Genomic DNA, 72,089 nt, shown 5'->3' on the forward strand with positions numbered 1-72,089 from the left:
ATTTATTACACTCATCATTTTGGTGGTCTGTGTGTAATCATCATTTGGTAGTAACACTTGCACTTTGTTTCTGTGTTGTTCCTGTTTATACATATGTATGTATGTCTTTATTTTATTTATGCATATTTATGCACAGTTTTTGTAGAAGCGCACTACTTTTCTATTCAACATTTATTAAAGCCTAATTTAACTTTCTCTTTGAGCTTTGCTGATTGCATATTTATAGGTCTGGCTGAGTAGGGGGAATTTTTGACCTCTGCAGAGAGACTACTGCTTCCATACAGAGAGCAAGGGTCCTTCTCTACATCATGTTGACAGAAGACAGGCTTTTCAACTCAGGCTGTGGTTTTCTAAAGAATATCAGTTGTAAGACTTTATACACCTTTTGTTTCGGCGTACATGGAATGTATTTAGCTGTTTTAAACTGCAAGTCTAGTTGGGCTTTGAAACATATAGTAATATAGTAAAATCTGCAGAAATTGTCACGGTTCGAAGGATGTGAGCCCACATGCGAGCAGATGACACTGGATCCCCCCAGGGTGGGGAATCTAAGGACCAGACAGTGTTCTGCCAGGGACCCCCTCATGGGAGTTTGGACTTAGCTGCGTGCTGACCACCAGGTCACGACCCCCACGTTCACCATGCTCATGAGGAGAGTTCCCAAAGACACAGTGCAGGCACGGATGAATGGATGGAGCAAAAGGAGAGTCAGATAACGAGCCAAGGTCAAGACAGGCAGCAGACAAATGTAATCAGGAAAACTAGCCGAGTCGGTACACAAGAGATCAGTCCACGAGAAGTCAGGTAGGAATGATAACATGGAAGGGACTCAGGAACAAGTGTTGCTCAAGCAACCAGAAACTGGTCTGAGTGGGATTTAAATAGGGAGATACATGGGAGCCTGGACAGGAAGTAGCAGGAAGGAATGTATATTTACCATCAAGTGAAGCAGGGGAACCCCATAGCTGCTCATAGCTGCTAAGTAGTGCAGCAAGAGCAGAGAACAGGCTTGTAGAACCACAGGTGCCAGCAGACCTACAACAGCAAAAGGTAAAAACCATATGCAAACAGTAAGACCCAGATCAGCTCCGCAGCTGATCTGTGACAGTACCCCCTTATGTACGAGGTCTCCCCACATGTCTAGGGGCTGGCTTGGAGGGAAATTTTTGATGAGAATTGGTCACCAAGCATGGGGCTGCGACATCTGCAGTAGGAATCCAAGATGTCTCCTCCGGGCCGTAGCCCTTCCAATCAATCAGATAGAGTAACTTCCCCTGGGAGTATTTGGAGTCCAATATTTCTTGAATCTCATACTGATCTGTGGTATCTGCAACAGGAGCAGGGTGTGAAGCAGGGTGAGAGAAGCGATTGAGGATCAGTGGTCTGAGCAGGGAGACATGAAAGACATTGGGGATCCTGAGATGAGAGGGCAGGCGAAGCTTGAAAGCAACTGGATTGATCTGACGGAGAATTGGAAAGGGACCAATGAAGCGAGGGGCAAATTTAATCGAGGGCACCCAGAGTCGGATGTGCTTGTTAGAGAGCCAAACTCTATCGCCAGGTAGGAACTTAGGACCAGGGCGACAATGATGATCTGCTGCCGATTTATGCCTGGAAGCAGCCAGATGAAGATTCTTAGAAACTGCTTTCCAGATTGAGTTGAAGGTCATTTGAGTTTTAGCTGCAGCTGGTATGAGAGAAGAGATTGGAACAGCAAAGGAAACGGACGGATGCTGCCCATAAACAGTAAAGAAGGGAGATTTTCCAGTACTGGCATTGGAGTGGTGGTTTAAATCAAACTCTGCCCAGGGCAAAAGGTCCACCCAGTCATCTTGGTGGGCTGAGATGAAGGCACGGAGATAATATTCTACATTTTGATTGACACCTTCTGTTTGCCCATTGGTCTTGGGATAAAAGGCAGATAAAAAATTCAATTTAATCCCGAAAAAGCTGGCCATGGCTCTCCAAAACCAAGCTGTAAATTGAACTCCTCTGTCAGAGACAATGTGTGAAGGCATCCCATGGAAACAAAAGATTTCCTTGATGAAAGTCATGACAAGACTGGCAGCTGTAGGTAGACCTGGGAGAGGAATCAAGTAACACATTTTGGAGAACCCCACCACTACCCAGATTACCGTGGAACCTGCTGAGGGGGGCAGATCTAAGATAAAATCCATAGAAATACAATGCTAAGGTATATCGGGAACAGGTAAGGGTAGAAGCAGCCCAGCTGGGGCAGACTTGGATTGTACACAAACTGTGCAAGCTTGTACGTACTATTTGATGTCCTTATGAAGAGAGAGCCACCAGAAGTAACGCTGAAGATGGTCACAGGTACGATGTATACCAGGATGTCCAGAGAACTTGGAGCCATGTGCTCATGCAAGGAGTTTGGGACGAAGTGTGGGAAACCACAAATGTTTTACCTGTAGGAGGCTGTGTGGGCAGAAGCTGAGTAGTGGCTAGAATTCAAGGTGAGCGGATGATGGGGCCAGGATCTAAGTGATTCTCCGAATCGTTGACATCGAACCACTTGGTCAAGGCATCGGCACAAAATTTTTTTGCACCAGCACGAAAAGTAATGTTAAAGTTGAACCGGGGCGAAAAAGAAAGCCCAGCAAGCTTGTCATGGGTTCAAGTGTTTTGCAGATTGTAAATATTGCAGATTTTTATGATCAGTATAGATGGTGATGCAATGGGGGGAGCCCTGTAGTAGATGTCGCCATTCTTGAAGAGCTAGTTTAATAGCCAGTAGCTCACGGTCCCCAATGGTATAGTTTTTTTTCTGCATCCAAAAACTTCTTGGAAAAGAATTCGCAAGGCTGAGACTTGCCCTCCTGAGCTTGCAGTAGGACGGTACCGACTGCTACTGAAGAGGCATCAACCTCCATAGAAAAAGATTTCATAATGTCCGGACGTAGGAGAAAAGGGGCGGAGAGGAAGGCTGCCTTGAGTTTTTGGAAAGCATCAATGGCTGCAGGGGACCAGGACCTGGCATTGACACTCTTCTGGGTAAGAGATGTAATAGGCGCCACCACAGTTGAATAGTTATGAATGAATTAGCAATAATAATTGGTGGTGCCCAAAAAAGCTTTGGGTGGCTTTAAGACCAGAGGGCTGAGGCCACTCAGAGATGGCCCAAAGTTTGGCTTAATCCATGAAGACACCCTGACACATGATTTTGTAGCCCAGGAATGGAATGTTTGTTCAAATAGGCACTTCTCCAACTTGGTATAGAGACAATTGTCCCACAGTTGCTGCAGCACAGTTTTCACATGGAGATGATGGGTGTGTAAGTCTGGAGAGAAAATAATCATCCAGAATATCATCCAGGTATACAATAATAACACAGACGTATAATAGGTCCCGGAAGATCTCATTAACAAAGTTTTGAAAGACAGCTGGGGCATTACATAGGGCAAAGGGCATCACAAGATATTCATAATGTCCGTCCCTGGTGTTAAAGGCAGTCTTCCACTCGTCTCCTTCACTGATTCTTATAAAATTATAGGCCCCTCTAAAATCCAATTTAGTGAAAACATGAGAACCCCGCAGTCTGTCAAAGAGTTCCGAAATTAAAGGGAGAGGGTATTGGTTCTTTATGGAAATGGCGTTAAGGCCCCTATAATCGATGCATGGGTGGAGTGAACTGTCTTTTTTTTTCCACAAAGAAAAACCCGGATCCGGCAGGTTAGTTGGATTTCCTGATGAAACCCTTTTGCAGGTTTTCCTGAATGTATTCAGACATGGCTTGTGTTTCTGGGATAGAAAGAGAGTAGACACAGCCTCAGGGAGGAGAGGTTCCTGGTAACAGATCAATGGAACAGTAATAGTCTCTGTGAGGAGGAAGGCAGTCAGCGGACTTTATGCAAAAAACATCATGGAAGGACTGGTATTGGGAAGGCAAAATTGGAGCTGTGGAGGTTTCAGCCAGAGGGACGGTAGTACCTTGGACACACATCGTTCATGACACAGAGGCCCACAAGCCAATACTTGTCCAGACTTCCAATCCAGATGCGGTGAGTGTTTCTGCAACCACAGGAAGCCCGGAATGATGGGATTGGAGGATTTAGGCAGAACTCGGAAAGAAATGTCCTCACTATGCAAAACCCCAATGTGTAACGCAACGGGAGGGGTTTGAAATCGGATGGGGCCAACTGGCAAGAAGGAGCCATCTACTGTGGCCATGGAGAGAGGTATAGTCAGGGCAACAAAGGGAATGCCCAACTTGGAGGCCAAGGATTGCTCAATGAAGTTTCTGGCTGCTCCAGGGTCCACATAAACAGAGAGCTGATAAGCATTTTGAGCCCAATGGATAGACACAGGTAGAGTGAAACGAGGTAAGCGGACAGAATTAGGGGATTGGTCTAGATCACCTCCCTCAGAGTGACCTAGACCCTGGAGTTTCCTGCACGAGCTTGACAGGAGTCCAAAAGATGTCCTTTTATGCCACAGTAAAGGCACAAGCCCAAACCAAAGTGACAGGTGCGTTCCTGAGGCAAGTTTGCCCGAGTTGCACAGGTTCTTCCAAGGATTGAGAGGTTGGAGATGGAGAGGGTTCCATACGTTTTTGGGAAATCTGTGTTGAACGGCCAGAAGGAGGAGGAAGGAATCTGGATCTTCCCAGGGCCCATTTCTGGAAGCATATGTCTATTTGAATGCTCAATGCAATTAAATCATCGAGCGTAGTGGGAATGGTTCATCCAGCGAGCTCATCCTTAACATGCTCCGATAGGCCTTGCCAGAAGGTAGCGGTAAGAGCCTCATTATTCCATGTGAGTTCTGCAGCTAGTGTACGGAATTGAACTGCGTATTGGCCGGCTGTCATACCTTGCTGACGAAGACGAAGGCGAGCCCCAGCAGCAGAAGATGCTCTGCCAGGCTCGTCAAAAGTTTTCTGGAATGCATCCAAAAATGCATGGAGGTTGGAGGTAATAGGATCTTGTCATTCCCAGAGTGGGGAGGCCCCAGCAAGGGCTTCCCCAGAAAGGAGGGAGATGATATATGCCACTTTGGTTCTATCTGCTGGAAAATGGTGGCCGGGAAGATCAAAGTGGATGGAACACTTATTAATGAAGCCACGACAAGCCTTAAGGTCACCAGAAAAATTAGGTGGTGGTGGTAGACTCAGGCAGGAATTGCCAGATATTGCAGGTAACACTGGGGCCGATGAGGCAGAAGCAAGGACTGAAGAAGTCAAGGTTACAGCGGCTTGCAGATGATCCAGGCAAGAGGTAAGATCATATAAAAACAGCGTTATATGCTCTTGATTAGCCTGCTGGGAGTTAAGTCTCTGAGCTAGGTGTTACAATTGGTCTTCAGCCGGTGGTGGACTTTTTGAGGAGCTCTTGGCTTGAGCAAACTGTCACGGTTCTACGAATGTGAGCCCACAGGCAAGCAGATGACATGGGATCCCCCAGGGTGTGGAATCTAAGGGCCAGTCGGTGTTCTGTCAGGGACCCCCTCACTGGAGTTTGGACTTAGCTATGTGCTGAGCCCAGGTCACGACCCCCAAGTTCACCCTGCTCATGATGAGAGTTCCCAAAGACACAGTGCTGGCACAGATGGATGGATGGAGCAAAAGGAGAGCCGGATAACGAGCCAAAGTCAGGGCAGGCAGCAGACAAACATAATCAGGAGAACTAGCCGAGTTGGTACACAAGAGATCAGTTCACAAGAATTCAGGCAAGAATGATAACACAGAAGGGGCTTAGGAACAAGTGTTGCTCAAGCAACCAGAAACTGGTCTGAGTGGGATTTAAAATAGGGAGACACATGGGAGGCTGGACAGGAAGTAGCAGGAAGGAAGGTATAATAACCATCAGGTGAAGCAGGTGACACCCGTAGCTGCTAAGTCAGTGCAGCAAGAGCAGAGCACAGACTTGTTGAACCACAGGTGCCAGCAGACCTACAGCAGCAAAAGGTAAAAAACATATGCAAACAGTAAGACACAGATCAGCTCTGCAGCTGATCTGTGACAGCAATACGCTTGTTGATTTGGATTTTTTGTTCTGCGCCTTGACACCAGGAACACCCTCAGCCCCTCTGACACACCTGGTTAAATAAAATTTACTGCAAGCATTTATAAGAACACAAGTATATATATATATATATATATATATATATATATATATATATATATATATATATATCTTTAACTTGGCTGTGAGGTAGTACCAGGAAAAGGACTGTTTAGTGGTAAATAAACTCAATATATTGGTACGGGTTAAAATAAATGGTGGGTAGAGTATAAATGAACACAGAAGGTAGGTTTAGACACAGTCTGCTAGACAGTATAATCACTATGCCAAGGTAACTTAGAATAGAGTTTTGTAAAACTAGACTGGGATTAACTCATAAATCAGCAAAGTCAGCAATAAGCAGTGCATATAAGCATTATAATAATATTATAACTAGTCTAGAGTGCATTCTAGGAGAATGGCTGTGATATGGTGCAATGTCCCTTGAGAGATACCTCTTAGCATAAGCAATAGGTAAAGGTAACTGTGTAACAGTTGCAAAGGGACAGTCTTTAGTCCTAACTGCTCAGCCGAATAGCGTTGGGGCCCAGTTGTTCCTTTGGTGTGCATGAGAATAGTACTGTTCGAGCCTGCAAGCAGCAATAAGGCTACTAGCTAGCTGTATGGTTAGTTCCTAAATGGCTCAGTATCTATCTTTAGCAGCAGTAAAACCCAACAGCAGCAGCTCACCAGTCCCAGCAATATTGAAACTCCCCAAACAGTCACACATCAATAAGTCCACTCTCTGCCCTGCACCTAGGTGATTCTGGCTGCTGGCACACCTGGACTCAGCACTCCAGATCCCGCTCACGCCACCATTATGCAGAAGTGGTGATGCACACTGAACAGCGATGTGCACTCTCCGGTCTCCCTCACTGCAAGCCGAAGCTGTGTGCTGTACAGTATGAAAAAAATGCCACATTTTCTCCTCCTCCTTGCCATCTCTCTTTGGGAAATGCAGTTAAATAGCTCTTGATTACAGTAGAGGCTCTCTCTTCTGAACTACAGTTCCCACAGTACAGTACTGCCTGACTCAGTCTATTAAACTCTTCCTGCTTAGCAGCACCCTCCTGTTGCTGATATAGTTATTAACCAGTTCAGCACCGCAGGAGCTACAGGGAGCAAGTGCAGCCAATGTTTCTCTTATTATCCATTCTTAGCAAAGAACTTGGCTATCAATCTTATATTTCTTTTAGTTTTGGATATGTAGCATGGTCCCCGTAGGGCTTGCTGTATGATGACTTCTTGGACTTCCTCTGATTACCTGCAGACAATCACTAGGGGACAGTTCACACATCCATCCTTACTCCCAATGGCTCGTCACTCAATAAATAGTCCAGGGTTTTTGTTTTTATATTTTTTGTGGAACTTGGATGGGAGAAAGGAATAGTGGGATACTCCAACTTGAACTATTTACAGTTGATAAGGACAACTCTCACTTGGCCTCACCAGGATACTTGTGGAAGCAGACACACACTGCTTTAACCATACTGTCACTTGAACTGAACACTTAAGTCTTCTTGCTCTCTCTAGCAGCAGACTTGTTGCAACTATTTTATCTTCAGAACACTCTCTAGCATCCCCTTGACTGACACCCGTCCACTGACTCTTCTAGCAGAAGGGGTGGCCCTCTCAGGACAGGCCCCACAACACAGATCTGTATTCACTGTAGGCAGAATCAGATCCTCTCCAGTGTCTCCCCTTCAGTCAGCTCTGCAGGACCGCTGGGTTCAGCTTCTCTCTGACTCTCCGGCCCTCAGGTCAACCCCCTGAAGGCCGCATGAGAGCTTCTACAGAGGAGGAGCCGCCGCCCCTCCCTCAAGGTCCCTTGCTCTCCAGCGGAAAGGCCCCGAGCACATGTGTCCTTGGAATTTATACAGTATCCCAGCATGCACTGAGGCATTTTCCTCTGGCAATCACCAGGGCTATACTAAATGCCTGTGTACACATTTTTTAGGTTTCCTCTCAATATCCAATATGCCTCCCTATTGGACCAGTGTGAAACACTTCATACAAATTGAGCTGCACCTGAGCACCATGAGCAGACCTCACCAGCAGATCCTGATCTCTGGTAGGCAGAGATCATTATAAATTCACCTGGCAATCCTTTTGGTAAACAGAAAAGATCCAAAAACAATATTCTCTCTTCTAGCACATACTTAGGAGGGCGCTAGAGATAGAGTAGTGAAGGGTTAATGCAAGAGGGAATCCCCTTTTAGAAAGTTGTCACAGGAACAAGTAATTCTATTGGAAGATTTACCCTTACCTCTTGTAGTTACAACTGTAAAATTCTGGATTTGGACTTACAGTAGCTTTCTGTCTTGATGACACCACAACATATGGAGAGGATAAATCTACTTTACCTAGTAGGCACAAAACTGAAAAAAAAAAAAAAAAAGTTTGGTCTATACTTACACTTATCTGATTTTACTTACTGCCTAAGGCTGATGACTGTAGGGCTATAAACCTGCAGATTATGGGAATTACTGTCTAGGAAAGATTTATTGAGCACTCTAAGCTGCCAGTGTCAGAGTTTTGAGAAATGTGCACTGCAAATATTGAAACCCTTTCTTCACATCGGTGTTTTATTATTAAAGTTGCTCGTGAGAAGACAATTCCCTTCAATTCAAGGAGTGCAAAAGGAGAGAATAGACGGTAAAGGGAAAATATAATGGTTTTCAGACTGTTTTGTTTGAAATATTTTGTTAAGTGCTTATCTGGCATTGGCCGTGTTCAGTGCTGAGTTCCCAGTGCCTCCCTGACCCCCTGATGTGAACAAGAAACTTTGGCTGACCCTAAAGCTTAACTGTATCTCTCAGCCAACCCTAAAGCTTAACCATTACCCTATATACAATATATACAATATATATATATATATATATTTACAACCCTTATATTATAACACCTAACCATTAAAGGAGTTCTATGGTCGCTTCAAACACTTTCATTTTATAACAACAGCATTGTAATATCAATACAAACAATAGTTATAGCTGGCAATCCAATATAGGCTTACTTGAAAAAACTCCTTTCATGATGTGAGTGCTGCCTGTCTGCTGGCCGCCTCTTTCTACAACTTCCTGGATTCCCTGCATGTTTTTCAGCTTCTCCTCTGCTGTTTACTTTCCATTTCTAAGGACTATATATCCCATGGTACTTTGCTGCCTGCAAGCAGTGAATCCTGTAATGACTCCGCCTCCTGAAACTCCTCCTCTCAGCACCTCTGAAGTTCAGAAGCCAGGCTCTGTGAAATGTATGACAAATCAGTGCTACTCACAGGAAATAGTGACTACGTGTCACAGAATTTAAGGCAGTAAATGTGTAGGGATCTTCACAAAATAAGTTTACATCAGGATCATTTAGAGTAATGGGAGTAGGCTAGAAATAATTAGGATATAATATGGAAATGAAAATATGATTTTACATTTTCACCATAGATACAGGGAATAATAATAAAGGGCATTTATAGTGTCTTTGTGTATGCATGTATACACATAACGCCAATTAAAGCGGCCATCTAACGTGGCATTGGGTGGCATTGAGATTGGAGTTTCCATACTGGATACTCATTGCATGTTCAGCCCCTGGGCAGCACACTGCCATTGGTTGTTATAGTGCAAGCGGGTGCTTGCACACTTACAACCAACCGCACTGTGCAGCCAAGACCACCAGTGTCCAAAGAACCAAGGTCAGAGGAGGCTCTAATAATGGCCACCACTTAGCCCTGTGTTTACCTGTGTGTACATATATACACTATATATACACTCTATATTACCAAATGTATTGGGGCCTCTGCCTTTTTACGCACATGAACTTTAATGGCATCCCAGTCTTAGTCTGTAGGGTTCAATATTGAGCTGGCCCAGCATTTGCAGCTATAACAGCTTCAACTAAACTGGGAAGGCTGTCCACAAGGTTTAGGAGTGTGTCTATGGGAATGTTTGACTATTCTTCAAGAAGCGCATTTGTGAGATCAGGCACTGTTGTTGGATAAGAAGGCCTGGCTCACAGTCTCTGGTCTAATTCATCCCAAAGGTGTTCTATTGGGTTGAGGTCAGGACTGTTGAGGCAGGCCAGTCAAGTTCCTCCAACCCAAACTCGCTCATACATGTTGTTATGGATCTTGCATTGTGCACTGATGTGCAGTCATGTTGGAACAGGAAGGGGCCATCCCCAAACTGTTCCCACAATATTAGGAGCATTGTCCAAAATGTCTTGGTATTCTGAAGCCTTAAGAGTTCCCTTCACCATAACTATAGGGCCAAGCCCAACCCCTGAAAAACAACCGCACTCCAAAATCCCCCCTTCACCAAATGATTTGGACTAGTGCACAAAGCAAGGTCCATAAAAACAAGGATAAGGGAGTTTGGGGTGGAGGAACTTGACTGGCCTGTACAGAGTTCTAAACTTAACCCGATAGAACACCTTTGGGATGAATTAGAGTGGAGACTGCGAGCCAGGCCTTCTCGTCCACATCAGTGCCTAACCTCACAAATGCGCTTCTAGAAGAATGGTCAAATATTCCCATAGACTCACTCCTAAACCTTGTGGACAGCTTTCTTAGAAGAGTTGAAGCTGTTATAGCTGCCAAGGGTGGGCCAACTCAATATTGAACCCTACGCAACCTTATGTGCGTGTAACAGCAGGCGTTCCAATACTTTTGGTAATATACTGTGTATATATATATATATATATATATATATATATAAACTATGCATCTAGGAAAACTAGTTATAGATTATTGTAAAGTTAACCAAAATATGCTGATGTTGCTAAATTTGCCCTGTGCATGTAGGCATCAAAAACTCTGGTTTTGAAAGGACTAAGGGATTGTTCACACCTGCAACAACCCTTGCTGCTCCTCTGAAATGTGATCCATTGTGGATCGCTTTTCTGAGGGAGGTTGTTAGGCTGCCTGTGTAAATACTGTGCAGTCTATGTTGCTGGCTGCAGGCCTTTCTTAATAAGCTGTGGAGTAAACAATTTGGCCACATGCCTCCAGCCCTAGGCATGTGGCAGTCATGGCTCAGGAGGCACCCTATTTAGCCATTATAAACCTGTGATATCTTGTGATAGGGTTTCCTGGATAATTAAGTAAACTCCTGTATGATGTGATTCTGTACAGACCCTTGACTATGTTTACTGAATTTCCCTCGTATCTGCTGCCTGTCATGACCCTTAGCTACATTTGCTGGAAACTTTCTTGTCTGTTCCCAATGCTTCAGTCAGCTCTATTTATCCTTGCCTTTTGTACCTGTATCACGCTCTAGTGTGTGCTACGGTACTAGGAGTGGCAGAGTAGGAAATTTTACCTGACTCATGTTACAGTCTGTGAGTCCTAATTGGGTTAGGGTTTACTAGAGTTCAGGGCTGGGTATCAGGGTTAATCCTGGCAGCTTTCTGATGCCTCCCCCTGGTGTCTGGAAGGTTGGAGAACTTTCTAGAATTAGAAGGCAGGGGTTAGGAGAAGCTGCCATGAATATTTATAGGGCCTTGACCAATCCCCAGTGGAGGGCTGGCAGGGGGCAGAAACAACCCCATAAATAGACGTGGGCCATGCCAGCAAAGCAAGTCGGGTGGAAGATGGAGATGCATAGTTGAGGAGGCTGTCGGTGGCCCTGAGGGGTACCCCCTAGTCTGGGTTGGATGTCCTGCCATGTACAGGTGCTCAGGTGCTGGATGGATCCTGCCATTGAAACAAAGGGAGGAGGCTTTCCTGGAGGCACGGGAGCAAAGAGAGGATAGAGCAAGTAGTTCAACACTGTTGGGGACTAACAAAGGGGGGAAGACTGCCACATGTAGCCAGTCTCCCTTGAAGGAAGCAGTGGGCTTAATTCTTCTACCTTTCCCTGAAAAATCTCCAGCAAGTTAGTCGGGTGGGCTGGTAAAGAGTCAGCTGGGTGGGCAGGTGAAGAGACAGCTAGGTGGGCTGGTGAAGAGTCAGCTGGGTGGGCTGGTGAAGAGTCAGTTGGTTGGGCTGGTGAAGAGAGTCAGCCGGGTGGGCTGGTGAAGAGTCAGCTGGGTGGGCAGGTGAACAGCCAGCTGGGTGGGCTGGTGAAGAGTCAGCAGGGTGGGCTGGTGAAGAGTCAGCTGGTTAGGCTGGTGTAGAGAGTCAGCCGGTTGGGCTGGTGAGGAAACATCCAGGAGGACTGGTAAAAGAGCCATTTGCAGCCAGGTGGGCGAGCATTGTCTGAAGCACTTAAAGTTGTACATAGGAAGATGTCCCTGAAGTTATTGTTGCCCTTAAGTGGGCATCCCATAACCTCCTATCCCCATCCAAGTTTAAACAACAAAACAAAGCTATGGACTGTTTTCTGACTTTGCGTGCCTCTGAAGATTCAGTGTGTCTGGCTGTGCAGGAGTGGGGGGGGGGGGGGTCCCTGTTCATCTGCAACTCCTATGTGGGATGTGCTATATACCTTTTCCTGTGAGCCTGTTAGCCACACTTATATCCAGAGTATATAGTTTAAGTCTTGGGGCATCTGAGTACTAGTAGACACACTGGCCTTAGGGGAAAAGTGGCTGATAGAGGTGAAGTATATTGTAAGTGTATACTCGTACTAAAGCATTTGCAGAGGTTTTGAAGCCTATCTCCAGGGAATACAAAAAGTGCACTGCAATGCTTGTTTATACCTAGGGGAACAGGAAAAGGCACTTTTAATTACCTTATGTCTTGATTAAGCAGGAGGTAGATCTCAAATCTTCTCCCTTTTAGTCTGACCTTTGGGTGTTCCCTTGATTTCATCATGTACAATGCAGGACTATTGGACCTGCATTGTACTTGATGGCATCATAGTCTCTGCAACTGCCATAGCATAACCGAGAAGAGACTGTGGGATTGGGTCTTACAGCATGGGGGTAAGGAAAGGGGCATTAGGTAAGTAAAAGCCCCTGTTCCAGTTTCTCTAGGCATAAACAAATGTTCAACATCTGCAGTTGATGTATGTAGGAGGGTGGGGGGGGGTGGGGATGGGGCACTGCAATTGGTCTTTATCAGAAGTTCAGCTTTAAACCTTCATTACTCTATCCCAGAAAAAAATAAATACATTTTTGACTATGCATACACTTAAATGATTTTTGCATTTTATATTGGCCTAGAGTTGGACTAATATGGGCTAATATGTGTTAAAAGTGCATACACTGTATGGGCACATCTACCATCCAATAGTATCTAAAGCTTTTTCATTTTAATTTTTAATTTTACTTTTAGAGGTGCTTTAATGGTTAAATTTCCCATGGCATGACTTCACAGAATACAGCACTTTAAACCGTGAACACATTTCCCTAATGTATCACATGAAAATTACCAGCGGGGGAGTCCTGCCTTTTAAAAACCAAATTTGTTTAGTCAGCATTGTAAGGTTTATTTTATTGCAGAAATTCCAACCAACTGGCACACAGACTGTTCCAATAATTTCGTAAAAAAAAAAAAAAAAATCCACAGTACATGGTAGATGTAAGCTGCATATAAACTGCAGGGTCTTAAGGTTTAGAATCATTGCTGGACAAAGAGGACCCTCTGCAGGCATAAATAGCACAGTCCCTCCTTTTTCCCCTCATCAGAAGAGCTCAGTTGCCAGCAGACACAAGTGCCCCCAGACTGCAAGGACGCTGTAATACTAAACTAGTAAGTACGAGCCTACCTTCTCCTCTTTGTACATAGCACTGCTACAAGCTGCAAGCCATGGCAAGAAGACCCTGCATGAACTTACCACAACCCTTTCCCACAACTCTTTGTCCCTTTGTGGAACTTTCCTTGTAAGTGCTAACTCTACATTTTTAACTACTAAAACTTCAAAATGAAGTTCTGTATTTTGAGTTCTCTAAACTTTATTGTTACAAACTTAATTTTACACTCTTTCAAGAGGCTCTTCCTCTGTCAATCATCCAATGAAGTGCCCTCAAGCTACTACTGTAGATATATTTTGAGCACTTAGACTCAATTCACTAAACTTTAATTGTAATTTGACTTCAGGCTTAATTCACAAACCTTGACATAGGGATGGGTGTCTTTAGTTTTGGCCATGTGATTGCAATTTTCAACTCTAATTGGACACAGAAAAAAATAACTTAAAAAAAAAAAAAAGAATATATATATATATATATATATATATATATATATATATATATATATATACACATATATACATTTTTCCTGCTGTGTAATGGTGGCAATTAATTTATTTTCTGATTAATTTCTCTTGATAGGAATAATTGATCTATAATGGACAACATAGTCAATATGCCACACACAGGAAAGTGGATTTTGATCAATATCTATGAAAATTGATCATTAGTTATAGATTGCATCTCTGTGTTAACCGTGTATTCTCATAATCTGGTTGACTGAAATACAATCAAATCCATGGCCAAAGCAAAGGGCTTATGTGTTAATCAATGTAAAATGGTCGAGAGTTTTCCGCCCTCGACTCAATTTGATCGAATCTGATCTAAATTCAATCTAAATCCATTGGAAGGGAAGTTATGCCTACTGTATTGTTTGCTAATTCAATTGTTTTAATCAACTCGCACATCAGTTGAATAATAAAATCGAAGCGTGTATGGCCACCAATAGCTTTGTGAATTGAGCATAATATTTGTTATCATCAGCAATGACAGATGAAAATAAAATAACAGTCACTTAGCTGATAGTAACAAATGTTAAAGCTTAGTGAATTGAGCCTTTTGAAGTTAATAACTGCAAGATATGGAAAATAAACATAGCAATATATATAAAAGTTACTGAACTTTAAAAATCAGTTTTTAACCCCATGTTTAGCCTATGTCTTGTTTCTTATATTTTAGGCTACAAACATTCAAATCGAGTTCTATTTTTGAATAGTTTAAACTTTCCACTCTGTGGAACTTTACTTATAATATTTCTTAAAGGAGCCCCATTTGGTTTAAAAGAGGGGCACTGGCATATTAGTAACTCCAAAGTTTTTTTTAAAGTTGAACTCTATTAAAAGACAAAGAAAGAAAAATCGACATGGTTCAATCTTTCTGTAGACTCTGAACTTTTGTTTTTGGGTGTTATCCTATAAGCAAAAAAAAAAAAATCCCATTTTGGTTAGAGCAAGGGAGGGTTATAACCCCTGTCAGGTTTTTTTTTTCCTTTACCATCTGTGTCCCATTGCGGAGAATTCCCTTTGCGTCCTGTCCCATAGCCAAACAGGAAGTGAGAGGAAATCCCTGCAAATTAAGGTCCCCATATTTAGTGTCCCCATTGGAAGATGTCCCCTTTTTGCTTTTCTGAGGACAATCCATAATTTGGGATCTTATTTTATTTTCACTTTCAATGATAATGGTAAACAGGACAACTAGAGATGCTGAATCTCCCTAATGGGGGCACAGACAGCAATAAAAACTGACAATTGTTCTCATCCCTCTCCACTCCATCCAAAGCTAAAAAAAAGTTTTGTCTTTAGTTATACTTTAAAAAACTTTCCTGTGTGCTTATATCGCAAGCAACCTTAGTAAACAACAAATGATTTTAGCACATTGTACCAGAAATTGAATTCACTAGAGACTAAAGTTAATTATTCAAATAGATACACCCATCCTAACATTCATTTATCATATTGGGGAAATGTCACATTAAGGGCTCTTTCACATGGTCCGTGCTGCTCAGCAGGGGATCATAAACATAGATCGCCGCTGAGCAGGAAGGTGACACCTCCCTCTCCACTCTGTGTGCAGAGAGGGAGGTGTCAGAGCCCCATGCATCTCTATGGGGGAATCAGATGAGAGCGGACCGCCTGTCCGCTCTCATCCGATCCCATCCGATCCGATCCCCTGGACGGATGTAAAATAGGGTTTCCATCCGTCCGGATTTCACAGACAGGATCGGATCCGGATGGCAGCGGTTGTCAGCGGACATGTCACCGCTGACATCCGCTGCCCCATAGGGATGCATGGAGCATCTGATCAGATCCGCCTAAAAAACTGACAGGCAGATCTAATCGGAGCGCTCGTGTGAAAGAGCCCTTACAAGCACATTATTTTTAGTAACAAAGTTTTTTACAAAGAACAAGTCATCAATGTGTATTGGTACTAATTTGAATTCTTAGTGCCGGTTCACACTATAGCATGTGCGGCGATCGCATGTAATATCAGAGCGCACTGCTCCTTCATTACATGCGATCGGATGTGCAGTGCGAATTCAGCCATACACTTTGTATGGCTAAATTCGCACTGCACCCGCACAAAAGTCGCACATGAGGCATTTTTTCAGTCGCATCAGGATCGGATCGCACAGTGGTTCACACTTGTGCGATCCGATCCTGTGCGAACTGTCACATCGCACTGCGAGATGCGATCAAACTGGGGGTGTTGTTAACATTTCATTGACATCCCCAGCGTATCGCATATGGCAGTGTGAACTGCCAGATGTGCGTTTGCGATGCGGGAACAGGCTGCGAATTCGCAGCCTTCCCGCATCGCACAAGTGTGACCCGGCACTCACTCTTAAAATGTTAGAAAGAACAACCTTGCCCCACAGGGTTTGCTTGATTTCTGATTTTCTTTCAAAGCAGAATTGTCAGACTGAGCGTCAGGTTAAAAAAACAACTTATTTTCTACCTGAACGCATTCGCTGATAACACACACTCAAAAATCCATATAAAAAAGGTGCTGTCAGGATTACATGAAAGAAATCTTGTCTAAATGGCAGTTTTACTTCCTTCTAACTGCCTGGACAGAGTGTCAGTTATCTGCCGCAAACTCAAGCAGAAAAGAAGCCAGCCTGCATGGGGGGACTTGTGGACAGACACTGGGCTGACAGTTCTGCCCAGACAGGAAGAGAATACAAGTGAATGACAGAAAACATAGCTATTCTTGAGACATTTTAACCACTTCTGGACCGGAAGGATTTGCCTCCTAATGACCAGGCCTTTTTCTGCGATTCGGCACTGCGTTACTTTAGAGGACAATTGTGTGGTTGTGCGCCGCTGTACCTAAACAAAATTGATGTCTTTTTTTCCCAACAAATAGAGCTTTCTTTTGGTGGTATTTGATCACCTGTGCGATTTTTATTTTTTGCTCTATAAACAAAAAAAGAGCAACAATTCTGAAGAAAAAAAACAGTATTTTTCACTTTCTGCTATAATATTCCCCAAAAAAATTTAAAAATCAAATTTTTTTAACACTTTAGACCAATTTGATTTCTGCTACATATTTTTGGTTAAAAAAATCACAATAAGCGTATTTTGATTGATTTGCGCAAAAGTTATCGCGTCTACTAACTAAGGGAAAGATTTATGTCATTTTTTTTCTAGTAATGGCGGTGATCTGCGATTTTTAGCGGGACTGCGACATTGGGGCGGACAGATCGGACCCCTAACTGACATATTTGGTGGGACCAGTGACATTACCACAGTAATCAGTGCTAAAAATACGCACTGTTACTGTAATAATGTCAATGGCAGGGAAAGGGTTACTACAGTGGGTCATGATACGGATGTCAGCATAAGTGTTTGCAAAAGAGAGAAAAAGCAGCGCTATCCAAGGTTAGTATAATGGAAACTAGGAGAACAGCCCATAAGAGAAAGTCATATTTATTTGGAAAGACATATATGGATCAATTAAGGAGTTCCAAACCTCCTATACTAAACCTATACTAACCTTGGATATCGCTGCTTTTTCTCTCTTTTGCAAACATTAACACAGTGGGTGATCAAGGGGTTAAATGTAAGCCTAGGGGAGTGATTCTAACTGTATGGGGGCGGGGCTTGTGGAATGATCACAGAGACCTGTGATCCTATATAGAAGGATCACAGATGCTCTGTGATCATTCCAGAGAGAAGAACGGTCGGCTGTGTTTACAATAGCTGACCGTCCTTCTTTTTTCAGCGGGGAGCGATTATGGGTCCCCGGCGGCAGTTGGAGCAGCCTGCCCCATGCATCGGAGTCCCCGCTGCCGAGTGGGGGCGGGAGCGCACGCCCCCTAGCTGCAGGTGCGCGACTGACGTAGGGCTACGTTGGTTCGCCCAGGAGGGCCATCCTGCCGCATTATATCTGTGGCGGGCGGTTCTGAAGAGGTTAATAACAACGTAAGAGTGGAGATAAGAATTCCAACAAATGCCAAGTCTTAACTTTATTGCTACAGGACAAAGACAACAAAGCTCACTTTACAGCTCTTTACATTGCAATTGGCTGTGGCTTTTTGAATACAGTATGTAAAACTGTTACTATAAAAAACACAAAAGACAAATAAAGCATATGTTATTATGTTAGATCACTAACAGATTTTGTTTTTACAATAGTAACTTTCAGGCACTTTTTTATGATATGCCAGACTTCAAAAAAAATGTTTTTTTTCCATAATTTTTTTTTTTCCATAATGTTTTTTAAGTTCTGTTACTAAATTTTAAACTTTTACATTTCCAATGTCTGTGCTTTGCACATGCTCATAAATAGAAGACAATAATTCTGATTTACTAAAGAGTTCAAGTGAAAAAGCTTTATTGTAGTCAGCGTGGACTCACTTTACCTCAATTACAATCAGTAAATAGGCCCATGGGACTACAACTGAAGGAAATAGAAAGGTACTCTGGGTCATCCCTGTCATGACCTAAATGTCAAGGCTAAATTTAGCAGCATCATCATGCAGTGATTAACTTGGCTATACCTTAATATGTAATTTGCATGCCTAATGTATATTAAAACATTTTAAGGACATATAAGGCCTTTATGTGGTACACCATTGTAACCAAAACCCTACTATTCTTTTATTATTATTTATTTACCATTACACAAATGTAAAAGGAAAATAAACGTTATATATAAAATAAATGCTGTATATACAGTAACAAAAAAAAAAAAATATATATATATATATATACACAGTATATATACATATATATATATATATATATATATATATATATATATATATATACACATATATATACAGTATATATATATATATATATATATATATATATATATATATATATATATATATATACAGTATATAGATATATATATATATATATATATATATATATATATATATATATATATATATATATATATATACACACACACAGTATTTCACAAAAGTGAGTACACCCCTCACATTTGATTATATATTTTCATGTGACAACACTGAAGAAATTACACTTTGCTACAATGTAAAGTAGTGAGTGTACAGCTTGTATAACAGTGTAAATTTTCTGTCCCCTCAAAATAACTCAACACACAGACAATAATGTCTAAACCGCTGGCAACAAAAATGAGTACACCCTTAAGTGACAATGTCCAAATAGGGCCTAATTAGCCATTTTCCCTCCCCGGTGTCATGTAACTCGTTAGTGTTACAAGGTCTCAGGTCTGAATGGGGAGCAGGTGTGTTAAATTCTGGGTAATCGCTCTCACTCTCTCATACTTGTCACTGGAAGTTCAAAATGGCAGCTCATGGTAAAGAATTCTCTGAGGGTCTGAAAACAAGAATTGTTGCTCTACATAAAGATGGCCTAGGCAATAACAAGATTGCCAAGACCCTGAAACTGAGCTGCAGCATGGTGGCCAAGACCATACAGCAGTTTAACAGGACAGGTTCCACTCAGAACAGGCCCCACCATGGTTGACCAAAGAAGCTGAGTGCATGTGCTCAGTGTCATATCCAGAGGTTGTCTTTGGGAAATAGACGTATGAGTGGTGCCAGCATTGCTAGGGTGAGAAGTCAGCCTCTCAGTGCTCCGACTCTACGCCGCACACTGCATCAAATTGATCTGCATGGCTGTCATTCCAGAATGAAGCCACTTCTAAAGATGATGCACAAGAAAGCCCGCAAACAGTTTGCTGAAGACAAACAGACTAAGGACATGGATTACTGGAACCATGTCCTGTGGTCTGATGAGACCAAGATAAACTTATTTGGTTCAGATGGTGACAAGCGTGTGTGATGGCAACCAGGTGAGGAGTACAAAGACAAGTGTGTCTTGCCTACAGTCAAGCGTGGTGGTGGGAGTGTCATGGTCTGGGGCTGCATGAGTGCTGCCGGCACTGGGGAGCTACAGTTCATTGAGGGAACCATGAATGCCACCATGTACTGTGACATACTGAAGCAGAGTATGAGCCCCTCCCTTCAGAGACTGGGCTGCAGGGCAAAATTCCTTCATGATAACGACCCCAAACACACCTCCAAGACGACCACTGCCTTGCTAAAGAAGCTGAAGGTAAAGGTGATGGACTACCCAAGCATGTCTCCAGACCTAAACCCTATTGAGCATCTGTGGGGCATCCTCAAATGGTAGGGGGAGGAGCGCAAGGTCTCTAACATCCACCAGCTCTGTGATGTCATCATGGAGGAGTGGAAGAGGACTCCAGTGGCAACCTGTGAAGCTCTGGTGAACTCCATGCCCAAAAGGGTTAAGGCAGTGCTGGAAAATAATGGTGGCCACACAAAATATTGACACTTTGGGCCCAATTTGGACATTTTAACTTGGGGGGTGTGCTCACTTTTGTTGTCAGTGGTTTAGACATTAATGGCGTGTGTGTTGAGTTATTTTGAGGGGACAGCAAATTTACACTGTTATACAAGCTGTACACTCACTACTTTACATTGTAGCAAAGTGTATTTTTTTCAGTGTTGTCACATGAAAAGATATAATAAAATATTTACAAAAATGTGAGGGGTGTACTCACTATATATATACTGTATATCACCCCTACAGTGAGGTCCAAATCATCAACATTAGGAGGGAAGGGGGTCATATCCATCTGCTCCCTAAAGATGGCTCAACCTGTACTCCACTAATAGGCTCCATAGTCTTTTGAACCCAGATTCAGTGGCTCATGCATCACAGGCCATATATCCACCCCTGGGTATGAACACTATTAAAAACTATAATGGTATTAAGAATGACTGGCCCTTTAAAGTTAAGTCAGCTGCTGTACATTTCAGATTATGGAAAATTCTATTTCTATGCAGAAACCAAAGTCAAACTTTTGCTAAAGATTGATTGCTTTTGGAATTGATGCTCTGCAATCTAGAACTCTGCTGGAACACTTTGGGCTGCTTCTAAGCAGAAATGTTTTGCAGATGTTTTGGGAAGTCACAGAAAAGGCACGCGTCTATATTCATGTCTTGTTCTGTCTTTGTGTGTGTGTTTGTGCAGAGGACGGAAAACATGAATCTCGTGAGCAACTTCTGCAACTTTGTCCTGACGGCGCTATTGATTGCGGGTTATTGCAGCTGTCTTCCCTTGAGCGAAGATGCTATTTGTACCGCAGAGGAGATTGCTAAGTATAGCATCATCTTTACTGGCAAATGGAGCCAGGCATCCTTCCCCAAACAATATCCTTTGTACAGGCCCCCGGCACAGTGGTCATCATTGTTAGGTAAGTGATTATACACTATCCACACACTTCTGTGTTAGACTGTCGAAGATCTCATCTAGATAATGTGGGAATGGAGCAATTATACCAGCAATGGTCTTATCCTGCCTTGACCAAATCTCAGAGGGTTTCGTTGTATCCACTGTGATTAGCAGGCCTGTCTGATGTGTCACTCAAAAATCTTGGTCATTCTGCTGTAACATGTGGCCTTTATAATTATATATCTCTCTCTGTTACCTGCTTTGTCTGTACTACACAATGGGTATACTTTACTGCTCCTTTCCACAATGCAAGTTTATCATTTGGCTGACTCGTTAAAAACAATGTACTCCCCATGTGCTTGATATCTCAACAAATGCTGATGAGAGTGAAGCTGAATACACACTATCAGTTTTTTTTTTTTTTTTTTTTTAACCCAGCGGGCTAAGGGAAAAAAAAACTGAAGAGTTTGGGAGGAGATCCTGTTCTAACTATCTAACTAATGGCACTTTTCCACTGCAAGTACCGGCTCGGCTCTACTTGGCCCTGTTTGGTTTTCCACTGCATGGTACAGCATGGTACGGTGTTGGAACAGTTCGGTACGGTTTGGTATGGTTTGCTTTTCCACTAAAGTAGTACTAAAGTAAGTGGGTGGGATAACAACGATTCTCTGACCAATCAGTGGCTAGTAGTGACTGCATGCAAAGGATTGTGGGATATGGTACCCGTATGGTACCTCTTGGAACCACAATCGAGGTGGTACTGTTTTAGAGAGCCATACCGTTTGGTTCCATGTAGTGGAAAAGCGCTGCCGTTCCGTACCGTACCGTACCGAACTGTTCCTACACCATACCATGCGGTACCAGCAGTGGAAAAGCACAAAAGCGAGCCGAACCGTTCGGTTCCATGCAGTGGAAAAGCCCCATATTTTAGTAGAGCGGGTCTCCCCCGCTGATCTATTGTTTTCTGACAGGGGGACAACCCCCCTTACAGAACACTCCGGTCAGCTGGTCGGAAGCCAATCAGCAGACCTTTTTTGATCATGTCCCTTCATCAGAAGCTGGGCATTCAGCTGGCTTTTGTCAGACCGGCTGCCGTACACATGGGCCGAAAGTCTGACAGTTTCTATTTAATTGGCCAATGCCGCCTGATATTTAGCCAGTGCGTACGGCCCTTTAGACTGTAAAGCTGGCCATACATGGATCGCAATCAGGACAGAATACATTTCACTCCATCTATGGTCATTCCTGTTCCAGAGAAGTCAATCTAATGATCGGCTTCTCTGGAAGTGGCTTGTTGGAACAATTTCCTTTGATCTGATTAGTATATTCTGAGTTCTGACAGCAGAGAAGTCCCTGCTGTCAGAATACAATAACACAGCAGGGTGGATTCCTCCATCCACTTTGCGTGTGAATGAAGGAATTCATTTTTTTTCGATCATCCTGCTGACTGATCTATGTATGGCCAGCCTTAGGGCTTGATCACACTTGCTTTGCTCTTAAAGGAGCGATTTGCATTGACAGGCCTAAGGGTTTGTTTACATATGTGGCCGGAAGGCAGTAAAAAAAAAACGGGGGGAATTTCTGTGCTAAAAATTGATAATTATGATGAAAAAGAGGGGGGAAAAGCTGCTGACACTAGACCAACAGACAGTGATCCAAAATGCATAGGTAAAAAAATAGTGTAGCGCTAATACATAAAACACATGTGAATAAATAAATAATTATCATAAATATAATGAACATAAATGATAAATGGTGTAAAGTCCAAAAAGAAACAAAGTTGTGCCCACAAAGTCCCAAAAGGTGTAGATGGGGATACAATCCAGGAAGCAAAACTTATTTGCAAGAAAAGTTATTAGGATTCTTCTTGTGACAACCACAGGGAAGTGCAGGCAGGGGACACCACTGTGCAATAATAATGGGAGGCAGCTTACCAGAACAGTGTGGCCAATCGAGTTAATGAAATGGCCTCACAAGCATATGGGTAAAGCAGGTAGACTCCAATATCGCCAAGAAAACAGAACCCAGAAGGTCCAGTCTCCACAGCAGGTCCAAAAAAAGCCAGATGGATACGGGTGTATATAGAATATATAACAAAAAGACCATAACGTAATCCCGTAAAAGACTTCAAGCAGATTTATTAAAAGGTTACTTACAAAACATCAGACATGAACAGGCACATCAACAAATATGGCTGAAGGTCCGACCGCGGAAGGCAGTAAAACCAGGCAGCTGAGCCTTAGTTTTATTGCCTGCTACTGCCCACCTGAGCATTACCATACAGCTGCTATATGTCTCTGTAGCAGTGACTTTGCAGCCTGCCGACCTTCTAATCTCTCCTACAGTCCCTCTCAACCAGGGTTTCGTGGAACCTTAAGTTTCCTCCAGGGCAGACCTGGGCAAATTGTTTCAAGGGATCCCCCCAAGGTAAAAAGGTTGGGAAAGACTGCTCTAGTATAAATAAAGAGCAGATGCACAGGATGAAGAGGAGGCAAAATGTAGTGACTTGAACAACCTTACTGCTTCTTTTGCAAACTTTCAGCATGAATTGCTCCATGATTGAAGTAACTACAAAGGTCAGTGAGGGTTTATTATAAAGCCTATTTATGTCTTGTTAAAAAGTGTATCTGGAGGCAAAAGAAAATTAGAAATATGTTTTAGGTTTCAATGCAAGTGTTCAATCCTGTTTCTTTAAAATTTTGTGTACATTTAGTCCCCATCAACACCTTAGAATAATTTTGTGGGTGCAGTCTGCATCCATTTTCTGCATCCATTTTCTGTGCCTACAGTTCATTCTGTTTTTAATACCTCCATCTGTAGTCACAAGTTCAGATGCATTGAGAGCAGAGAGTGCAGGTTAAGAAGAAGGATAAGCCTGAGTGAAAAAGCACATCCCTAGTAACTTTTCTGACAAGCACTTTCTTCCCTGCTGGCCACTGGATGGTCCATATTTTAGCTGTGCTGTGTTGATCAGATGCTTGATTACTGTTTCGGAAGCAGGTCTGAGAGTGTAATCAAGCAACTGATCCACACCTAAAGGCTACACAATGCAGTAGACCATACACTTGTAAAGGGTGCCTGGGGAAGTGTTCTTTCACATTGGCAATCAGCAGGAAGTTGATGTATCACTCCCCCTGCTGGCTGTTATGTAGAGCCAAAAAGCAGCAGCTGCAGCTTCAGGAATGGACTGAGGATATGCACACATTTTCAAAGTAACAAAATAAACTTTTCAACAATATTAATACACACTGCTGTTTATTAATACTTAAAGTGTTACTAAACCCAGAACCCTGTAGTCACTATATCTGGTCTCCCACAGTACACAACATGGAAATGCATTCATTTTATTAAATATAAACTGCTAAATACCTTTTCTCATCAGCAGTTAGAGCAGCCTTGTGACTTCTGTCTGGTTAAAGCTTGTAGGATTAGTTTTCATTCTCCCCTGATTGTATTATGAGGATACAGGACCCCTGACCCTCTGTCTGGACAGTGCTGATTGGATTGTGCTGATCACATGCACTCCCCCAAGAAAAAAAAACTCTCTAGCAATACACACCAAACTGAGCATCTGCAGCTTGTCCCCGAGGCTCTGTTCTATCAGCAGATGTTTTTTGACTGTAGAAGAAGGGGAGGATTAGAGAAGACAGGATCAAACAGTCTTTTTACAAAATGCAGAGGAATAGCCTCTTAGGTTCCATTGTGAGTACAAAAAGCATGCTTTGCTGCATATACAGACCAATTTTACTGTTGTGGGTTTAGTAACACGTTAAAGCTATATTTCAGGTATTAATTTTTTTACATAGTTACATTGTTCCAGCTTGGACCAATGTAAACCTGGAAGCAAGTAAAGATAACTAGAGTAGACGTGTCTACTGATTTACAGCTTTCATGGGGATCGGCCAGGTATTATAAATGAATACTGTAACCAGAAACTGTAAATTTTAGGCATCCCTCCAAGTAGTTATCCTGTAATGCTCCGGGCACCCACATTGATTAAGGGTGCCAAAGTTGAAGGAGTCTGTCTTGGCTCTATGTACACTCAAAGGAAAAGGAGTATGAAATGCCACACTCCAAAGACACAGCCTAGGTATGGAACGAGATGAAAGCAGCTTCAGTCCAGCTCCTCCCAGGCCACACCCTTGACATGTTTTGCACCTCTTTGAACCACTAAGCCCTGTGGGTGGGACGAAATGCGTCGGAGGTATTCTTGGGTGGAGTCAGGTTGAAGCCGCATTCATTTATTTCCATATTTGGGCTGTTTCTTTGAAATGCAATGTTTCACACTCCCCTTCATATGGTATATAGTTACTATGGTCCAAGCTAGAACAATGTAACTACATTATGTAAAAATATCCATACCTAGAATTTATTTTTAATGTTATGAATGTGACTTTAGCACTTCTATAAGAATATGTCAATAATATCCTTTGGCTTTAGAAATATTGAAGTAAATGATGCTATGTTTTCATATGTAATATACCCTAGTATGTAAAACAAGCTTGTTCTTATGCCTATTCTGGCCATTCATGAGGCATCTGTTACACAGAATAAGGCAGACAGTGTTAATACACTGAGTGGTGAAGCAGAGATGGATGTGCCCATTTGTCGCTAGTGGTTGTTAAGTCTCTATTGATTTTACCTTGCTGCTCCCAACAAGTTAAATCCATTTTGCTGCGTTGATACTATCTCATGTGCTGGCGGTTGAGGCCTGCTGTGATTTACAAACAATTAATCTTGAAAAAGGCCAGTCGTACAACATGACCATCTACTCCTCTCATCTTTCAGGAGTGAGTCACAGCTCTGACTACCACATGTGGAAGAGGAACGATCATGCCAGCAACGGAGTGAGGGATTTTGCAGAGAAAGGGGAAGCCTGGGCCTTAATAAAGGAGATAGAGGCAGCTGGAGAGAAGATTCAAAGTGTCCATGGCATTTTCTCTACCCCATCCATGTCCAGCGGGACTGGCCACGCATCAACAGAGTTTGAGGTCCATACTAGGCACCCTTATGTAAGTATTAGGCTCCCTAATGTAAGTACCAGGGTTTGCTGTTTGCAGAGCTGTTGAAACCATAAGGCTCCGTTCACATCTAGGCGTTTTGGGGTGTTTTTGGGGCGTTTTTCTGCTCTAGGATCAGCTCTCAAAACGCCCAACAAGACAAATCCTATTCATTTCAATGGCCCCTGTTCACATCTGAGCGTTTTGAAGCTGTATACAAAACGCCCAACGCTCAAAAAAGTACATGAGCTTCTTTTTGGGCAGATTACAGGCGTTTTCCATTGATCTCTATTGAATCTAAAAACGCCTGCACAAAAATCGCGGTAAAAATCGCGGTAAAATCGCGGTAAAAATCGCCGCAAAAAATCGCGGTAAAAAACGCGCAAAAAACGCTACGCTCAGGTGTGAATGTAGCCTAAAGGGTGAAAAGGTCTTCATCAACAGCACCCTATGTAGGTGGGACAATGACATCTTGGAATTATGCGGTCTCGCAAGCTACCATGCATGTTCACCACTAAAAATTTGATAGTGAGTTGTGGAACCAGCTGAAGACACTGATCATACTCCCATTAAATGTGCTAGCTCAAATTTAAAAGATATAAGTGCCGTGCTTCATTCCGATTAATGTGTAGACATAAACAACAAAAACATTAAACAAGATACATTGTGTGCGGTGTCTTATATTAAATGTTTCAAACATGCAATATAGGTATAGTGTAGTCCATAGTTCATAGATTCCCATATGCAGTGATTATTTTTAATATAATCTTGATCAATGTCCTTAGTCTTATTAGGTGATCGAAAAAATGCTCCAATAGCAAAAAGTGATCTGCCACCTCACTTGTGCTCCCCCCTCCTGATTGAAGGCTCACCTCCTAGGATGTGACCCCACGATTAAGCTAGGTCATAATGCGCCTGTGAACCACCCTGGGTACAATAAGTACGATGTAGGTCTCATAGATGCTCTGCTCACTCATATCCTGATCTCCTGGTCAGATGTGATAACACATGAAATAAAAGGGCTCCAAATAGTGCTTATACCATTTTTAAAACTGCCTTTATTAATACTATAAATTGAGTACTCACATATTTAAGGTGCTTCCAGCGCACCAAACTGTGTCCAACAAATGTTAAAGAGGAAGTAAACCCTCCTCTGCAAGTTGTACCTATAGGTAAGCCTATGATAAGGCTTACCTATAGGTACAGTAAATATCTCCTAAACATGTACCGTTTAGGAGATATTTACCTTACATGCAGCCAGTGACATCACTGGCGCATGCGCTCTGAAGGAACGGCCGCTCGTGCCGTCCCTTCAGAGCCCCGTGCCGTGACTGTCGGCTCCCGCGCGCGATGGCCGGATGCCGCGATCCCGGAAGACGGGCGACTGGACATGTCGCCCATCATAGAGGTAAGCGGGCGGCACGGCGGGGGCTCGTTCTAAGGTAAGTATTTGATAATGAGCTAGTATGCGATGCATACTAGCTCATTATGTCTTTCTCTTTCAGGGTGAAAAAAAAAAATAATAAAATTTTCGGTTTACAACCTCTTTAAAATCAGAGGTCTCCAAAGCCGCACAGTAATTTTAATGATCAGACTCCCAAGCCTCTTATGAGCCAGACTGCCTTCACCGTCCTTGCCCCTCTCCTTGGTGTGTCGACACACGGTCACATGTCCTCCTCAGGGAGATTTCTATTGGACGGATGGCATTAGCTACATTTATATTTATTCAACTGATCGCTGTTTTATGTGATCCGTATCTCAGCTGTGTTATAATGTGTTGTATCCCAATGCTGATAATCACACCCACACATTCATTTGTGTAGAACGATGTTAGGAGTTACATAGTTACATAGTAGGTGAGGTTGAATAAAGACAATAGTCCATCCAGTTCAACCTGTGTAGGTGTGTGTGGCTGTAATCATCTCACATAGCCCTTAATGTCCTGATCCTTGAGATGTAAGTCTAAGAGTCTTTTGAAAGCCACCATACTTCCCGCAGAAACCACCTCTTGTGGTAGAGAATTCCACAATCTTGTAGCTCTAACAGTAAAGAACCCCCCACATTGCCTGAGGTTAAAACACTTCTCCTCTAATCGCATTGTATGACTAGAGTCCTCATGCAATCCCTTCGAATGAACAGCTTTTTTTCGAAGCTGAGATCCCCATTGAGATATTTATAAATTGCTATCATGTCCCCCCTCAGGCGTCTCTTCTCCAGGGAGAATATATCGAGCGATTGCAGCCGTTCTTCATAGTTAAGGTCCTCCAATCCCCTAATCAGTTTAGTTATGAGTTATTCTAGAATGAGTTATTCTAGGAAATCGTTCTAATCCCTCTGCTATTTCCTATCAGAATCCAGGTATTGCTGTATGAGGACGGGTGATTGCTACAAATGTGCATCTTTGGAGACAACACCATAATACAATATTTGCAATAAATCAGCATACAATTACCTCAAAAATATAATTTAAATAAAAAAGAATATCTAAAAAATATGTATAATGTATAAGTATGAAATATAAAATATATGAAAAATATATTTGAATGGCAATACAAAAATATAAACTAAATAAGGGGATCTTCCTAACAGAGCAAATTGTAGAAAAATCCAGTAGCGCAATTGTGCAATAATGGTGGCACCCTCCTACCACACCTCAGTCATATGCTCACTGAACACTAATGCAGGAAGTCTTAATACAAACAAGAAATTGCAGAGAAATCCAATAGTGCAATGGTGCAATAGTGGTGGCAACCTCCTACCACACCTCAAACATATGCTGACACATAAATCCTCGATAATATTATATGAATTGACCTAAATAAATAAATAAAGAATGTATCATATCTAAATGACATAAAAATGACATAAAAATAATCTGTTAAAATTGACATAAATGTTAAAATTCATTGTACACTTTTCTGATGTGTATTTTGTTCAATAAAGCTTTTTGGAAAAAAAAAAAAAAAAAATTCAAGTCCATATGATGAACAAGCACACCGCATAGTCCAAGGAGTGTGATTGGTATAATGAAAAAAGTGTTGAAACTTATGGGTCACCAATCTCCACCACCACCGTGTCCGGGGCCGGGGGATTAGCTGAAAGACGCACTCACCAAATGTTGTTGCTTAATTACTCTCGTAACCAAGCTAGAAATGCAAGAGTATTAAGACCACAATATCACACTTCCATAGGCGAGATCCAAATCACATATTCAGCCATGTGGAGAAAAAGCAGAATCCTACTAGTGCAATAACGTTTTTAAATTGCCTTTATTCAGCCACACAATATATATATACACTCACTTGGTTTACATTAAAAAGTGCATTTCAAGTCATCCTAATGAAGGAGGTAACACCCGTCATGGAAACTGTCTCCAGGCTCCACGCCGTTGAAGACCGAACCGCCGGATGTCACAGCACTCCTTACTCACTGTTGTGTTGAGCGTCGCCTGGTCACGCCCGATGCGTTTCGTCACTTCCGACTTCATCACCGGGGGCGTGGTGACGAAGTTTTAATGTAAACCAAGTGAGTGTATATATATTGTGTGGCTTAATAAATGCAATTTAAAAACCTTATTGCACTAGTGGGATTCTGCTTTTTCTCCACATGGCTGAATATGTGATTCGGATTTCGCCTATGGAAGTGTGATATTGTGGTCTTAATACTCTTGCATTTCTAGCTTGGTTACAAGAGTAATTAAGCAACAACATTTGGTGAGTGCGTCTTTCAGCTATTCCCCCGGACACGGTGGTGGTGGAGATTGGTGACCCATAAGTTTCAACACTTTTTTCATTATACCAATTACGCTCCTTGGACTATGCGGTGTGCTTGTTCATCATATGGACTTGAATTTTAACATTTTATGTAAATTCTAACAGAATATTTTTATGTCATTTTTATGTCATTTAGATATGATACATTCTTTATTTATTTATTTAGGTCAATTCATATAATATTATCGAGGATTTATGTGTCAGCATATGTTTGAGGTGTGGTAGGAGGTTGTCACCACTATTGCACCATTGCACTATTGGATTTCTCTGCAATTTCTTGTTTGTATTAAGACTTCCTGCATTAGTGTTCAGTGAGCATATGACTGAGGTGTGGTAGGAGGGTGCCACCATTATTGTACTATTGCACAATTGCGCTACTGGATTTTTCTACAATTTGCTCTGTTAGGAAGATCCCCTTATTTAGTTTATGGTTTATCTAAGTAGCTGCATATATCTATAAATATCTCCTAAGCGCTTGGGGATACTCATTTCTCCTATTCTTATAGGCGTGGTGGGTTTTTGTTTGAAATACAAAAATATACATATTAGAATTTTGAATGATACAAACAATAAAAATAAAAAATATATTAAAAAAAATAATTGCATAAAATAAATGTATGATGAGTATACTAATCCCTCAAAAACATTCTGCAAAAAATGACTCGCCACATTAGAACCCTTGATTCGAAACCCTATTTGGCAGTGCTCCATAATACATAGTCCTACTTAGTGAATGCACCATATGTGGGTTTGATGTATAACTATCTTCCCACCTACTTTAGAAAATTATAATAGTAACGACATCTTGGACACTTATGCCTCGTTTTCACTGAGCGTTAAGATTCGGTTTGGTACGGTACGCAATTTTTGCCGTTTCCATTGTCAAAAGTTGTGAATGGTACCCTAATTCCAAACCATACCGTACCACTTTTTTGGGACCCTTTCGTTGGGGTACCAACCACATTAGTACCATACCAACAGGGTGGAGCTACACTGTTGAGGTACTGTTGAGCTGAGGTACTGTTGGCAGGGGAAACGCAAGTCTGATCAAGGGGTACCGTTCCGAACCGTACTGAACTGTACCGAACCATACCACTCAGTGGAAACTAGGCATTAGCTGCATCCTGCTGCTGTGTACCCTTAGGGAGGCGTAGGACCCAGCCGCTGCATCTGCATGCCCCACCATCTTGAATTTAGAGTTTTGCAATATAGGAATTAACAACTTGTACTACCTTTAGAGAATACAGGCTTTGCTGACATTAAAATATCTATAGAAGCTACAATGCACTTCTGTGATCCTACTTCAATCTGAGTGCCACCACTAGGGCATATATAGATACCATACAGAGAAAATACATTTAGTGATGAGATTCAGCCTCAAAGTGGGATCCCGCCATGGGCGTCCGCAGAACTTTTTTTAGGGGTGGGCATAATTTTAAGGTCACCCATGCTCCTGGCTATGTCCTCCCCTCTGTGAACTGACCACCATAAACCATGGCTGCTGAGCCCTGACACCGTGGTCAGTTTACGTGCCTCCATTATCCGCAGCCCTCCTGTCCTCCTCTGTCCTCTCTCCCCCGTCCTTCCCTGCCTGACTGCTCCTGTGTCAGTGCCCCCCTCCCCTCCAGCTCCTGTAATTTCATTTAAAGTTTCATATCCTGTCTACATTCTGTTTAATAATCCTGTGTGCCCCTGTGTCTGTGTTTTATAAAAATAAGTTTTCAGAGTGCCAATCGCCGCTCATGTGACCCGCTGCCTCTCTCCTCCTCTCCTCCTCTCCCCCTCCCCTCCCGACTGACGTCAGCGAGGATTAATCGGCTCCGCCCGTGGCAGGTAGCTGTCAGACGGTAAAAGAAGAGATCCAACGGGTCACGTGAGCGGCGCTCGGCGCTATAAAAGCTGGTAAAGAACAACTTATTTTTTAAAACACATACACACGGGCACACAGGATTATTAAACAGACCAGACAGGATGGAATAAAGTGGCTTAACAGCCACTTTAAATAGGAAGTTAAGATTCCGGGGGGGGGGGGCATTTGCCCCCCCTTGCCCCTACCTGCGGATGCCCATGGATCCAGCCTCACAGATGAGATTCCACTTTCAAATAAAATTCAGCCCCTGACTTGAGATCCAGCCTAATACATGAGATCCAGCCTCATGTGTGAGATTTAGCATTACATGACAAACAATACCCCGCAAGATCCAGCCTTTCACGTGAGATTCAGCCTTACACATGAGATTCACACTCACATGGAAGATCCAGCCACACGCAAGAGTTCTAGATTCACAGATGCGATCCAGCCTCTGAATTAAGATCCCTCCCCCATACATGAGATCCAACCTCACAGGTGAGATTTAGCATTACAGAACAAATCACACCAACATCAGTCTGTGCTCTTTATATCTACCTTTAATTCAGCTTTAAAGGGTAACTCCACTTTCATGGGGAAAAAATAAAAAATAAAGAAAAAAACAATATAGCGTATACAATTGAGACACAAATCATATTGTAATTGAATGTTATTAAAAATTGCCTTTCCTTTTCAATCTGCAGCTGTTGTAATTTTCCAGAAATGCAATGCAATATGGCTACCTGGAGGTGTTCTGTACACAGAATGTATACTGACCACACCCCCAGAAACATCATTTCCTGCTTGTGTGATTGGCTCATCAATTTTCCCAGAAGTCTGCACTAAGAAACAAGTCAGATTTCTGGCATCCCCTGCAACAAAAATGTCATTTTTGGTGAGATGCTTCCAGTAGGAACACGTCTAAGGGGATGCAAGCCCAGCAGCTTTCCTCATTAGAGCCCTGCAGCTGCCACAGCTGACAGATAATTATGAAACCACTCCCATTAGACCCACTCAGCACAGAGGCACAGAGGATTTCTTCAGAATAACAAAAGGTTGGAATCTTTAACAAAGTTTGTTAAAATCCCTACAGTGTACAGAGATCAACCAGAGGGGAATGTTTTTTTCTCAACAAAAGTGGAGTTACGCTTTAATCAAACTGTAATTAAGCCTCACCGGCCCTTTAAATTCCTCAGCTGTAATAGGTGTATATAGTATACAGATCTTGTTATTTTCTTATACAGAGTATCGCTGACACCATAAAAACAGCACCACCAGCACTGAGGCAGCCTAGCAACAGACACAACAGTAACAGAAACATTGCAAAAGATGAATCCGTCAGCTTTCATCACCAGGAATTCCTGGACCGCCCTTGTCAGCCTCTCCTCTCAGCACATTCTTCTCTGTCTTTTCATTTTCTCTACTACCAGATGAGCTGAGACACCCCGATGAGAACCCGGTTGGTGCTTCTTGTAACCAGCTGTGGCTCCTATGCCTATTTCCTAACCTGTTAAAATGGTATGTTCCACAGAGAAATGTTCCGATCATTCTCTCCTTCCAATTCTCTTGAGAAAGCAAAACATTCATTGGACTTTAGATGCTTTTAAACTTTGCATCAAATTGTCACAATAAAGAAAATTGGAAAGAAGAAGCACCAACATATTTCTTTGTGAAAAATATCAATGGTTGGGCTAAAACAGGTGAGCACCAAGATCTGCTGCCATGCAGGCAATGGAAATATTGGTGTCTTCTTCAACCCTTCTGTTTTGCATGTGACTGGAGGTGTCTACACTTCCCTCTAATGTACTAACTACATGTGCCTTGCGCTTTTTTGCTGTAAAAATAATGCCTAAAGCAGAGGTCTCCAAACTGCAGCCTGGGGTTCCTTTGCTCTATTCCTCCCACTGACATCAATGTTGGGGCACTTTTCCTCTTACTGACACCATTGATGGGGCACTATTCCTTCCAATGACACCAATAATGGCACACTTTTCCTCCCACTGACACCAACAATAAGGGACTATTCCTCCCACTGACATGAAGAATAGGGCACTATTCCTCCCACTGACGCCAACACTGGGGCACTATTCCTCCCACTGACACCAATAATGGGGCACTATTCCTCTGACTGACACCAATGATGGGGCACTATTCCTCTCACTGACACCATTAATGGGGCACTATTCCTTCCACGGACACCAATGATGGCACACTTTTCCTCCCACTAACACCAACAATAAGAGACTACTCGTCCCACTGACAACAACAATAGGGTAGGTACTATTCCTCCCACAGACACCAACACTGGGGCACTATTCCTCCCACTGACACCAATGATGGGGCACTATTCCTCCCACTGACACCAATGATGGGGCACTATTCCTCTCACTGACACAATTAATGGGGCACTATTCCTTCCACTGACTCCAATGATGGCACACTCCCCCCCCCCTTTGGCACCAAAAATAAGGGACTATTCCTCCCACTGAAAAAAACAATGGGGCACTATTCCTCCCACTGACACCAACACTTGGGCACTATACCTTATACTGATACCAATGACGGGGCACTATTCCTCATACTGACACCAATAATGGAACACTATTCCTCCCACTGACACAAACAAATGGGGCACTAATTCTCCCACTGACACCAACGATGGGGCACTATTCCTCCCACTGACGCCAACACTGGGGCACTATTCCTCCCACTGACACCAATAATGGGGCACTATTCCTCTGACTGACACCAATGATGGGGCACTATTCCTCTCACTGACACCATTAATGGGGCACTATTCCTTCCACGGACACCAATGATGGCACACTTTTCCTCCCACTAACACCAACAATAAGAGACTACTCGTCCCACTGACAACAACAATAGGGTAGGTACTATTCCTCCCACAGACACCAACACTGGGGCACTATTCCTCCCACTGACACCAATGATGGGGCACTATTCCTCCCACTGACACCAATGATGGGGCACTATTCCTCTCACTGACACAATTAATGGGGCACTATTCCTTCCACTGACTCCAATGATGGCACACCCCCCCCCCCCTTTGGCACCAAAAATAAGGGACTATTCCTCCCACTGAAAAAAACAATGGGGCACTATTGATCTTTTATTGAAAAGAATCAAGCAACATATTTTATACAAAAGTAAAAAACATAACTATAGTACAATATTCCAACAGAAAACAAAGGAATACACATCCATGTGCAGAATATATACAATATATACATAATCCACTTCCAACATTTTTAGAAAACTATTTACATAAAGCAGCAGAGAGGGCCTAAGAGGCACAACCCATCACCTATGTATGCAGCCATTTATCAAAAACTGAGCATTAAGAAAAAATCTAGGGTGATAAGAGACAGAAAGCCACACCCAGGACAGAGACTCCTGGCAGTCAGGGAGGCTTGAAACCCCTCCACGCCTTCAACCAAGCCCTCTGACCCCACTTGTCTCTCTCAAGCGCCCGAATCTTCCCCACCTCATGCAGAATGTCACACACCACCACCTGAACAGGAAGGATTTTACGCCGAAGGGTGACCTGACACCGTGCGTTCCAGGTGTAATAACGGACTACTAAGCTAACTAAAAAAAGTGTATCCAAACAAAAGCCCCCACCAGTATTGAATGCTCCATACACCCACTCAGCATAACCCAGCCTGGAGAGGAAAGGAACACCGAGGGCCCGCCCCACCTGTTTGTATACCTCTATGTTAAAAGGGCAACGAAGCAGAAAATGGTCCATAGTCTCCTCCTCACCTGAACATTCCTCCCGAGGACAACCACGATCCATCCCACTGCGGAATTTCAAATTGCCCCGAACATAGAGCCTCCCATGGAAGCACAACCAGGCCAGATCCCTGATTTTAAGGGGGACTCTAGCCAAATTAATCAATCTTAACCCTTCCCTCAAAATTGGGCCTGGGCAATCCCTTAAGGCCAGTGGGTCATGAAAGACTTCGCTCAAGACTCGGCTCATAAGGACTTTCCTCGGAGCAGATCTGAGATCTTCAGCCGACAGTCGCCACTGCCGCAGCAACTTCAGACACGGAGCGACATAGGCTGGGAGCTGACCACGATGACCCCTGAGATTCTTCACTTGGCCACCTTCTTCCCAAAGTCGCAGAAAAGGCCTAAACCAAGATCTAAACATGCCTGTCCATCCAGGAGGTTCCACTGCAAGCATACTACCAATGTTAAACTTGAGAAATAGCAGTGAAAAGAAAAGAACGGGGTTGACCATACCTAAGCCACCCTCCCTCCTGGATAGATAGGTGACATTCCTCTTGATGGGGTTCAGTCTGTTCCCCCACAGCATCTGGAAGAACACACTATAGATCCTAGCATAGAGAGACACTGGCAAGATGCAGACAGGGCTGACATACAAGAAGATCGGTATCAGGTAAGTCTTAATCAGATCAACCCTTTCCCTCAGAGATAACTTCCATCTCTTCCAGCTGACCACCTTAGTATTGGCAACTTCCAGCCTGCCTTCCCAGTTTTTAAGGCCATAATCGCCAGGTCCGAATTCAATGCCTAATATCTTAATTTTTTCCTGGGGCACTGGAAAGGTGTCCGGGAGATCAAACCCCTCACCTTCCTTTCCCATCCAAAAAACTTCACTCTTTTCCTGATTGATCTTGGAGCCTGATGCTTCAGAGTACCATGATGTCAGAGAGACCACCTCCTCTGCTTCATCTGTCCCAGTGACAATCACTGACACATCATCCGCATAGGCAACAACCCTCAAAGGCGGCTCACCCGGGATTCCCACTGGTACCCCACACAACATGCTGCTCTCTAGCCTCCTGATGAAGGGGTCGATTGCAAACACATAGAGCAGGGGACTCAGGGGACAACCCTGGCGCACCCCAGAACCAACCTCAAAGGACTGTCCAACCCAACCATTAACAAGAGGGAAGCTTTCTGCCCCCTTATACAAGACTTTTAACCAATCGACAAAACCACCCGGCAGACCGTACTTACTAAAGAGCAACCACAGGTACTCATGGTTGACACGATCGAAAGCCTTTGCCTGATCCAATGCCAGTAAATACTTTCCCCAGCCTGCAGCCCTGCACTGCTCCAAGGCCTCCCGGACAGCTAAAACCGCTGTGAAGGTGCTCCTACCCTGGATCGAACAGTGCTGATGGCGAGAAAGCAAAGACTCTGCTACTGCCGATAGGCGCCAGAAAAGTATCTTCGCCAGCACCTTTCTATCGACATTGAGAAGGCTGATGGGGCGCCAATTCTCAATCATCGAAGGATCTTTACCTTTTGAAAGAAGAATCACAGCTGAGTGTCTCATGGAAGGGGGAAGCACCCCCTCAGCAAGACAACTGTTAAAAATCTCTACCAAATGTGGGGCCAGAATAGACTTAAAGGCTTTGTAAAACTCAGCCGTCAGACCATCCGGTCCAGGTGACTTCTTGATGGCAAGCTGTTCAATTGCCCTCGTCACCTCTTCAACTGTGATCTCTTCTGTCAAATTCATCAAAGGGACATCTCCACCATTTAGACCTGGAGTAGAGTCCAAAAAGCTTTCCATCTTGTCTCGGTCAAGCTCTTTCCTCCCAAGAAGTTCAGCATAAAAAGACCTCACGACCTCCAGGATCCCTGACCTGGACTTTGTCAAGGAACCTGTACTATCCTTAAGGCCAACGACCATCTTAACAGCTACACCCTGTTTGCAGTTCTGGTAAGGGTCAGGCGAGTGGTATTTCCCATAGTCCCGCTCCAGAACCAAAGAGGTATGCCGATCATATTGACACTTCCTGAGGAGGATTTTCACTTCAGAGATTGCCCCAGGATCTCCTCCTCTCGAGACAAGAATATCCAGCTTCCTCCGCAAACGTTGGTAGGTCATGTATCTATTAAACTGTTTTTTATTGGCTAGGCCCCTGAAGAATCCAGCAATCCTCTTTTTGGTCAGCTCCCACCACTCAGCCTTGCTGCTACAAAAGTCCAGGATGGTCACCTGTGCCTGAAAGAATTCCTCAAAGGATTGTCTAACATGTTCTTCCTCAAGGAGAGTCGAATTCAATCTCCAGATGCCTTTGCCCCTCTGAGGGAAGTCTGAAGCATTCAAGACCACAGATAGCATACAGTGATCAGAGAACTCCACTGCCTGCACCACTGGGGGTGAGAAAGCAGAGGCCTCCTTCAAAAAAAACCTATCTATCCTACTCTGACTATTACCTCGATGAAAGGTGAACCCTGTGTCATCCGGAAGGTGCTTAATGTGCACATCCACAAGACCAGCATCCCTAACCATACTATTTAAAAAAACGCTATCATATCCCAGCCTGTCATTGAAGTCCTTCCTGTCCTTGGGCCTAGTCACAGTATTAAAGTCACCTCCAAAAAGGCATTTCCTGTCCCACTTTGTGTGCGGCCCATAAATATTAATTAGGCGCAGGTCCTGCCCTCCCACAAGGACGTCTAAGACCATACATCTCCCAATCTCCACCTCAATAACCCGCCGGACAGTTACCATGCCGGTTTTAAACAACACCGCCACCCCGCTGTAAGGCTCGGCCGCAAGAGACCAGTAAGATGGACCATACCTCCAATCTCTCTTGGCCATATGAATACCTGCCAAGGAGGTGAGCCTAGTCTCCTGCAAAAATAAAATTTCAGCATCTAATTGGCTGAACAAAAAGAAGGCCATAGAACGAGCTCTTACCGACTTAATACTGGCGACATTTATTGTCACCACTTTTAACGGAGGGGGAACCGCCATTTGGGTTATTGGGTGGATTGCTTCTTAGCTCCCCTCTGCTGCTCATCACCAGAAGCCTCTCTTTTTCTTGAGGCCTCCTCCAACTCCATTTCTGAATCTGAATTTTGTTCAGAGGAAGCTCCAGATGAGGAAATATCCCAAGCGGAAGCCCTAGAACGGTTGGGGACAGACACTGGGGCTTCCTGTCCCTGTTCCGTCCTCACCGCCTGTCTCTTCCGCCTCACAACCCTCCTTCTCTCCTCCAGGTACTGCAGGTCAGACTCCGAGATGTTTTCATCTCTTGTTTTTTTCTTCAAAGTCTTCGCAGAAGACTTCTTTACAGAAGAAGCAGCAGCACCCTTTTTGGCACATGCCACCGCTCCAGGTGGGGGGGGACCTTCCCTTAAGTCAGACCTAGGAGACTCATGGGGCAAGACTGACTTGGGGGGCACAGACTTAGAAGGTTCTGACACAAGAGGAGCGGGTACAGTAGGCTGGGGGGACACAGAGACAGCCACAGAAGGAATACCTACAGACACAGGAGGGTTAGCCACAGAAACTGGGGAGGGATCCTGAACAGGACCTGGGGGGTCAGTCACCGCAGAGGAGGATGGTACACCAGGGGCCTCATCCTCCATCCTGTCCAGCCTCAACAGCTCATCTACTACCTCCTTCTCCATATTGTGCCAGGCCTCCGGACATCGGCTGTAGGGGTGGCCAAGGCGCAAGCACAGGTTGCACCTTATCGCCTGGGTGCAGTCCCTGGCCACATGACCCTGTCCCCGACATACCGAACATATTAAGGCTGAACAGGAGGAGCTAAAGTGCCCCTTTTCTCCACAGCGGTGACACAGCTTTGGCTGACCAGGATAAAAAACAGTCATCCTATCCCTCCCTATGAAAGCCGAGGAGGGCAGGTGACGGACAACATTCCCATCCCTGGCCAACCTGACCGTCACTATTCCTCCCACTGACACCAACACTTGGGCACTATACCTTATACTGATACCAATGACGGGGCACTATTCCTCATACTGACACCAATAATGGAACACTATTCCTCCCACTGACACAAACAAATGGGGCACTAATTCTCCCACTGACACCAACGATAGGGCACTATTCCTCCCACTGACACAAACAAATGGGGCACTAATTCTCCCACTGACACCAACGATAGGGCACTATTCCTCCCACTGACACCATTCATGGGAAACTATTCCTCCCCATACCAAGGATAGGTCACTGTTTACTCTCACTGACGTTAGAATATTTTCTTTCCCCACTGGCCACAGTCTTACTCCCTAAAGCCTGAAGAAAAGTAAACTGGCCCTTTGTTTTGAATGTTTGGAGGCCCCTGACCTAAAAAGCCCTCTGTTGTGTCTGCTGCATCTCTCTTCCCACTGGCCCCTTGCTGGTGATCTCCACTGGTGCTTCACCATGAATTCACTCTGTATTATCAGACTGCCCTGTGCTGCTCCTCATCTGTGTCTTGAGCAGTCTATTTGTGGGCGAAGCCATGGGACCAGGGAATCAAACATTATGGTGGTTCCCGGGCTTAGAGATGACCCATACACTGTGTGCAGAATTAGGAAGTCCTACTGTGCTGTCCCATCTTACTGCACACCTTCACCTGATGTATATTACATATACAGTAGGAGGGATACCGCTGAGCCCATGTCCTCTCCAGTCCAGCGTACCTCTGCCACCTCACTGCCAGTGACAGAATGGGGTCCTGCCGTGCACTGAGAGTGGACCACATGTATGCACTTACTTAACTTCTTCACTCTCCTATACCATGCAGCTAAGCTGTAAAGGGGGTTCAGTCTCGATGTCTGCAGGGAACCTATTTCTGGGGAGGGAGCCAGATTACTGATCCCCTCACTACCAGAGGACCCTCCACCGTGCCAGGTATCCCACTTATTGACCAGCTGCAATGTAGCACTAGTTACTGGTTACTCATTGCCACTGCATTCCTTCTCTTGCTTATCTTGCCGACTAGACCCTTCATAGTGGCTTTGCTTCATACCCCACATTTGTTTTACTAATCCTGTTCTTTCATACACCAGAGACCATCATGCACTTTGGACCAGGCTTAAAACAGTTGATGCAACTTTACTGAACATTTGTGGCAAAGACCAACAAGTACACTCCAGTGCGACATAACCCTATCTAACTGACCTAATCTGCCCTTAACAAGGAGATAGTCCATTACTGGCATGTTCCAAAGGAACTGAGGTGCTAACAGTTAACCCCTTCCTCAGCCTGGGCAAGTCAACTACCTAATACACTGCAGGCAACCTGCCTACATATTTTTCTTTCTCCATTCCCTTGCTTTTATTTGATTTGCTTTCCAAATTTGTTTTCTGGTTGCTCTAGTGGTCAGCTCACAATAATCAACAAGATTCCCAAACTATCTCCAAACATCTCCTCATTCTCCTATTCATCCAGTACAAATAATTGGTCTCAGGAAATGGCACTTGGGAATCCAATGCTGTTGTGACCTAGTGGTAACACCAAAGTAAATGTGTCCTTACTTAATCAAAAGCCAACAAATGGCATCAGAACTGCCCTGGAGGTTTGAATTCAATTTTTGTCTATGGTGAAATAATACACTAGACCAACCTTCCTAAACCAGGGTTCCTGAAACCAGAGGGTTGCTCCAGAAGCTGCTAGGGGTTCTTCGAGCGAGGAGCATTTTTTGCCTCTCAGTTAAGTTTCCACTGACACCAATGATCTATTTAGCTATCTGTAAGACAGGGATTCTTCCCACTGACTAAAAATGTTAGGCATATTCTTTCCGCTGGCCATCATATTAATGTACAGTGAGATGTAGATAAAGAAATTATTGTCATGGATTCTATAAGACCAGAGAGTTATTTCAAGGGTTAGTTCAAGGGTGTATCAGACCCTTAAAGTGGTTGTAAGGGCACAATGTTTTTTACCTTCATGCATTCTATGCATGAAGGTAAAAAACCTTTTGTGTGCAGCAGCCCCCCCCCCCAGCCCCTCCTATAACTTACCTGAGCCCCCTCTTGATCCAGCGTTGTCCATGAGAGCCTTCCTTCTCTAGGGACTCACCCTCCTGGCTCCCGTTGCTGTCAATCACAGCCAGCAAGCCAATCAGGAGATGAGGGGACGGGGCCAAACCATAGCTCCATGTGTGAATGGACACACAGAGCCATGGGTCAGGAGCGCACCTGCTTGGGTGCTCCCACAGCAAGCTGCTTGCTGTGGGGGCAACTGGCAGGAGGGAGGGGCAAGGAGTGCCTGCAAGGGACCCGAGAAGAAGAGGATCCAGGCTGCTCTGTGCAAAACCACAAAAGTATGACATGTTTGTTACTTTAAAAAAAAAAAGAAATACAAGGCTTTAGTATCACTTTAAGTGTATGTCAGGGCAAGATAAAAAAAATAATATATTACATGTCTGCAAAATAGACATGTGTATTTATGTTTTGTCTTTTGTACAATGCTGCAAGTACAGAAAAAAAAGCATACTGATCTTCCAGAAATTCAGTGAGCTCCTATCTTCCTGTTTGAGCTGACAATGCCTCTGCTGCACTGAAATCTCAAGCAGTGTTGTCAGCCTCGCATGAGTTCACCTCTGCTGGACTACAGAACACTTCCCTCTCTCTCTTCATCTTTATTACAAGGTGTTCTGTAGCACAGTAGGTAAGAACAGGGCAGAGCTGAAAACTCTGATCCAGATTTCATTGCTGCAGTATTGTTTTGTCAAAGAAGCAGTTAGGAGCCCAATGGGTTACCTGAAGGATCAAAAGGCATTTTTTTGTACTTGAAGAGTTTTTAATGAGATAAAATATGGGTAAATATGCAGATCTAGATACTCAGACATACACATACCCAAACTAGCTTCCATCCTAGTGTTAGCCAGAGCCACATTCTTGATAAGAACAGCACCATGGATTCTGAAAATGGGCCGATGTGACATGGGGAAGTCTTTTTCCCTTTGGTTTTATTGAAGCCTTGATAGGTGCAGTTACATACATAGCCTTTGACAACGTCTGACGGTAAGACGAAACGCGTCAGTCACGCCAGCCCCCATGCAGACACGCCTCCAGCCGCTGCTATTTCTACTACATGCTTGAATCAAACAGATGTCATGTGAGTGTTCTACCTTTGTTTTTACTTCAATAAATGTACATACTTCACTATGTGAGCCTCACTTGTTTTTTGGAGGGATACCATCATTCAACACTTGTGGCCTTTTGAGCATATGAGCTTGTATTGCTTTGGATGAAAGTTCCGTGGTGGACCTGGTGCTGAATTTTGGAGTAGACCCTGCCCTGGTGGTTGCTTCCATGCCCTACACTTGGTGGACCTTCCGTAACAGGGGGTCTAAAGTTCTGGTAAGGGAATCACCTTATCTGTGCATGTGGTGATCGTCAGGATTGTGTCTCCACTCATGGTGTTGGAATTCTTTTGCATTCATTTCTGCACTTCGGCATCTGGTTTCACGGACTTTATGGACTCTGTTCACTCATTGTTTTTTCATTGTCATCTATAAATGTGGCGTTGTACTTGAATATACATTGCTTTTGGTTTGATAACACCTTTGTACTGGCAGCCTATACATATGTTTGTGTACTGAGCGCAGCTATCTTCCATTTTTAGTTCCATACATAGTCCTGAGAAGCTCACAGGAAATCTGAACCGGCCAAAGCTCCAACTTGTCTGTCAGCCACTGCCACCAAATTAGATCCTATGGCAGATTTGTAGGACTCTGGCTAAGGACCAGCCAGTACTCATCCTCAGTACAGTAATGTAATAAACATTGGTACATAGCAACTACACCATTACAATGAATTTCATTGACCTTCTGTTCTCCCACCGCTAGGTTTCGTTTATGGTGAGGATTGTACCGAGTCCGGACTGGTTTGTAGGAGTGAACAGCCAAAGCCTGTGTGACGGTAAACAGTGGAAAAAGTCAATTACATTAGACCTCCATCCCTATGATGCTGGAACAGACAGTGGATTCACATTCTCTTCTCCAAACTTTGCTACCATCCCCCAGGGCACTGTCTCAGAGGTATGTCCTAATAAATAATTAGGCACAGTGGGCACCATCTTGTTCTTTTGAATGCCAAGAATCTAAAGGTCACAGTGATGGAAATCCAGCCTTGGGAATACATATACACACAAAGCAAAAAGTCCTTCCTGCAAAAAAAAAAAAAAAAAAAAGAATACTTACCTGCCGCTTGCACCACTGATCTATGCTCTCTTCAAGCACTAAGCTTACAAAAGCATCTACCACACCCCTCATTATTTAGTCCGGTGTCTGGCCACCCTACACTCTGTACTGCCATAGGGGCTGGCAGACGAGTATGGTGGAGGAACTGAAACTGCCGGATGGGGTCGAAGGTAGAAACGTCTTCAACAAACTTAGCTCTTTACGACAGCAAAGAATAGCATGGGTAGCAATACAAGTAAAATAAGTATTAATTATTTTTCAAAAAGGACTCGTGTTTAAATCCACCCACAGAGTCACTTTAACTGTGCAGAATAAGTGTCAAGAAGCTCAAAATCTGAAGTAAAAAACATCAAGCAAAGTTTCAATCACACTTCTTTTATACTTCATTTAAAATGAATGTAAATGGACTTTAAGCATATTCTCTTCATCAGGGCTTTTTTTCAGCGGGAATGCGGGGGAACGCAGTTCCGGAACCTCCAGTCTGAATGTATGCAATGGTAAAGGAGTGCTGGGGTCAGGGGGTGAGCTGAAGGGCCTATTGATTCTGGCTGCTGGGGGATCTATTGTTGCTGGGGTAAATCTATTGTTGCTGGAGGGCATTTTGTTGTGTGTGGGGCTATAGTTGCAGCGGATGATTTATTGTTGCTGGGGGGGGATCTATTGTTGCTGATTCCAGGGAATCTATTTTACTGCTTTTCTTGTTACCATTAACAGATTCCATACAAACTGCATAGCACAACAAAATGATACTTGGTTCTGTATTCTCTAAATTAGGTGGTGCTGGGAGGTGGGTAGGGAGTGGAACCAAGGTGTGGTGCTCAGAGGGGGGTAAGGGGTGTAACCAAGGGATGTTGCTCGGAGGTGGGTAGGGGGTGGAACCAAGGGATGGTGCTCGGAGGTGGGTAGGGGGTGGAACCAAGGGACGGTGCTCAGAGGTGGGTAGGGGGATGAACCAAGGGACGGTGCTCAGAGATGGGTAGGGGGTGGAACCAAGGGACGGTGCTCGGAGGTGGGTAGGGGCAGAGACGAGAGGTGACTCAGAAGTGGGGAGTTCCAGCTCCTATTCTCTGAGAAAAAAGCCCTGCTCTTCATTATTATAGTATTTTTGTCTGCTTTATATGAAATTTTGCCTACTGATACATTTTTTCTTTAAGCCAACAAGTGTTGCTCCTGTTCCATATATTAATCTCTTAACAATATGCTGAAAAACCCTGTCATTTACAGGCCCAGTAGCTCAAGCTCAAAAATATATACACAAGTGATTTAGTCTGAGCATTGATGCATCCTTTATTATATATGTTTGAGGACACATATTGCTTTGGGAATCCTAAATCCAAAATTAATAAAAATGACTGGCTTTAAGTGCTCCTGTCTCCAAACTATTGATTTCAATGACAATCTTCCCATAAGGTTATATGTGCATTTACCAATTCGTTGCATATTATTTACTGTAAAAGCCTGGCGACTGCTGCTAGGTTCTGCCATCCTGAATGTTAAGTAAGCAGCCCTAGTAGAGTCAGAGCTATTACTCAAGTTACCCATTATAGTATTACCCTTTGCTGCTCCCCCCAGCAGCTACATGAAAGTTTGTGTAGGGGGGTGAGGGGAGGGGTGGGGGAGCTTGGCCAGCACAGGTAGCATTGAGACATACCCAAACAGGAACGGGGTTGTGCTACGGAAGCTCAAGTTCAAAGGCACATTGTAAGTCATTAAAAATTGTTTATGGAAGAGATAAAAGCTGCAAGTAAGCATTTAAATATTTGATTGATCTATACTTTAACCTGCAGTTTATAAGTTGGTGACTAGGCCATAGCCATAAATAATGCACAATCATAATTGCCTCTGAGTAGAGGAGGCTGTATAGGCTGCTGGGTTACGTGGCTTTGAAGGCAGCAATTCACCCTGTATGATCCTGCCCTGGGGAAAGCATTGTGTCTCTGAGATATACCGAAGTTAAAAAGATTTTACAGGTTAGACATTAGTTATTATGCATTTCATAAAACAAGATTTTTCTTTGCTAACAGAGGTTTTTCTTTAAAATCATCTGAACCCCTTCATAGCAAGTAATCTTCTTTTATGCACTGAGCATGTAAATCTATTCCAAAATATATTGTTTTAGCCTTTACATGGTATTCTGTGGAATAATTATATGTGAGCCTTTCCTGCAGAATTTTATCATACTCACCACGGAAAAGAGCTACAAAATGTCTAGGGTATTCAGAGTTGTTTGAAGTTTCGTCTTATCACTTTGCGAAATAAAAATGCAAATGTCAAAATCATTCTCTTTCATTGGCAGATTACATCTTCCTCACCAAATCATCCGGCAAACTCATTCTTTTATCCCCGACTAAAGAGCCTGCCGCCAATTGCAAAAGTGACATTTACAAAACTCAAAGGCAAGATAATGTCCTTTCTTGATATTACTTCAAATGTGACGACTACAGGAAACGAAATAGACGAAAATATCTCAGGTAAAGCACTTACCATTCTGTTAGGTTAAGATGAAAGGCGCATTCAATTTGTATCTATACACTCTATACACATTATATACATATACTGTATACACAGTGTGTATATACATAGATATATAATTATATATATATATATATATATATATATATATATATATATATTTTGGCTGTGTGGCTGCGTGTAGGCAGCCCATTCATTTCAATGGGCTTCCCTACCCACAGAAATGCAGGGAAAGAAGTCCCTGAACCTTTTTTTAAAAGCACGCCACATTTGCCAATGAGTGAGGTACCATTAGGATTTATTGGCACCCCTAAAGAGCAGAGCATTTGTCTGTGTGTCAGGAACGAGCACGATTCTGCATGTGTTCTGTGACACACAGTAACATAAACCAAGCCTTGGACAGAAAATACGTTTAAAGGGGGCCCTGAGTGGAAAAAGGTTGAGAAACACTGTACTAGGGTCACCAGTAAGGTATTTGTATATCGCTATCATATCCCCTCTTATGCATCACCTCTCCAGAGAGAATAAGTTGAATACTTGTAGTCTTTTCCCATAACTGAGGTCCTCTAGTCCCTTTATTAGCTTTGTTGCCTTTCTCTGAACTCTTTCCAGTTCCAGCATATCCTTCCTGAGTACTGGTGCCCAGAACTGAATTAAGTGAAACATCCTCTTTAACAATGGCCAAAAATGATGAGTTGGTTATCGAAATGGTTAGCTCCTAGATACGGGTATTAAGAGGCTGCTGGGTAGAGGTGACTTTGGAGATTACTCTTTAACAGCAATGCACCCTGCGTGATCCTGCCCTAGCAAACCATTGAGCCTTGTTGAGATATGGGCTTGCCAAAAACGACTGCAGTTCTCAGAGCTGAGACGCAAAAATCCACTGGTCATGCAGTCAGTGATATGTACAGCATGTGGAGCTGTATGTGGCACTGGGTGAGTTGAGATACTTCTCCTTTCGTTATTTTTCATCCCTAAATACGTATATACCAGACTATGTTAAGTTTTGATCTCTCTATTAGAACATACTGGATAGAACTGTCCGTATATATGATTAAACAGAAGCCTTCTGTATGCGAAATGTATTATTTAGGCTCCATTCACACTACCGCAGCAAGACTTGTGCACGACTTCGGGGGCGACCTGTGAAGTCGCGTGCATCGCGACTTCGGCGCGACTTGCACGGACTTCACATAATGGAAGTCAATGCAAGTCGCCTCCAGGTCGCCCCAAAGTAGTACAGGACCCTTTTTCTAAGTTGGAGCGACTTTTGTCCCTCCTATTAGAACGGCTCCTGTACTACACTATGGGAGCGTGAGGACCGCGACTTGTCAGGCTGACAAGTCGCGGTCCAAGTCGCGGTAGTGTGAATGGGGTCTAACACACATGTTTTTGTAATGGTTTGTAACTTTTCTTTTGTATACCTCAATAAAATGTTTGCATTAAAAAACAAAATGATGTAGAGACCATAAGGATGTAAATCTGGCTCTGCACGTTGTCATTCAATTTTTGCACCTATACAAACAAACAGTGCAAATAAAAATATGCCAAAATGTTGTCTAAAGCTGGATACACACTATACAACTTTTGTTGTTAGATTTCCTTTAGATTTACCTTCAACTATGTAGTGCAAGGGCTTTCCTGATTGCATACAAATAGAAAGTGTTTAGGTCTGACCTCATATTTTATGGTTTTGGTAAATCTAAAGGAAAAAATCTAAAGAAAATTGTATAGTGTGTATCCAGCTTTAAGCTGGATACACACTATAGAGTTTTTGTTGTTCGATTTCCTTTAGATTTACCCTTCAACTTTGTGGTACAAGGGCCTGCCTGATTGCATACAAATTGAAAGTTTTTCGATTTGAACTCATATTATATGGTTTTGGTAAATCTAAAGGAAAAAATCTAAAAAAAAATTGTATAGTGTGTATCCAGCTTAAGTTAGATGGGTAAGATAAAGTGTTCCAGGGAAAGGTCGGATCCGTTATCCAATAGTCCAATAATCAACAGAAGAAATGTGACCGCACTCAGAAGAAGATGAAGATGGAAGTGTTTTATTCCCCGTACACTTGAAAATAAACAATGTAATGAATAAGCGATCTGTGGAATCGTGAAACGCGTTTACCTGTCCCGTGTCTATGTGAAGCATTGTTTATTTTCAAGTGTACGGGGGATAAAACACTTCCATCTTCATCTTCTTCTGAGCGCGGTCACATTTCTTCTGTTGATTATTAGATAGGTGCTCAACCTGTGGCTCTCCAGCTGTTGCGGAGCTACAAGACCCATGAGGCATTGAAAGGTTGGCAGTTGCAGGCATGACTACCATATGCAGAGGCATGTTGGGACTTGTAATTCCGCAAAAGCTGGAGGGCCACAGATTGAAACACCCATGTTAGATATTTCAATGTGGTGTGGCATTATTTTACTTTGGTTTCAAGCTCCATCTAGTGACAAGATGCAGTATCCGCTTGGTTAATGCTTTCGTTACTGAGTATGACTGGCATTCTCTATATCCGTTTGTGTATTTCAGGAACACCCCTGGATTGTGAGGTCTCCGTCTGGTCTTCCTGGGGTCTCTGTAAAGGCAGCTGTGGATCTAAAGGGGTGAAGACCAGGACCAGGTACATACGCCTGAAACCAGCCAACAACGGAACAGCCTGTCCGACACTCACAGAAGACAGACAATGTGAACCAGAAAACTGTGTATAGGAAATAGTATGATAATAACTTATTTTAGGAGTAGCATCAAAGTATTAGTTGTAAATGTTATCCAAGACAATAGAAACTCATTATGTGACCGTTATCAACCAACTGTGTCTTGAAGTTTATGATTAATACAGATACATTCAACTAAGCGCATAAAAAATGTGCAATTATGAACACCAGAGCATATTAATGAGAATCAATTAGTACATCTACCTGATATAAATGACGTCAGCTCCAATTTCAGAATGCTTCTGGCTCAATTCCTACCTTAGAACTTTATGGCACATGAGATTTTATCCGTGTTGGACCCATAATGCAGCTTGAAAACTGACCTGACCCACTCCTAATGGTTAAAAGTCAGTCCTCTCCAAACAGATATTACTAAAGTAGATCTAAACCACTAGAGGTCAACTTTCTTGGGGGACCTCAAGTGTGCCTCTTGACATCGCCAAAGAGCCACCCATACTATTCCATAAATGTAATGCTATAGAAAGCTGTCAGGGACTGTAGACATGCAACGGGGATGGTCAGAGACTGCAAATATGCTGCAGGAGATAGTCAGATAGTGCAAATTCACTGCAGGAGATGATCATAGACTGCAGATATGGTGAAGAAGATGGTCACAGACTACAGGTATGGTGCAGGAGATGGTCAGAGACTGCAAATTTGATGCAGAAGATGGTCTTAGACTACAGATATGGTGCAGTAGATGTTCAAAAACTGCACATATGGTGCAGGAGATGGTCACAGACTACAGGTATAGTGCAAGAGATGGTAAGAGACTGCAGATATGGTTCAGGAGATGGTCAGAGACTGCAAACATGCTATAGTTGTTGGAGACTAGGGACATGCTTAAAGTGATTGTAAACATTCAAATAAAAAATCAAAAAAATCACAAACGTCATACTTACCTGCTCTGTGCAATGGGTTTGCACAAAGCAGCCCTGATCCTCCTCTTCTAGGGTCCCCCGCTTGCACTCCTTCCCCCTAGTGAGTGACCCTGCAACAAACTGCTTGCTTTGGGAGCACTCGTGCGGGCTCACTTACAAGCCAGCTTTCCGTGTCCATAAACACACACAGAGTGCAGCTCGGCCGCGCCCCCTGATCTTTCCTCACTGGCCTTGATTGACAGCAGCAGGAGCTAATAGGTCCTGCTGCTGTGTCTGAGCCAATGAGGAGGGAGAGAGCGGAGAGAGCTGCTGCTCTAATGCACATCTCTTGGTTGAAACCAGGGTCAGGAAAATATAAGGGAAGCTGGGGGGGGAGAAGGAGTTTCATACTGAAGGTTTTTTGCCTTAATGCAGAGAATGCCAAACCTTCAGCTTTTAGATTCACTCTAAGGAGACATTACATGAGACTGCTAGAGTTCAACATTATTACTACCCCTTTAAAAAATTAATGATTCCACAAGTATGGTCCTTATAGCCCCCCCCCCCCCTTAACCACTTGGCCTCCGGAAAATTTTAACCCCTTCAGGACTAGGGCATTTTTTACTATCCGACATTGTGCTATTTTAACTGGTAATTGCACGGTCAGGCACCATTGTACCCAAGTTAGATTTATGTCTTTTTATTCACACAAATAGAGCTTTCTTTTGGTGGCATTTGATCGCCATTGGGGGTTTTTATTATATAAAACAATCTTGAAAAAGAAAAAACAATATTTTTTACTTTCTGCTATAAAACATATTCAATAAAAAAAATAAATTTCTTTAAAAAATGTAGGCCAAAATGTGTTACATGCTACATGTCTTTGGTAAAAAAAAAAAAAAAAAACAATAAGTGTAAATTGATTGGTTTGTGTGAAAGCTATAGCATCTACAAACTATAAATATATATATATATATAAATACTGGACTTTCTTTTTTATACTAGTAATGGCGGTTATAGTGGGACTGTGAGTGTGGTGGACAATCTGACGCTAACTAACACTGGGCGGGAAATGACTAACTGACACTGACATCACCAGTGATACTAATACAGTGATCAGTGATAAAACTATACACTGTTACCATCAGGGTTACCAACCTCCCACAGCATTTTATTTTGATAAAACTTGGAAAATTTATTGACGGATCCTTTTTTTTTTACTGACAACCTAAAAAATGACAGAACCCTTATTAAAAACCAAGACAACCAATATTTAAACAGTATAACCGCAATATGGAAACACTGACAATACCCACAACAAGTGATTTGCTTGGTTTACACTTAAAAAGTCAACACAATATGACAAATTATCAGCCCCAGATATTTACAGACAGTTGTAAAAATCACAGATTTTTACAAACTGTCCATAAATTTACTGACGTTTGGTAACCCTGGTCACTGTATAAGTAACACTGGCTGGGAAGGGGTCAACATCTAGGGGTAATCAAAGGGTTAATGGTGTGCCTAACAATGTGTAATGCGTGCATTATGTATTGCTTTTACTAATCGATGTGGCAGATTTAGCAGGGAGAAAAAAACAGCGACCTTTCTGCTCCGTGTACAGAACCCTGTGTTGTAGTAAACAAAGAGCTCTGTACTGTGATTTGTTAAGCGGATCAGCAGGTCCCGGCCATAAATCATTGGCCAGGAACTGCTGACTGACTTGTGCTGAAGCGAATCACAGCACAGATCAGGGGGCGCATGCCCCCTACCTGGAAATGCCGAATCACGTACATATACGTGGCCACCCCGACACCGTATATGGGGTTAATATACTTGGACCACATTTGATATTTCAGAGGGATAAAAAAAAAAATACACATAGTAAGAGCCAAAGGACTGCATATGGCTCCTAGGCTACAGGTCGGGCCCCAGGGATCTGCTCCCTAACTGGATGACATTTGACTTGCTTATGGGGTGTATTTAAAAAAAAATTGCTACGTAGATGTCTTAAAGCAAAGCCTCACTGCATCTGAGCACCACAAACCAAATTGTTTAATTCGTTTTTAATATCCAAAGCAAACTCACCGATTCAGTCATGTCTCCATTTTTATTTTGCTAAGAAACCCTGTTTGAAACCCCCCCCCCATGCCCCCCCCCCTTGCAATTTTTCATCTTGATTAAGGGCAGATGATTCATGTAGAATTTACTTCCTGGAATCCATCTGCCCTTAGATCAGGCATACAGGCAGGAGGGTGTGCTTTGGCTAAGAAAAAAAAAACGTCCTCCCCTCCTGAAGACTCCTGGGATCGATGACATCCTTAGCCTAGGCATGGAAACCAGGAAGCAACTGAAGGAATGTAAAAAAAAAAAAAGTTTAAAACAAATAAATATGATATGCATTACTATCTATTTATTAATGTTAGCAGTAAAAGGAATACAGATAGTCAATGTTGATTAGGAGAGTAAAGTTCCACTTTAAAGAGGAAGTAAACTCCCCTTGTTTGTTTGTACCTATAGGTAAGCCTGTAGAAAAGCTTACCTATAGGTACTGTAAATATCTCCTAAACTTGCACCGTTTAGGAGATATTTACTGTATACTGCCCTGAATATGTCATCGGCGCATGCGCTCTGAAGGAACGGCCGCCTGTACCGTTTCTTCAGGGCCTGTGCCATGACCGGCGATGCTCCTTATGCCTTTGTGTTGCAGGTAATTTTTTGTTCTTCATGGGAGTTTACAACCTCTTTAACCACTTGCCGACCGCCCACAGTACAACTGGCTGGCTCAGCTGCGCGAAATGACGTAGCCCTACGTCGATCGTGTGCTTGGTGCTGGGGGGCGAGCGCCACTAGGCAGCAGGGATGCCGATCCACAGGACCAGTGGCCGTGATTGCTCCGGGCACCTGCGATCGCTCCCCGCTAAGAGAGAAGGATGGTCAGCTGTTGTAAACACAGCCCCCCATTATTCTCTCTGAAATTATCACAGAGCGCCTGTGATCCTTCTATATAGGAACACAGGTCTCTCTGGTCATTTCACAAGCCTATCCCCCATACAGTTAGAAAACACTCCCCTAGGCTCACACTTAACCCTTTGATCACCCCTGGGTTAACCCTTTCCCTGCCAGTGTCATTATTACAGTAAACAGTGCATATTTTTAGCACTGATTACTGTAGTAATGTCACTGGTCCCTCCAAAAGTGTCAAAAATGTCAGTTAGGGGTCCGATCTGTCCGCTGCAATTTCCCAGTCCTGCTAAAAATCGCAGATCGCCGCCATTATTAGTAAAAAAAAACAAAAATTAAATAAAAATGACAAAAAGCTTTCCCCTAGTTTGTAGATGCGATAACTTTTGCGCAAACCAATCCAAATACGCTTATTGAGATTTTATTTTTTTACCCAAAAATATGTAGCAGAATACAAATTGGCCTAAAAAGATGAGGAATGGGGAATGTTATATAGCAGAATGTGGAAAATATTGTTTTTTTTTTCAGAATTGTTGTTCTTTTTTTGAGCACAGGTGATCAAATACCACCAAAAAAAAAGCTCTATTTGTAGGGAAAAAAAAGACATTCATTTTATTTCAGTACAGTGTAGCACGTTAAAATAACGCAGTGCCGAATTGCAAAAAATAGCCTGGTCATTAAGGGGGCACATCCTTCCGGTCCAGAACTGGTTAAGCATTCACACATGCACAATGAAAGATTGTATTTTTTGCAATATAATTATCTCCTATGATTGTCAGCTCCATCTAGTGGCTTTAATGCAACATTTTTTTTTTTTGATTGAGACAATACATAAACATCCCGCATTATAGCCACTCCTGATGATCATAGGAGATAACCAAATTACAAGCAATTAGGCAATTATTAGTTGTGCCTGTACAAATGCTTAAGATATCCGCACGGCAAATTTTTTACACACAGACCCCATAATATAATAAACAATTGCCACATTTTACTTTCATAAAATACTCTGTCATCTTTTATTTTTATCTTTTTTTTTTTTTTACATCTCAGACACTTTCTGTGCACATGCACACATTCCGGCATTGGCTGCACATCCCTGCTTAGGGTGGGCTTCCTGATAGTGACAAATGTGGAGCACACCTTCATTAGGTGTCAGCACAGCCCCTTGTAGCCTCCACCAGGGACGCAGGTGACTGGGTGACCACGCAGGGGCACAATTGGGAGGCAGTTGTCACCCCAAAACAGGAAGCGATTGATCAAAATTTTTCATGGCAGGATCACGTATTACTCAATGAAAGCTGCAGATTTGAAAAGATTAAAAAATCATTTTGATTTGATTAAACATGTTAAAGCTTACATGAGATTTTAATGAATGGGTTTAGATCTACTTTAGGTTTCCTGGTGGACTTCTTGACTCAGCTCTCCCTCCTCCTTAGTCCTCCTGCTGTGTCAAATGTAATGAAAATGTAAAATTTAAAATATAGAATGCATCTGTTTTTAATATAATAATGTCATTGTGTATTGTACCATGAAAATCTTCCAAACTGTGCCTTAATAAACTGATTCTTACAAACATTTTGATCCATGTTGATCAGAACCTGCCACTTTGTCTGGATACCTGGCCCGTCCTAGAAGTGCACGTGATGTAATGATATCCGCACTTTAAAATCTGTACTGTAAATTGGAAACCAATTGTCAATTCATGCTGACTGTTCTTACAGTTTGGTTTTGCTACTTTTTGCTCATTCTTATGGCCCCCTCTTGTGGCTGGATACGGAAAAACATTCAACTTGTATCCTTACTTAAAGGCAATGTCTTTATTTAACTACTACTACTATAATGTATATATGAGCTCAAATTATGAAACAATAGGTGGGAAATAAAGACACATTTTAATTTATGTTTCTCTTTTGCTTTGTTCTTTCTTGTGCTTTTCCCAAGTGTAAAGTGTCAAATAGTGAGCCTTATAGTGTATTTAAAGTGCCAGCTCTCAGGGACTGATGCAAAAAAAATACAGTTTTGTGAAATGCTGTAGAGCCTGACTGGCTCTCAACTGATAATAAATCTTCTATTAGTCTGATTTTTGTTGTGCAAGGGTTTAATGGAAAATAAACTAAAGGTACATTTGGGGCAATAATGCAAGCAGCATTTTAAAATAGGTTTAGCTAGTCCCAGTGCGACTTAGTGATGTCACTGCTCTGCTGCTTACTGTTCTCATCGCTGCAGACTCTGACATGAGGAGATAAAGCCCTGCTTCTACCAAGATGGCTTTCCACACACAGGCAGTGCAGAACAAGGCATTGCATTGAAAAAAGAAATAATAGCTATGGAGCAAAAATGAGAGAAATTATTAATAGAAGACAGGGGATGGCCTAAGAGTTAAACGTGAAAAGTCTTGTGGATAGTTGAAAATTAAGTAAAAAAAAAAAAAAATGCTTAATGGTGGTTGCAGCCAGTCTTGAGTAAAACCTTGTGCACAGATAATAAATAGAAGAAAGAGGGCACCACCATCTAAGTGTAGCCATTTATTAGTACAAATAACACATAAAAAATGTATGCACTCACTGCATTTATATGGCCAGGGGAAGACTGGGCCAGGGGGCAGGGGGGAAATTGCCCCTGGGCCGCTCTAATGGCCCGTAAAAAGGCTGCACCGCTTCTGCCACAGACACGCCTAAAGGATTCCTGGTGAAGAGAAGTGAAAAGTCCCTGGTTTTAAGACAAGGACAGAGCGCAGGCCTCCCTCCGGCAGCATGGATGGTGTAAACTGTGTCTGAGCAAAGGCCAGTTTCATGCCCCCAACCGCCCCTGCTGGCCAGATCAGGAATGGCCAGTGAATAGAGAGTACCTGGAGTGAAGCTTCAGATTGGAATGGGGGTCAGGAGGAAACTGGGAAGAGGAAGAGTGGGAGGGGGGCCAAGTCACTGCACCATGGGCCTCTGGTTTGCACTTGCCCCCTAGGCTGAAAGTTGCCAGTCAGCCCCTGAATATGGCATAGACGTATCAATCCTTTTCTCCAGGCAAAGCTGCCCCGGGGATCCTTTGGCCCCTGCTTCACTTTGCCACTGAGGCGAAGATTTAACTGATGAACTGTACTTTATCTTCTCTTCAGGGTCTAACTTGGCACCCCCTTTCTGACTCACTGTGTGTGCTGATTCTTGTCCACTTACTTTCCCTGGAGTGGTCCCCTTCCTGGGCAGACCCCTGCCAAGCTCCCTGGTACTCACGGACACTAATTTTCACAGGGACCTCTGCCACTGCTCAACCATCAGTTTCCCTGGAGCCACAGCTCCACACTCTGGTCCACTAGGCCGACTGCTGTGACCACTTTCCAACAACTGGACAGGAGGAGAGACGGCTGTCACCCTCCTCATGGGACATGGCTTCCCACCCAAAGATGCCCTGTCACATGTGTCCCTGGCTTTTATGGTCAATCCTAGGATGCACCACTGTTGTGCCCTCCCACTGGGACTGCCACAAAAGCCTGTGTGTCACTGGCTGGGTTTCCTCCACTGTCCAACAGGCTCCACTATTGAATACAGCAGGGACAGTCCCTCAGACCAAGTGAATCACACCTGGACACATGTAACAGGCTTCACTAGAAATCCTGCTCCCTAATAAGCAAGAAAGCAATCTGATGCTTTTACCTAGCACCTGACTAGGAGGGTGCAACCTTCACATCAAATTCCCCCTATAACATTAGAGTTCCTTCCCCACTTCACATCAGAGTCTCCCCTTCATATCAGAGTCACATTAAAACCCCTCCTTCACATTAGTATTCCTGTCCTGCTTCCGAAATATAAGCATTAAAGGTGTGATCTCTATAACTGTCCCATCTGTGGTGAGATAGCTTAACTTACACTCTCAGTAGCATGGCAGACAGTGACTCTATCCAAATGGCATTTTGCAGATCATAGAAATCCCAAACATGTGCAGATCACACCAGATGAACATCAGATAGGTTAAAAAAAATCATAGTGTGCCACTGCCCAGCTCCAGCAGAATACAGTACGTGTGATAAATGGAGGCTAAAGCATGAAGAAAATGGTGGGACAAAGTCAGTCCTTCCATCACATTAGAGTCAGCCCCTATCATATTAAAATTAGCGCCCATCACATTAGTCAGCCCCCATTTAATCAGAGTCAGCCTCCAACACATCAATGTCGCCCCCTAACAACAAAGTCTTCAGTCCTCCCTTCACAAATAGAGTCCTACCTTCAAATCTTGATCGCAACTGCAGCCAGCATTGTGTTAGGGGCAGGAGACAGAACAGATCTAAAAGAATTCAGTACTTCCTCCTCTTCTGAAACTCTGCCCGGGATCAACGCAATCTGTTCCCATGGTGTGGACAGGTTGACTTGGCCGCCAGCATCAAAGCCACATATAACTTCATGCATGCACTGCCCTGCACCATAGAAATTAATGATATGGGGCTCCGGATATGGACAGAGCACTGGGCAGCCATGCCAATGCAGCATCACCAAGGCTATGCATTTGCCCCTCTACTTCCCGATACTGACATCACTGCTCCTGGGGGAACATGACTGAAATCTGAGGGGGTGCAGCCCACCCCAGCACTCCCCTAGATCTGGTCCTGCACAAATCAAATAATCTGGACACACTTATGGGAAGTATTTGACACCAATTATTTAACCGACTAACCATATTACCTACGTCCTGTTACCGACTCCCTTACAAACCAATGACTCTGTTCACACTCCTCAGCTGTGTAATGCTGATCAATATCACAGCTTTTTCAGGTGCATGTAGTGCCCCCTAGCTGTGGGAAGTCCAGGCACAGTACCTCCAACCAGGGGCCTACAGTAAGAGGGTTTCACCACCACATACAAGATAGTGACACCTGGACCAGGTTGTTAAACCAGTTCCTGGTCCAGTCACCTGATTAGCTTCAGGCCTGGTCAGGAGCAAACATTACATATGTGCAAGACCTTACAGTTTTGGTGGTTCCAGGTCTGGTCGATAGACTAGCCCAGTGCTGTGTAAGAGGACTGCATTATGGCAGTATTAACCTCCCAGAGAGTGTGTCCATGAAACCTGTCTGACCACTCAACTGCCAAAACTGCAGTCTACAGACCACCACTTGATCATGATCGAAGCCAGCTGCTATATAAACTTCCAAATATAGGCTGTGCTTCTCTCTTCTAAAAGGCCCATAACATTCCCTGCTGTATTGTTGCTGTTCCTTATATGCTTGCATCCACTGTCAGTAATGTAGCAGCCTTCTAGATTGTTTTGGTCTATTCTGTGTTTCACTGGCTGGAGGATTGACTTCTTTTCCCTGTCTGTCTGGAAAGGTTCTGGAATATAGTGGGCTGGAAGAGCAAAATTAGCAGCTGGATATATATTCAGCCCCGGCCAATCCTTGGGGGCAGGTGTGCAAATGGTGGCTGAGAGGGAGTATAAGTACTCTGAGCTCTGGAGCAGAGGGGTTCTTGTCCTAGAGGAGGAGATCCCAGCCTACAGCTCTCTTGGGCAGACTTGTCACGTGTCAGTTGTTCATCAGGATCACTGGAAAAGGTGTCTGTAAGATATTGTAAGGAGGTGTCCTACTATCTAAGGACATTAGTGAGTACAGACTGGCAGGGCCGGTGCTAGACTATTTTACACCCTAGGCAAGACCAGCTACTTGCGCCTCCCCCCCAAAAAAGGCAAGGGATTAAATACTCCTATATGTCATACCCAGTGACCCTGATCCAATGGTTCCTCCATGTTATGCTTTCATACCCAGTGACCCCCCATGTTCCTCCATGTCACACCCGGGGACCCTAATGTCCCTCCGTGTCACACCCAGGGTCTTTGATGTTTTTCCATGTCACACCCTTGGACCCCAATATTCCTCCATGTCATGCTGTCATACCCACTGACCCTGATGTTCCTCCATGTCACACCCAGGGACCCCCGTGTTCCTCCATGTCATGCTGTCATACTCAGTGACCCCAATGTTCCTCTATGTCAGACCCTGATGTTTTCCATGTCACACCTGGTGACTCTGATTCCCCATGGCACACCTGGTGACCCGATTCCCTTTCATACCAGGGATGCTCCATGTAACATCCAGGGACCAGCTCAGTGCAGAGAGTCTCTTCCTGCCTGGGGTTAAGGCCGTTCAGCTCCAGCTGAAGAGGATCATCATGCAGGCAGCACTCTGGTGGGTTCCATTCCTGCCTCTTGGGGCCCCTTAAACAGTAGTGGAAAGCCAGGGCCTGATAGTTCCGCCACTGCCCAAGACACCTGGCATCTTTCTCTGTCCCTTCTTCCTCCCCTACCGCCACCTCTCCCCTCAGCTCACAATAATCATTCATGATGGAGAGAGATTGCCGACTCCTGGCTGCACCCCTAGGTGGCAATGCGCCCTAGGCGGCTGCCTAGTGTGGAAGCACCGGCCCTGCAGACTGGTGTGAGAGACCTCTGAGGCTGTGTGCTGCTGCTATCCCTCATCAGCATTGTTCAAAGGGGACATGGTGCTTGGTTTCCCAGGACAGCTCAGTCTACTAATTGCTTGTGCACCAACTGGTGCAGGGAACTGTAGGGAGTGGCGCACACCACATTAACAAACAGATAGGCCTGTTTAGTTCTATCACGACACTCACCCTTGTTTTATTTCAAAGTGAAATGGAAACTGGTGTGGGTTATGCAACTTATTAACAAAGAGATAGTGGCAAGAGTGGCAGTTTTTAGTATAGAAAACTGCTTCAGTTCCTCACCAGGATGGATCTGGCATACTGACAACTAACATTCCTTTCTGCCTGTGCTGTATTAACAATGCAAAAACATTTCTGGCCAACAATAGACTGTACCTGGCTGTTACCCTGGAAAAGGCAGGATTACCAATTTTCCTATTCTCTCTCTCTTTCAGCTGTGCAGGGGCACGGTTGGGCAGTGGGAGCTTGAGCAACAGACTGCCACTACGCACTTCAGAATTGTATATTCAGACACGGCATAGAAGAGAGAGGAGATCATTCCTAAATAACAGAGGGGCTTCCTCTCACCACTCTTTGTTAAATCCCCTCATAGCTGTTCATTACAGTTTCACATGATTGGCAATAATAAGTCCCAAAGAGGATGGCATAACATCCAAATATTGGTTCTTAATAAGGTAAAAATGTCTCACGAACACTATTCGAACAAATTCTTAGCAGAGTTATTCTTAAAGTTTGTTGGCTGGATGTAGCTCTCATTCATTAGGCACAGGCTTGTCTTGAAGATAGACTTTGTAATTAATTGAAGGTCTACCCAGAGTGCAAAAAAACACACATGTTAATGCTATTAGTAGGATTTATTTCAGGACTCAGTGTCTATGTTACACTATATATTTCTTCTGAGTAAAAAGAGAATTTCCGGAGAAAAACACACCAGATTTATTATCTGTGGATGTAACGTTGCATACTTCTGAGGGCCAGAATCCAGCTGAAATTTTCATTATGACATGCGAGTTCTTTGTGATAGAGTCTGCTTTCCTTTTTATTCTTAGGTGTGTTACATCCAGTACAGCTCGTGAATTTTATCTATGGATATGCCATGGGACTGCAGCCACAATCACGATGCCCCGGGGATTAGAGATACCCCCAAGTTTGGGTCTAATACAGATGTTGCATATTCAATATACAGTACATTGTCCTTAAAATATTCAAAGATAAAAAGCAGAAGTAAGCAAAATTGGAAATTTTGCCTCTGAAAATACAGGACATTTCAGCTCTTTTCACCTATCCCAGACCTGTTTGAGTCCCAAAAAATGGCACCTTGTTAGCTGGGAACATGAGGTTAGAGTTTGTGGATAAAAGTGCCACCTGTGTAGTCTGCACAGGATAATTTTGAGTGAAAGGATATAAGCATTTGCAAAATGTTGTCAAAATTTTGTCAAAAGCAAGATTGATAATTTTGCTACAGAATTAGTTTTGTGATTTTACTCATCTTCCATTCAGTGTATCTAGGATCTTTAAGTGGGAATGGTTTTCTCTGATTTGGGTCACTACAGTAGATAGAAGTAGATCATGGCAGGATGATGTTCCCTCAACTCTGGTGCAGTTGGCTTTTCATTATAGGGTTTACAACACTTCTATCACCTGGTAAAGTGGGCTTCTCATTTTAGCGGTGTAGCACCCTCCTAGGTAGGTGCTAGAAAATACATTTGGTGGCTCTGTTCTGCTTATCAGGAGAGCCAGACATGCTAGTTTGACTTGTCCCATGTTTCCAGGTGTGCTTTATTGGGTCTAAGGGAGTCTGCCCACTGTATCCAATAAGGGATCTTGTTGGACAGTGGAGGAAACCGAACCAATAGTGCACCAGGGTTTATGACTGTATCAGTGGGTGGGCATTGCTGCAATGCATCCTGGGATTGGCTATAAACCCGGAGGGAGCATGTGACAGGGTGTCTTTTGGCGGGAGCAAAGTCCCAGGAGGAGGGGGACGACTGTCTCTCCTCCTGCAGAGTGAGGAAGGTGGTCCAGGCAGTCGGCCTAGGGACCAGGAGTGGAGCTTGGCTGCAGAGTATCCAGTGTGCTGACCAGTGGAGCTGTTGGGCAGAGGATTGAAGGATCTGCCTAAGGGTCTGCCTAATAGAGGGGACCACTCCAAAGAAGTCAGGAGATCAAGGAGCCAGCTCACTCAGAGTGTTACAGTAAAGGGGGTGCCAAGTAATTAAACCCTGAAGATAGGGATAAAGAGGGCGCCAGTAAGGGCCCTGAAGTCGTTCAGCAGTACAGACTACCTCAGAGTACAGCTTGCCTCAGGATAGAGTTTACCTCAGGAAGCTTAAGCAAAACCTTTCACAGTCAAGGGCAAAGTGAAGCAGCAGCCTAGCCATGACTAGCTCAATTTCAGCTTTACTTAGTGTTAACCAGCGTTAACCAGCATTTATTCAAGTCATCCCTGCCTATTGTGCATAGTTCTATTCAGTTGGAGTATCCCACTCATCCCTTATCCTATCCATGTTCCAAATAAAACATAAAAACCAAAGATACTGGACTGATTCTTGCCTGAGGTAAAACACTTGGGAAAATGTCAGACTGTTCTACTGTTGCTAATGGTAACTCAGGGGAACCCGTAACCAGCAGCTCCCTTGGGAGTAGTGCTACAGGGGTTACCACACTTCTATTACCTGGTACAGTGGGCCTCTCATTATAGGGGTTACCACACTTCTATCACCTGGTACAGTGGGCCTCTCATTATAGGGGTTACAACCAGTGCTGTATTCTGGCCTAGGCCAACAAGGCCCTGGCCTAGGGCGGCACTTTGCAGGGGGGCAGCAAATATCCTAAAAGAGTAATCTTACTAATCCTGTGACATAAGGCTGTACTAATGGGCACTGATAAGGCTGCACTGGTGGCCACTGATGGGCTGCACTGGTGACCACTGATATGCTGCACTGATGGGCAGTAAAGAGGTGGCACTGATAAGGCAGCACTGATGAGGCTGAAATTATGGGAACTGATGAAGCTATGCTGATGGGCACTGATAGATTGTGGTTATGGTCTGTGGTTTACAGATGACCGGGTGGGTCATAAACAGAAAGGGGTGTGGCCTTTACAGGAAGGGGTGGGTCATATTTATATTAGGGGGTGCACAAGTTTAGTCAGGCCTAGGGCAGCACAAAACCTGAATACACCACTGGTTACAACACCTCTAACCCCTGGTACGGTTGGCTTCTCATTAAAAGGTTTACAACAATTCTCATCCCTAGTAAAGTTGGCTTTTCCAAACAAAATATTGTACTCACAAGCCTAAGTAAATAACTAAAACATTCAAATCTATGTTTGCACAAAATACATCCTAGCTAATACACCCTAGTTTGCTTAAACTTTGATTTTCAGCATATAGGGTGGGATCCGTGGCAACTAAATGTTCATTGGGATGCATGGCTTCACTTCACTTAATGAACTGATCCACTTTGTGAACTAATAGAGAGAGTTCACACTTAGAGATGGATAAGCTGGCTTACCCTTGCTGATGAGATGTAAAGGTCCAGTTGGGGGTCTGGGCATTACAACCTCAATAACGGCAACAGTATACACCAATATGTGAACTGTTGCATTATGTCACAAATACATTGAGGATTTGCTTAGTACTAGTTGTAGCTTTTCTAAAAATAAAATGTCATTCACTCTTCTCTTTACTCTTTTCATTATGTCCACTAGGAACATGTGCAATGCTGCACAGCCTAATTGGCCCACAGTCAAGAAAGAAAGTGAAGGAAAATCTTCCCACAGGAGACACAGACCTGAAATAAAAACCTGAGGGACCCAAAGGATCTTGTACATGTGTTTTTAATAATGTTACAATTATATATCTTCCAGTGGATTGCCCACCATGTCCCCATAACGCCTTCACCAGAATGTTGAAAACATCATCTTCAACAGTTCTATTATGTACCGGTATGCCTTCAAAAGACGTCAATAGCTCAGGTTATATTTCACATATTGAATGATTCAAAAATCATAACGATTTGATCATAATTAAATACAGAAGCTAGCTATATCTAGTGAGCTTTTTATGCTGCTGGGTTTTTTTGCAATCAAAACATGGAACCGAGCTACAGATACTGAGATTGTTACAGATAGTTGGACACATCAAGTCGATTATTTTACTTTGATTTTAGGTTCAATAATGTAATGTTAATTATAATATTATTTATATTCTATTCTAACATATTTTTTTTATATTCAGAAATACAGTCTCATCACACCCCCTTCATTTGTTTCCTATACCCCCTGGTATGGATACCCCAGCTCTAGGCCTCCCCTTTTCTGTCCAAACCTAAAAATAAAAGTTTCGGTTGGAGTTAGGCTTCAACTGGCATTTTTTTTTATCTTCTTTGGAATATTTCTAGTAACACTAGATATGTTAAAGTTTGTATTTCTGAATGTTAATAATTAACATGCAGAAATTAGGCAGATGGCCTTTCCCATGAGAGTCAGTATTGTGCTGCTAGCTCCTTGTGAACGCTGACTTCCATCTGTGCTTCTAGCGTGCTTTCTCTTTGTTGCGACTACAGACATGTCAGCAGCACATGTAACATGTTTAGTGATCATCTTCAGTGTCTGGATGTTGGCAAATGCTATGTACTATCATTCTGCAGAAAGAGAGGAGAAATGTGTCATAGAAGATCTCCCTGCTGAAATGCTGGTTACAGGTGAGTAAATGCTAAGGTCTCCATTCATAAAGTACTGTATATCCAAAGGCACAACTATTATTATTTTTTTTAATAGACTTTTAAATTATTAAAACTTCTTTTAAGTTTTTTTTTCTTTTTCTGTCCTTTTTGGGTTATATCACTTCCCTTTCTGTTTATTCTGTCCTGGAGAAACAAAAGGAAGCGCAGGGTAGACATACTTTTTGAGCACATATGCAAGGGTCCTCTAGGATTTAGGAGCACATTTATACTAGATGATGGACAGATGTTTGCCAGGACCCCTGCCACTGTCACATATACCTGGGCCTGTGACATGGATCACCAGATGATCAACAATATTTTCCTTGGACAGTAGTTAGTATAAAAATTGTATTCACACAGGGGCCCTATGGTGACTCTGTCCACCACTCAGGAGATGTGAGGAAATGTCTCCAAAGTCAGGGGAAATCTCTACTTAGACAGCTGCCAGCAGTACAAATGTTCCCACTGGAACATTTTCCCCAACCTCGGGCTCTGATGACAATTGTAAAATTTTGGATTTTACATCACTTCCTATTCTTGTGACAATGGTCACGATTTACTATTTATTAAAATTAGAGAAGGTGAATCTCTATTGTGACTATATAGAAAGTGGTAACAATATTATAGGGGTTTCAACACTATCCAAAACCTGAAAAAAAGTTTGGGCTTTATAAGTTCAATGAATGTACTGCACAAAGTATTCCTTTTTTGAATTTGTCAGTTGTCTTATTTTTTGAAAGTTAAGTATAATTATACCAGGGATAGGCAACCTTAAAGAGGTGCAGATCTGAACAACATGGGAGATGTCAAAGTTAACCGGGCACAGTGTCGCCTCCTCACACCTGATTTAAACGTATAATTGCGGTACTACAAATGTTGCAATCAGGTTCATTGCACGGCAATCATGGGTTTAAATAAGGTGGTGAGAAGGCAACATATCCCCTCCTCACTACCTGTCAAACAAATTTGGATCAGTGCCTGCTGCACTTGTGAATGAGCTGTTATTTGCATTCGGCGGTGGCACCCTTAGGACTCATTCACACATAAAGTTGGGGGGGGGGGCTTGGTAAAACCCAGCGGTTGATTCATGGATTTACCACCCCCAATCCCTACTCCCTCCTAGCTGCTGAGGCAGCAACCCAATGCTGCCTGCTTTAACCCCCTGTTTGCTGTACTGCACAAGGTTGCAGGGCAACCTCATAGTCCGCTAGCTGGGATATATTGCATGGGACAGGAGCCAGAACTACAGAGGAGGCATTGGGTTATGTGACTCTTGCTCTATACCACAGCTCCAACTTTACAAGTAGTCCATCTGCATTGCATTTTGTTTGAAGCTCTGAGATGGTGAGTCAGCGAGCCCAGACCGCGATCTACCAATCAACTGTCCGCGATCTACTGGTTGCTGACCCCTGAACTGTACCCTAAACTGAAAAACCCTAGAAAATCAATATATAACTGTAAATGTGTACTTACCAAATTTTGTTTCCTCTTTAAAAATTACCTGGTAATCTTCCAATCCTCCAGCTTTTCTTCCAAAGGGTGACAACATATGTACACTGAGGAGAAGGGATATTAGCATTGTCACTGCTGATAGCCCATTCTACTACTTGCCAATCAGTGCCTGATGCATGATCCAATAGAGTGCCCTACGCCTTGAAGGATGACACAGGGTCTTGGATCACAACTTCTGGCTCCAGAAGGGTGAAGACCTTTGCAACCCCTGTGATAACGTAATGGGGAGAAAAAGAGAACCTTGGCATCTAGGAAAAAATTCAGGAGGTGGTTTACAAACAATCCTTTGGGCAGAGATTGACTTTAATGAGCTGATTCAATACATCTTGAAAAAAGAAAGTCAGTGCAAACCGGAGTTCATGTCAAATTGAGTCACTTGGGTTTCAACATTCATTTTTATGAAAAGAATGAGACAAGAATGCTAAATAATTGTTAGAAAGAGACAATGTAGCCTCACATTACATCTGTAGATATGGAAATATTATTGAAGTAAAATCTGCATACGGTACATCTCTTACACTTATAGAGAGGTCAGTGTGAGGACGCATTTCAGTACTCAGCAAAACACTTTTTTTTGATAAAGGAACAATTTGACTCCATTGCGGTTCTCTGGCTCAATGTTCTGCATGGTCCCAAGGCTGCAGAATAATTTTAATTCCATCATGAATACTGAACACACTGAACAATTGTTGGGCTACATTTCATATAACAGACAAAAAACATTATACAATATAATGATGATGTAATCTGTATTCTGGTTCATTAACCCTTGGCAAATGTAAGATTCAGTATTGTTCCATGGCATACTAATACTTGAAGTAAATTTAAAAATAAAAGCATATGCGTTTTATTTACATACTTACACGATTTTAAAATTTGCTTTTTATTTTATTTTTTCCGAAATGTTTTATTATTTTCTGGATAAGATTTACAAATAAAAGGTTACAAGACAGAGTATATGAAACAAAACATATACTGTGTATATAGGTAAAACAGTATATACAAACTATATAACATTAAGGGCTCTTTCACACGGGCGATCGGTTTTTATTCTCCGCTCCGGTCCTTTTTTTTTTTTTTTTTCACGGAGCGGATGACACTTGTGTCATCCACTCCGTATGTCCGCATATCATCCCATCCGTTTGCGGATGATATACGGACATAATGTAAGTCTATGGGCATTGCGGATGTCAGCGGATGACACCGCTGACATCCGATTTTCCTTCCTTTCCGTTTTTTGAACGGAGGAAAAATAGGGTTCTGTTCCGTTCCAAAAAACGGAACAGAACTGAAAGGAAGAAAATCGGATGTCAGCGGATGGTATTCCGCTGACATCCGCAATGCCATTGACTTACATTATGTCCGTAAATCATCCGCAAAAAAATAGAATGATTTGCGGACATACGGAGCGCCCGTGTGAAAGGGCCCTAAGTCTTACTCTTAACATATTTAGTAAGTATGAATGAACAGTTTGACATTTTGTCCATACCAATAACCTGAGTAAAAAGGAAGAGAACGTTAAATAAAGCAAAATAAAACAAAGTAGAATTAAAATAAAATAAATTTGATCAATAATAAAGAAAAAGTGATGACAGATATTGTTGCACATATTTGCAAAAGTCTTTTCATTCCAAAAGCTATGTGAACTGTTGGAGTAGTTTCCAAGAAGGTTTGTTATGAATAAAGGGTGTGATAGATTTGTTTTATCTCAGTTCTAATCTTCCCAATGAGTTAGTAAGAAAAGCTTTGTTGCACTTTGTTGTGTTTGCTTTAATATAGTTGCTTGATGAAGACTGCAAAAATGCAGGACATATTCCATATAGTGTTTAAAAAGGGCCCAGTCTGTTAAAATCCACAATATTTCATCCTCCTCCTTCTTACTCAATAGCAGTTCCCCCAGGGATGCCCCTAGAGCCTCTTTACTGTGACTTATCATTGCTCAGTTAAGTCAGATCTAGTTGCGGGACAAGGTAATCTAGAGCCCAGGGCAAACATACCAAACTGCCCCCCCAACCGCATGATGTATGAGCATTGTGACTTAGTAAAAATCCCCCCACAAAAAAACAAAAGCAAAAAAACAAACACTAATCTGCATGCTTATCCCCTAAGCATAAATTACCCCTTCTCCCAGTACAAATCTGACCCCCCCTGCTGAAATCCCCACTGCCAGCACAAGTCCTTGCTCCCCCCCCCCCCATCAACCTCCAAGCTCAAATCCTCTCTCTCACCAAATTCTCCCAGCACAACCCCCACCCCACCCCCCAAAAAAAATACCGCTGAAATTTCCCCTCCAAGCAAAATCCTCTCCCCCCCACTCTCATTCCTCCTCCTAGCACAAAAATACCCCCCCCCCCAAAAAAAAAGACCCTTCCTAGAAAAAAATGTCCTACCCCCTCTACCATATCACCTCTTCTAGCACAAACCCCCCAAATCTACCCTCCTAGCACACATCCTCATCACCATTCCCCCTTCCAACTTCCCCCCTCCCAACACCAATCCCCCCTCCCATCGCCTCATGGTGCCATCTTATATGATATCACGTGCCTTCTGCCCAACCCTTCTCCTGGCCCTGATCCGATCACTCATTACAATGAATCCATGTAAAGGAAGGAAGTGGAAAATATGGAAGTCTAGTGCAAAGTGAACAATCTCTCAACATAAAGAAGACAAAGAATAATTGGGCATTTTAGGAAGACTGGAAAACCCCCTCTCCACATCAGTTGTGAAGCTTTGAGGTTAAAAAACATTATAACTTTTTGCATTACTGCTTGGTATGGTAATTGCTTTGCTGTGGATAAACAGACACTACAGCAGGTGGAAGAGACTGCACAGAGGATTATTGGCAACAATATGCCCACCATCAGGAATATTTACAGCAGCTGGTGTAGAAAGATGCCCCTCAATATTATAAGGGACTCTTCTCATCCTGCTTATGGACCCTCTCTGCAACCTCAACACTAGGGATATGCGAACGGTTCGGACTGAGCAAGAGTTCGGTCCGAACATTTGCCTGTTTGGCCTTTCACGGAACACCAGAATTTGCAGGGTGTTTGAGTGTTGCACAGGGGGCAGTGTAAGCTGATTGTTAAGGATCGGGGCCGGGAAACCAGCTGTAGCATCCCTGACAACCGATGAGTCATCAGCCGTCAATCGGTGGCGATAAAAAAAAATATACGTGGGGTCCCCCCCAAAATCCTTACCAGACCCTTATCCGGGCATGCAGCCTGGCAGGTCAGGAAAGAAGAGGGGACGAGCAAGCGCCCCCCCCCCCCGAACCATACCAGGCCACATGCCCTCAACATGGGGGGGTTGGGTGCATGTTAATGGGGACAAGGACCTCTTCCTGACAATCCTGGGCTGTGGTTGCTGGAGTCTGCGGGTGGGGGGCTTATCGGAATCTGGAAGCCCCCTTCAACACCGTACCCATTCACCCAAAAAGTATTTAAAAAGTAATAGACACAAAAAACAATTTTTGACAAGTCCTTTATTATTAAAAAAAAAAAGTAGTGTCCTTCGATGTAAATCCATCGTCAATCACAACGCCCACCGGAAAAATAAAAACAATTAAAAACGCTCTTGCCTCTTGGGAGACCTCCCGCCATCTGCCCACTCTGCGCTTTGACAGTTCTTATATAGGAAAGGGGCGGGCCACCTGGCTACCTCACCCAAGGGCACCACTCCCTTCTGATGTCTAAAAGGACACTTTTGATTTTTCCTGTTTGGCTACCGTAGACTTCAATAGGGTTCGCCGTTCGGGTTATAACATTTCCCCTTTTGGAGTTCTGCTGCAAACCTGACAGGGGGTGTTTGGCCCATCCCTACTCAACACTAATTGTTACACCTGAACAACACAAAAGAGATCAAAGATCACTGGGTACAGCACCCTTTCAAAAAAAATAATAAAAGAGAAATTAACTAGCAAGGCCTAATAAGGAAAACTTAGAAACATATAAAAAAAATGTCACTGTAAAAATAAACATAGCCTACTTTAAAAGTGGACAGTGTCAGTCAGTAGAGCAGTGAACAGTGTCAGTAGGGTAGTGGATGGTGTGTGGACAGTGTCAGTAGGGCAGTTGGTGTTGTCAGTAGGGCAGAGATGTGTCAGTGAGGCGGTGGACAGTGTCAGTAAAGTAATGGACGGTGTCAGTAGGGCGGGGGTTGTGGTCAGAAAGGCAGTTAACGGTGTCAGTAGAGCAGTGAACAGTGTCAGTGAGGCAGTGGACAGTGTCAGCAGGGGTTGGTGTCAGTAGGGCAGTGGATAGTGTCAGTCAGTAGAGCAGTGGATGGTGTCAGTCAGTAGAGCAGTGGATGGTGTCAGTCAGTAGAGCAGTAGACGGTGTCAGTAGGGCAGTGGACTTTGGCAGTAGGGCTGAGGATGGTGTCAGTAGAGCAGTGGACAGTGTTAGTAGGGTAGTGGACAGTGTCAGTAGGGCAAAGGTTGGTATCAATAGGGCAGTGGACAGTGTCAGTGAGGCGGTGGACAGTGTCAGAAGAGGTTGGTGTCAGTAAGGCAGTGGATAGTGTCAGTCAGTAGAGCAATGGATGGTGTCAGTCAGTAGAGCAGTGGACGGTGTCAGTAGGGCAGTGGACTTTGGCAGTAGGGCTGAGGATGGTGTCAGTAGAGCAGTGGACAGTGTTAGTAGGGCAGTGGACAGTGTCAGTAGGGCAAAGGTTGGTATCAATAGGGCAGTGGACAGTGTCAGTGAGGCGGTGGACAGTGTCAGCAGGGGTTGGTGTCAGTAAGGCAGTGGATAGTGTCAGTCAGTAGAGCAGTGGATGGTGTCAGTCAGTAGAGCAGTGGATAGTGTCAGTAGGGCAGTGGACTTTGGCAGTAGGGCTGAGGATGGTGTCAGTAGAGCAGTGGACAGTTTCATTAGTTTTTTTTTTATTTTTATTATTTATTTTGTATTATTTTACACAATTTTATTTATGCTGCTGCAGGGGGGACTACAGGGGATCAGTTCCAGTAAATGCTGCCTCCGTCGCCCCTTCTGTCCAGGTTACCCTTTATTCTGCTTGTCAACAGCATACTAAGTTGTTCCTTTCCTGTACCACTCTGCATATGTAGGAGGAGTAGTCTGGGGTCAGCAAGGAAGGAACATGATCTACCCATCACCTGCCCGCGATCGAAAAGTTGCTGACTGCCATCTTACACTAATCTTCCTTGTAATCCCACCAGGAATCCTCACAACAACCCTTCCTAACACCTTCATAAAACCTCACTATAAACACTCATACTGGGAAACACTTGAAGAATGTTGGACATGAGGGTGCCAACACCAGGGCCACCCACAGAGTGAATTTTGACTGGCTCATCAGAAACTGGCCAAAATTCACTTTGTGTATTGCCAGCTTAATCTTCATATTAACTCTATCATTAATAAACGTAACCTTCTCCTTTAACCTAATTAGAAGCTTGATACAAGTTTGTCCTCTTATATAAAGGAAGCAACACTGTTTTTTTTAATTAAAAAAATGTACTTAAAATGGTAGCACGCACACCTTGGTTATGTCTATACTGAGCTAGGCAAAAGCCTGATATCTCTTAGTGGTACATCTATTTTACACTGAATTATTCAAAAAGAAATACTAATTTTTGACTACCAATCCTACATTAGAGGATGAGGGTGACTGTCATTGAGGTCATTACACTTGTCAGTGTCACAAGACCCTATCCTAACCTGTTCACTTATCCTCTCCAGTTCAAGTCTAAGCACTCTGAAGGTTTTGTCCATTTTTTCCTTCAAGCATTATCTCTACTACTCCACATCTAAACCACACTTTGTTTTTGTTCCCTGATAAGGTCGTTATAAGATACAAAAGTGGGACTTACATGACTTCCTTCCATCTGCTCCTGGCCTTGGAATGGTTGTGACTATCAAGGCTCCAAATAATGAGGTAAATGCTATAATATATAGTAGTTTTCACTTTGCTTTTTCACCGATTCCTTTATTTCACATGACTTGTTAAAGACTTCCACTGTCTATGGGCCTGAAATATTTAATGCAAGGTAAAGACCCAAAGACGCTACATTGCTATTTTTTCTTTACAGTACATGAGCACTGCCAAATTTCTTCTGAATGTAACATTATTAGGTACAAGAGAGGCAAATATTTGTTTCAAATTACCTAATGGTAATTTGCCTGTTGGAACTGGGAAAAAGAACAAAGCCTTCGGGCCAAAAACACTTACCAGCCTATTCAAAAAATGTTTGCAAGTTTTTACAGTTCTTGACCTGGACGCCAAACTACCTATATCAAAGTGTATTTAGTACATCTCTGGAATGCATTAAAAATTCTGCAAGTACAGAAAAATAACTGTTGATGTACAGACATTATAGCGTTGCTACCTTCAATTCTGACCTGAAAAAAAAAACTATTTTGAATTGCTAAGCATGCGGTATCGGCCCTGCCTATTTAAAGCGGTTGTAAACCACTGAAAAAAAAAACCCTGCAAGACAATGCCATATTGTGCT

At 43.3% G+C, this 72,089-nt stretch overlaps 2 protein-coding genes across 3 annotated transcripts in view; both read left to right on the forward strand.

The window, feature by feature from the left end:
• Nucleotides 1–13,529: 13,529 nt before the first annotated feature.
• Nucleotides 13,530–49,227, forward strand: SPON2 (spondin 2). 2 transcript variants are annotated; one of them, XM_082247549.1, is made up of 6 exons: nt 13,530–13,647; nt 21,143–21,365; nt 26,132–26,355; nt 43,566–43,757; nt 46,216–46,390; nt 48,921–49,227. In XM_082247549.1, the coding sequence occupies exons 2-6, from the start codon at nt 21,155–21,157 to the stop codon at nt 49,097–49,099; spliced, it is 981 nt and encodes a 326-aa protein (XP_082103675.1). In that variant the 5' UTR covers nt 13,530–13,647; nt 21,143–21,154; the 3' UTR covers nt 49,100–49,227. The 2 variants fall into 2 exon arrangements, with proteins under 2 accessions (XP_082103675.1, XP_082103676.1); XM_082247550.1 differs by lacking the exon at nt 13,530–13,647 and adding an exon at nt 13,679–13,778.
• Nucleotides 49,228–63,945: 14,718 nt separating this feature from the next.
• The window catches only part of LOC309547671 (transmembrane emp24 domain-containing protein 11-like), a gene marked incomplete at its 5' end in the record, with an annotated part of 45,614 nt that continues 37,470 nt past the window's right edge, over nt 63,946–72,089 (forward strand). Inside the window, 2 exons of the mRNA XM_082247572.1 lie at nt 63,946–64,081; nt 71,418–71,512. Of these exons, the coding sequence (XP_082103698.1) occupies nt 63,946–64,081; nt 71,418–71,512 (231 nt within the window). The remainder of the gene's footprint in view (nt 64,082–71,417; nt 71,513–72,089) is intronic.

The sequence above is a fragment of the Pelophylax lessonae genome, assembly GCF_965119305.1.
Source record: "Pelophylax lessonae genome assembly, chromosome: 1".
In the NCBI taxonomy this organism is placed as follows: Eukaryota; Metazoa; Chordata; class Amphibia; order Anura; family Ranidae; genus Pelophylax; species Pelophylax lessonae.

What these genes read in the sequence shown, in the direction of transcription:
- SPON2 (XM_082247549.1), top strand. Translation starts at nt 21,155, where the DNA reads ATGAATCTCGTGAGCAACTTCTGCAACTTTGTCCTGACGGCGCTATTG. An exon ending in TCCATACTAGGCACCCTTAT is followed by an intron (nt 26,356 to 43,565) that starts GTAAGTATTAGG and finishes TCCCACCGCTAG; the next exon opens with GTTTCGTTTATGGTGAGGAT. An exon ending in CCCAGGGCACTGTCTCAGAG is followed by an intron (nt 43,758 to 46,215) that starts GTATGTCCTAAT and finishes TTTCATTGGCAG; the next exon opens with ATTACATCTTCCTCACCAAA.